Consider the following 62730-nt stretch of genomic DNA (forward strand, 5'->3'; position numbering starts at 1 on the left):
TCTGGATACCGTAGTGCGGCGCGCAAGGTCGCTAGATTGGGGTAGCTGTATAGAGAATGGAGGTGGGCAGAATCTGCGAAAAAAGACAACTGTTAGTTCGGCTGAAAGATTGAAAAAACCGAAATATAGTAAAGCACGCAAGAAAACCGAAGTAAATATACCGGGTTCTCTTTTTTTCCAGTTTATACGTCGGCCAGGGATCCGGGCTTGCTAGTCTTCAAAATTCCCAGACACCCAGAAAAAATTGTCGTCATTCAAGTCTTTATCCGGTGTGTTTTTATTTTCTCACGTCGGCGACGTATTCTGAGATAGTATACCCAGCTGTCTTCCTTCGAACCAATGGAGTATTGGTGGAAGATTTCGGCCAGACCGAGGTTCAGACCGGCTTGGCGCTTTAGTTCGGCTATTCCCATTATGATACGGTATGAATTGGTGGATAGTTGGGTTGGGCATAGTCTGGTTTACCAAAGAAACTCACAAATTAAGGGTTGGACCGGAAATCGCAATCCGGTTTCAATTATGGACAAAAGGGTGAAGGGGACAAAGCCTTCATTTCCCCAGGGTATGACATCTTTTTCGGCCAAATTCAAGTGGACGTCATCGGGTATATTGTAATCTTTTCGGAATTCGGCTAGACCGCCCGGAGTATTTACTATATATCTATACTTCCCCATTTATTGTATAAATTATGAATAACTTAGTTCGGTCCAAAAATTGTGCTCAGTAGCACGGTTGAGCGCGCAGAGGAGTGCCTGGGCAACCTAAGTCTGTAAAGTAGAAAACAAAGGGGTTAAGCACAGATCATTGGACCGTGCTACAAAACAAAAGTAACAAATAGGAGCCCTACTTCGGCTATGTGGATGCTACAGGTTCTATCTCGGTTTCTGCAAGGAGATTGGTAGCTCGGTTTGAGCAGGGCTTTTATTAGTTCGGGTTTGGCAAGCGTGTAGATATCTCAGTTGTGGAAACGGTTCTGTTTGACCGGTTGATCATCTAGGGGCAGCTTTCTGAGTTCCATCTAAAAAACTATGAAAGCTGGTTTAGCCCCAAAGACCTAGATCGGTTGGAGTTCAGGTATCTCTGTATACTAAGTGCAAACCTAGTTCGGTTGGTTACCTCGGCTAAGGTCTATCAAGAAGTGATTTCTTATTTAAAGCTACTGGGGTAAACATGAAGTGTTAGTCCGGTTGTAAGCCAACTAGACTCTTTACCTAGCTTAAATAGTATCCTAGTTCGGTTGCATCATGATTCTGGATCAAAAACTAGTTTTCTACAGGATATTACATATACTCATGTGTTCTATTGTTAAGTTTTTTCCATAAAAGTACAGAGCAAAGAAAAATAGAAAAAGTGTTTGCAAAAAGCACACAAAAACAAAATATGGATTGAACAGATACGAAAACAAAACAGAGCAAGAAAAATGGATTTGCTTACCAGATTGAAGTAGAAGACCTGGAGATGGAAGCAACGGCAGTAAAAGAGACACACGAAACAAGCTTCACAGTTGCAAAAGTTGGAGAGCAATGGAGCTTGAAAGAAAGAATGAGGGAAATAAAAAAAACAGTGGTAAAGCCAAAGATGAGAAGGTTGTTTTGTGAAAAGGACGAAAGGGGAAAGGGCGGGACTGTTCAAATTTCACGAAGAACGAAGACGGCGTGACAGCCATCCTCAGTCAATCAGTGCGTGCCACGTGTCCTGGGAAGGAGGAACGATTCAGTTGCTGTGATTGAAGAGACGTTCTGACCGGACAAGCAGAGCCCGGTGTAAAATTAGCTCGGCTGGAATGCTTAAGAGTTTTAGCTCGGCTGGAAAGGCTAAAGGGTTTTTTTAGCTCGGCTGGAAAGGCTGAAAAACTTTAGCTCGGCTGATAGACGGGTAATCCCTATCATGCTGCGCAGATGGAATTAAGGGGCAATTGAGAGGGTAATTTTTGTAAAAATTGGGCCGAGCTGGGAGATGGTCATTATGGCCCACAATATGAAGGGCTGAGTAAAAAGGCCGTAAAGTTACTCCGGCCCAAGAGAGGTACAGAATTACTCCGGCCCGAAATAAATGTAATGTTACTCCGGTCCGGAAGCGACTTGGAGTTAGGCCGGTCTTAGGGTTAGTCCGGTCATGGCGTATTGTGGTTAGATCGGTTAGAACCTTGCTACTCGGTAGCTCGGTCTAAACACACCCTGATTTGTACAAGAGAGAACCGAGATAAGGAGCAGTAAAAGGAAGAACCGAACTAAGGATAGTTCGGCCTATTCTGCGGCTCAGCATAGCCATGATTACTTCGGTCATGTTGGAGTTCGGGCATGGTAAAAACCATCTCACTTGGTTTAAGCAGTGAGGGGGGTGTTAAAGGATAAGCATTATCTTTTAGGAGTATAAATCCTAGCAGGACTCTGTATGGAGGAGTAGAAGTCTTACTAGGATTGTGCCACACGAAACCTATAAAAAGCTCACAAACATCACCTTTGGGGAGGTAACACACAACTTTGCTTTCTGAATACACAGAGTTTTTGTCTATTTGTCAAGCTTATTGACTTAGGCATCGGAGAGGTTTCCGGCACACACCCGCCGGCTAGCTCACGATTGTGTTTTCAGGTGATAAAGCGACGTCGTACGGAGGAGCGCAGACTTGATCAACAGGATTATACGAGAAGGATTATTTCTTTCCCGTACACAGGGGTGGAGCTACTTAAGGCCTAGGGGGGTCACGTGCCCCCCTAAATTTTTAATATTTATACTGTTACCCATATAGAGGTATCCTTTATAAAATTATAAAATTTTTTCTTTTTTAAAATTTTTAAAATTCTCTATTTTATTATTTTGATTATTCTTGTACACTTTTAATTAATAGGTTAAGGTAATAATTGATAATTTATTTTTTATTATGGGATTTGTTTAGTTGCTTATTTCTCCTTATTGTGGAACACTTTTTTTTTTTTTTTTTGAGTTGATAGGATTGAACTTATTGATTATTTGGTTAATGAAATTTAGTTATTGATTGTGGATATATAAGTCACCTTAATGTAAATATAAGGATAATTGGAATAAAAATAAAAATAAAAATAAAAATGTATAAGTTTAATAATATCTTATTGTTACTTGTTATGAGAGAAGAAGAAAAAAAAACTAATGTTGTGATTAATGTGTGTCTCCTCTATATTAAATTTCTAGCTTGTCACTGTGACATGATAGATGTAAACTTTTAATTTTTCATACACTCAATTATATAGGGCTTAACTATCTTATCACATCATTGTTGGTGAATTTAGGGGCCTAAAGTGTAGGTCTCTAACATTTTTCTTATGATATTTGTGAGTTTTATTTATGACTCATTGTAGTATTAGTTGTGACTTAATTATAATTTATTCTAATATTGGTTATGATATTGTTATAACTTATTATTGTTGTTATTTTGGTTATAACCGAAAAGATCATTAATTATAGCTCAAGTGATGTTTGATTATGATTCTTAGTGCTCGTTTGGGAAGTTAGGTTTGGAATTTTTTTGGCTAAAATAACTACAAAAAATAAAATAAGCTTTTTAGTTTAATAAGACAAAACACCACATCCAACTCATAATCATTACATTATTTCTCTCACAAAAGTCAAAAAAGCTAAAAAGTTCATCCCAAATAAGGCTTTTTAGAGCTCATTTGGGAAGTTGAAGTTTGAGATTTTTGGCTGATAGCTGCAAAAAAACAAAATAGACTTTTTAATCTAATAAAACAAAACATTACATTTAATCTATAATCATTACATTCTTTCTTTCACAAAAAGTCAAAAAAATCAAAAAATCATTCTCAAACGAGGCTTTTTAACCCCATGCTAAAATAATCAAAAAGTTAAAAAGTCAATCCACTCTCCAAACGAACCCTAATGTTATGTTGCGGTTTTGATTATGTTGAGTTATGCGCATTTTTATTGTAATTTTGATTATAATTAAAGTCATCTTTAGTTATGTCTCAAAAGTATTTGATTATGATTTATGGAGTTACGACGAAAAATGCATGTATATTGTAACAAAAAAATTCTACTATACACACTCTTTAAAATATATGTATCATATATATCTTTAATTATGTAATTTTTTTAATTTAATTATAACTCATAAGATTTTTAGTTATGATTCATATAATATTTAGTTATGATTTTTCTTTTAATTATAACTAAAAAAAATATGAACTTATATTTTTTTTTCTTTAAATATAAATATATATAATATACACTTTTTGATGAGATGTCGCACAATCTCTCCCATTGTAACATTCTCTTTAAAAAAAATATCTAAAAAATATGAAAAATGCTTGAGAGCATTAAAAATAGAGCACTAAAAGGAACACTAATGATGTGGCAGTAGGCTCCGTCTATTTTCTATGCCTTGTTTTTTTTATTTTTTTATTTTTTTTACCATTCTCAATGTATTAGTACTATTAATAATATATTTTTTAGTGGTCTAAATCATTGTTGAAAAAATATATGGTGCTGTCTAATATTTTTGTGATTTTTTTATATTCCAAGTCCAAAGTTTAGAGCCCGTCACTAACCCTACTTCCGGGTCTCTTCCTCGTCTTTATTCTTCGATTCCGAAAAACCCAAACTTCCGAACCTTTAATGCAAAGACAGCTCACATATTACACGTGTCTCAATCTCATTGGACCCATTAATTAGGTATCTCCGCCACCCTTCGCTTTGCCGTGGCAAATTCGCCAAACCCCCATCTATAAATACAACCCACACCCATCCCCTGTCCTCCTCACAATTCAATCCCCAACCTCAAACTAATCTCCAATTCATTTCTCCACACAACCCAAGGTATCATATCCTTCTCTTTTCTCTCTCTCTCTCTACAGATTTGTATTTTTATTTTTATTTTTTTATTATATTTTTGAGATGTGAAGATTTCTTTAATTTGTGATTGTTGCTTTGAATTGTTCGATTTATGTTGTGGTAGTTTTCAGATTTTGATTTGAAGATTTTGATTTCTGAATCTTGTTATGAATTTTGCTACAGATGCAGATCTTCGTTAAGACTCTCACCGGAAAGACGATCACTCTCGAAGTCGAGAGCTCCGACACCATCGACAACGTCAAGGCCAAGATCCAGGACAAGGAAGGAATTCCACCGGATCAACAGCGTCTCATCTTCGCCGGAAAACAGCTCGAAGACGGCCGAACCCTCGCCGATTACAACATCCAGAAGGAGTCCACACTCCATCTCGTCCTCCGCCTCCGCGGTGGGATGCAGATCTTCGTCAAAACCCTCACCGGCAAGACGATCACTCTCGAAGTTGAGAGCTCTGACACGATAGACAACGTCAAGGCCAAGATTCAGGACAAGGAAGGAATTCCACCGGATCAACAGCGTCTGATCTTCGCCGGAAAACAGCTCGAAGACGGCCGAACCCTAGCCGACTACAATATCCAGAAGGAATCGACTCTCCATCTCGTTCTCCGCCTTCGCGGTGGAATGCAGATCTTCGTGAAGACTCTCACCGGAAAGACCATCACTCTCGAGGTCGAAAGCTCCGACACGATTGACAACGTCAAGGCCAAGATCCAGGACAAGGAAGGTATTCCGCCGGACCAGCAGCGTCTGATCTTCGCCGGGAAACAGCTTGAGGACGGCCGAACCCTAGCCGATTACAATATCCAGAAGGAATCGACTCTCCACCTTGTGTTGCGTCTTCGAGGTGGTATGCAGATCTTTGTGAAGACTTTGACTGGGAAGACGATTACTTTGGAAGTGGAGAGTTCGGACACCATTGATAATGTGAAGGCGAAGATTCAGGATAAGGAGGGGATTCCACCGGATCAGCAGAGGTTGATCTTCGCCGGAAAACAGCTTGAAGATGGCCGGACCTTGGCCGATTACAATATTCAGAAGGAGTCGACTCTTCACCTTGTGCTGCGTCTCCGTGGTGGTCTTTGAATTGTTTTATGATCATATTTTGTGGTGATGTTTCTGTGACAACAGACCCTCTTGTGGCTAATAAATAAAATTGTGCTTTGTTACAGTACTTGTTTCTATGCAATCAAAATTATGAACGTAGTTGGTAAATCTGAAATTCTAGGCCCAAGTTTTATTTTATCAGGAATTTTTTTTTTTATATTAAAAATATGAAATTAAAGATATTCTCGTTTAGGAATATGTTAATTTAATAATTTTTTTATTATTTGATTAAAATATATCTTAAAATAGATTAATATGTTTGAGATAATTTTTTAATTTTTTACGAAAAGATGTACAAAAAATAAAAAAAAAAATTTTGATTTTTTAATATAAATTATTAATTTTTTTACTAATTTATTAAAAAAAAATTTCCAAACGAGACTTAAGCCCACAGAGAAGGTTTGAAAAGTGAATAAATTAACAGCAACGATAAAAGATTCCATAAAATATAACGCCGGAACTTGATCGGAATTATTCACGTCACTGTTTGATACAATTTTTTTTTTAACGTCACTGTTTGATACAATTTTTTTTAAAAAAAAATTTAAATATATCAATGATTTTTTTTTTAAGGAATCTCAAACATTTTTTTATAAATTAATCTATTATTGCAACTTCCGCACACAAAAAACAAAAAAAAATAGAAATATTAAGTCGCACTTGATCTTCTTTTTATTTTTATCCTGAAAAAATTTGGGAGTCCAGGTCTGTCACCAATTGAAGATTAAGGGTGGTTTAGAATGATTTAAATAAGTATATTTTTTGACTTTTTAAGAAAAGATGTATAGAAAAATAGAGAAGTAATACAATAAAAAAAATAAAAAGATAAAAAGTATACTTATTAGTATAACCCAAAAAAGGCTGAGTTGATTTAAGTTGCTTATATTGTTAATCAACTGAAAAAATTGTTTATATAGAAATGAAATTCGAGCTTGAATAATCACCTTTAATTTCACTAATGGTAAAAATTTCATCAAAGAAATTTATGTACGTTTGATAGAGTTTTAAAATTATGATTTGAGTGTAGAGTTTTATTTTAAATTTGTATTTTAATTATGATTTGAAAATAGAAAATTTGTTTGTTATGAATTTTAAAGAGTTTTGAATTGAGTGTTGAATTTTTAATGTGACATATGAAATGAAAAAAGTTATTTGGTTATGAATATTGAAAAGAGTTTTCAAAACTTAATTTTAAAGTCATAACTCATAATCAAATATATAACTCAAAAATTTTGTCGAAAATTCTATTCAAAAGTCATAATCAAACTCTTTTTAAAATTTAATTAAAAAAATTAATTATTAAAAAAATAACATAATTTTTTTAATTGAAAATATTACAACAAATTTTTTTTTTTCAAAATAAATATGCAATTAGTGCTTTAAAATGACTTTTGATTGTATATTTGGTTGGAATTAATTTTTTTAAACATTTTTGTTTTAAAATGTTTTTAAAGTTTTAATAATTACTGTCACAAATCAATTGCTATTTATTGTATTGTTATTTTCAAATAAATAGACAAAGAATTTGTCAGGCATTATATATATCAAAAATGATTTGGACCCCCACGACCCCCTCTGGCTATGATTGGCTAGTTTTTTTTTTTTTTTTCCTCCTCTAATCACCAACCCCCACGTGTGTGTGGAGGTGGTGATTGGAGGGGGTCTCAATCACTTCTCTATGTAATGGTCTAGACTCCTACTGGGGGTGACCCCTAGGGCCCCCAGTGGGCTCTGACTGGTCAATTTTTTTTTTTTTTTTTATCCAATGACCAACCCCCATGTGTGTGTGAGGGGTGGTGGGGGTGGGACTTACTAGGGGTCTGCAGCAAAGTTGCTTCTCTCTCTATATATATATATGGTCAATCTAAAAATATTTACAATGTACACAAAATATACAATGAAATAAAATGAAATACAAACTGAATTTGTCAGACATTATATATATAAGGGCAATTCAAAAATATTTATAATGTACACAAAATATACAATGAAATAAAATGAAATACGAACTGAGTCAATATTGGACTGCCCGTCATCCCCCGGACGACCGCCCATGTGTGAATTGGCTCCACCGGCTCCTGCTTTCTGTTTTGTTCTTCTATGCCTATTTTCAGCTTCAATTTAACTAAAAAGAATCTTAACAAAATCATTTTTCGATTAGTGTTAATTTATGAGTTTTGAATTAATTATCAATTCACAAAATAAATCAAACAAAAGATTAGATAATCATCCAAAAATATTTCTAACAATCTCCCCACCATATTGTTTTTGATGTGTTTTGCATTAAAAAAAACTCCCCTTAATTTTTAATCCCCTAAATGTTTGCTTAACAATTTTTTGCACATTTTCTCTCAACATGTTAATTAGCCTTAATTCAACTTTGGAGCTCTACATTTTTGTGTCTTAGTTATCATCTGAATTGTTGTTATCCATCTAGCACACAACTTATATGTAAACTAAGCTTATGTGGAAATTGAAAAATAAAAAGACCTTGTACAACTTGTGCATAAGTCTTAAGAAACTTTTTTTCCATAGAACCTCATGTTCTAGTAAAAATGCAAGAAAATCATATGAATCAATTTTGTGTCAGTTCAAATATGATAAATGAAGATTAATCACAACAAAACTTAAAGAGTGTTGCGAAATCGAAGTTTTAACAGTCTTATAAGAAAGCAGAAGAAGAACAGAAGAAGAAACAGAAAGCAGAAGCAGCAAAAGAAGGCCGAACCACCAAAGGGCGGTCGACCGGCCGGAAGTCCGGGTGAACGACCAGCCAGGTGTCCTAGTAGACGACTGGCTCAGCCACTTTTGCCCAGATCAGAGATAACTCATTCTACTTCTCAGCTATTCCATACCAGATCCACTAAAGGGTATACATACCAGATGAGCAAAAGTTGAATAGTTGTCACCGATGACGGTGTGGGTACAGTGGTTGGATGTGCGTTGCTTCAAACGCCCTTTGATTCAATAAAAGGCTTCACAAATTTGATGTAAGACAAACAAACTTGGGAATTAAGCACAAAATCAATCAGTTGCATATAGAACCCATACATATATTTGGACAGAAATTTATGAAAACTATACCTCTTTGTTGTGGTTGCTTCGTTGCCCGGAGGGTGAATCGACCACAACGCACAAACTGAAAATTAGTTGATTTGTGGGAGCTCGTCGATGCCAATTTATGAGTGGGAAGGAATCGATTCATAGGCATGGTTTAGATTTGAAGGTCAGAGTATTGTTCAAAGAGAGGAGGAAGTGATTGAAGAGCTACAAGTCACCCATGAAGCATCTTCAGCTTTAATCTTCTTTGGCACATGAACCTTTTCAGAATGGAGAAGATGAAAGAGAAGGTATGTGTCACGACCCAAACCTAAACCCATCCATATAGGTTTAGTGTCGTAATCAGCCAATAATCCGTGATTACCAAAGGCCTGCTAACAGTAATACAGTAACGAGGCAGGCTGAAGCCAATAAATAAGAAAATAGAATATCCAATGAGTTATGAAGACTTAAATGAAGCAAAATAAACTTTCATATAGACATATATGTACAACAGTTCACACCAAGTTGTATGCCAAAAACATAAACAAAAGAGGGATTCCAATCCCATTATCGAAAGGTACACCAATATCATAAACTATTCACAACATATGATTAAATCCTAAAAGGGTGATTTCCGTACCACCCGAAAGCCATGACACCTGACCGATGGGAACCTTGTGGCGAGGCACAAAAGTTGGCTTGACAAAACTGAGGCTAGGTCAACGCCACTACATCCCCTCCTGCACTTGATCACCTACATGCATATATAAAAGAATGAGCTAGAGCCCAGTGAATAACAACACTGTAAAAAGGTTAAAAATAATGTCCTTACTGTAATTCAAATCGGTTATTAATAACAGTAAACAGAAAATCAAAATCATTTGCTTAGCAGATCCATATTTCATACAGAAAGCATAGTAGTCATATGTGGTACATCCAATAGCAGAACAGTATAGAAGATCATGAAGACCGAACAATCAGAATTGATGGACGTGCCATCAATACAGTAAACTGAAGTTGACAGAGATTTCTGTAACAGTAACAATAAACATATGCTAAGGATGACATGAATACAATTTAGAAAAACAGGACAATCATTCATTTACACGAAAAAGTATCATTTCAGAAACAGAGTATAGTATAAGTCAGAAAATACTCATAATTGAACATATCTTTACACGATTGTTACTCACAATTGGCTCTTGGAAACACGTGGGTAAGACGCGGCGTTTGACCTAAACAATAGATTTAAACACAATGGTTTAACATACCATCCTCTCATGTAATCACTTCTTAACCCATTCGTTACTTAGTCATTAATTTTCCTTGTATTTATGAGATGCAAATGCACATAAAAAACATTTGAAAACCATGCAACTGGAGACTTGGAAGTCAGAGAAAACAGAAAGGAAACAAAACTGAGTCGGCCCTGCTGACCGCACATGCGGTGGCCTTGGACCCCTTGTGCAAGTATAATGAAAAGGTGAGCAGAGGAAGCTCACCCGCTCGTGCGGTGGCCATGGCTGCTCCATCGGTAGCTGGCCGCTTGTACGGTGCTCAAGCAAAATGCAATTTTGGCCAAAAGAGGGTTGGCCGCTCGTGCGGTGGCCCAGGCCGCACGAGCAGTCTGGGTGAAGTCCCAGACCAAAAATCTGCTTCAGAGTTGAAGCTCCATTTTTGAAAATCCAACTTCAAATACATGACAATCAAAAACCAAAACTCATAAAAACATGTTAAATAACCAAGTTCTAACTTCAAATTAAACCATGTCTTCAAAACAAACCCATTTGCATTGAAAAAGAGAATATCAAAAATTTGAATTTAAGGGCAAAATCAATAACCATGGAAATGTAAATGTTCAAACTCAAAATCTATGAATTTCTTCCTCCATCTACAAGAATCATGCAAGAAACAAGTAATCGAACAAGAATGATGCTACGTATGACAAAAGCTTCAAGTATTTCTTTCAATTTATCCTTTTAGGGTTCTTGACGTGAACTACACCACTCAATCCCTAATTTTCCACTTTCATTCTATGAGTTCAAGGATAACATAACTTAAATTCAAGAATTTAGAGAAGAATTCTTACCTTAAAGGGTTAGTTTGGTGAAGATTTGCTCAATTTCCTTTCTTTCCCTCTTTTCCTTCTTCTTCCTCTTATTCTCCTGCATCTCTAGAACTCTCTCTTTTCTCTTCTCTCTCCCTCTTTCTCTCTCTCTCCTCTCTGTCTCTCTCTCACTCAGATTTAGTCTCTCTGTCTCTCTTACTTGTTGTTGAGCTCCAAACACAAAACATCTATCTCTAATACCCTTAACCAAATTTAAGCTTAAATTAAATTAAATCAAATTCACTTAATCAAGTCAAACCTCATTATAACCTAATTCAACTAATCCCAAACTTAATCTTATTAAAGTGAATTAGGCTCTAACCACCTAGTCTAACATTTAATTTTAACCTTATAATTTAACGATTCAGACAGGTCTTTTTCACACACTAACATATCTATTAATCAAAACATACTTCCGATAACTCATGGTACATAATTAACACACATATAAGCATATAAGTCACATAAAAGCACATAATTAAGGTAACCTTCAGATTTAACAGTTAATCAAGGAAGCGGGTGTTACAGTCTCTCCCCATTTGGATGTTTGGTCCTCCAAACTTAATTACCTTCTTCCAGGAAGAGTGTAGGGTCTAAAGGTAACAATTCGGTGTATCTTCGCTTCATATCTTCTTGTCTTTCCCAAGTCGCATAAATTCCACTGTGATTTTGCCAATCCACTTTTACCAATTGGATTTCTTTATTTCTCAACATCTTGATTTGGCGGTTAACAATCCGAACTGCCCATTCTTCATATGTGTAATCATCACTCATGGGCATGGGGGTAGGCTCAAGGACATGAAGTGGATCTCGAAGGTATTCTCGTAACATAGACACATGAAAAACGTTATGCATATGTTCTATATCAAGAGGTTGGGCTACCTGATATGCTACTGGATTAATTTTTTAATGATTTCATATGGCCCAATATACCGAGGAACTAACCTTAGCCCCAAAACAAGTCTGCCCTTCCATCAGGGTGACTTTGATAAAACCATGGTTGCCCAGTTCATATTCTCTATCTCGTCTACGAACATTCACATAGCTTTGCTATCAACTTTGATAAAACGAGTCTGCCCTTTTATTTTTTTTTTGGTATAACGTTTAGTTTTTTTTTTTCTTTTTATTCTCATGTTTAAAGTTTTTATTTATTTTTTCTATATATTTTTTTCCCTTCACTTGTAGGTGTTATATGTTGTTTGATTGTTTTTTAATTATATGAGATGTAAAAAGGTAAAAAAAAAAAAAAAATCAAAATATTTGAATTATGTTAGAAAGTAAACAAGAAAAACAACTAATGAAAGTATTAAAAATATGTGAATGAAAAATATGTAGAACTTAATAATATAAGTGTAATGAAAATTTTGTAGCTAAAATCAGTTTAATTTTAACGTGTAAAATTTAGACTTATGGGTGAGACACAGTTTTAATTTTTTGAATAAATTCAATCTGCACCAACCCATTAATTGATTAAAATCCAAAAAATCTATTAAAATATAAAATTTAAATACAATAATTACGAGATGGATAAAGTCGACCATCTCATTAATTACCTTACATTGCTTTGATGCACCATACATCAAACCAATATAACTTTGCGGCATGAGAGGGTAACCAACATTTCAAATATTGTAGCATTGTTGAATCTTTAATAATAGAGGACTATCACGCACCTCTTAAATTTTTTTATATGACTTGTCACGATATTTAATGCTTGAATACACATGGAAGTGAAATAAAAGATGAAAATAAATAGGATGTTAAATATGTATTTATTGATAATGAATTTTATTAAGGTGTGTTCTTAAGGTATATGTTAAAAAAAAAAAATGTACATTAAATATTTCTAAGACACGAGAAAATATAATAATAAAAATATAACACAAAATACTTTTTTAATTTTTATTTTATCGAAATCAATAACTTTTTTTAACATTTTTATCTATGGGGGCATTGATTAATATTAGAATTGAGGTAAAAAAAAAAAAAAAAATCTTGAAAATATTAAAATGTATATCAATTTTAATTTAAAAAAATCAATTATACATGTGCTAATTATGATATGGAAAATGTTTAAAACTTCTAAAAGAACCACTTAATTTAATCCACAATGATGCAGTATGATATGTGTAAATTTTTAATTTTTCATACACTCAATTATATAAGTGTTGGCTACATATTTTGTACAAGCCAATTACAATTCGACGCGTGGCGAAATAAGGGTAATATAGGAAGACTATTCAGGTCCTCGATCCTGATCGTACACGTGGCAGTTAGCATTAGTTATTAAGAGATCTGAGTAGCAGCGGATCAACAAAGAGATACAAAGTGACGTGGCTTCAACAGTTACTCGCATTTCAGATTCAATTTAGGAGGGAAGCTTAACTGCAAGTCATGGCGTAATGGAGCTAATATTGGGGCAAAATGATCGATGATCATGAAGGAGCAGTTCGGCGGTTGGAAATGCAATTCGATGGTCATCTTAGAGCAATATAAATAGTAGAGAAGGCCCCAGAAAAAAAGCCCCAGACTCAGATCAAAAAATCCAGTCCTTTATACTTATTTTCCTTTCTAGCTTTACATTTATAATTTTTACATTTACAGTTCTTTACATTACTGTACTTTAAAATTCCTGCACTGCACTTCGTTTCATAGGAGTAGTTCCAAGTAGAGTTGCTGTAAACCTCTACGAGACTGAGTTTGGATCATTGTAAGTCTTTTCATCCTAATGAAATACTTCGACTGTTCTTCAATTTATTGTTATCTATTTAATTCTCCAAAGTTAGGCCACCAGTAAAAGTCCTCTTCATTGAGGCTGAAAAAACTAAAACACAATCGTCTGATAATTGGTTAGCAATTAATTTTTTGTAAGGACTAATTGATCCTTGCTGGCACGCTCGCAATTACAACAATAACCTTCGAAAGCCAAAAAGCCAACATATATTTTTGGCACGCCCAGTGGGACTACATTTAAAATGGCTAGACGTAGGAGACAAGGAGAAAATAAACGCTTGGAAGAAGGCGTGGAAGGAGAGGTAGAGATACCTAATCCAGAGGATAATGTGATAACACATCCTGTGGAAACTTCCATTTTATCATAACCTATGGTCGAACAGACCAGTACTTCAGAACAAATACCACATGTTCGTAATATTGGACGAGACCAAGGAATTGGACCATCCACTGTCCCATCTACTCAGCCAATGAATCCATGGGAAGGCTTAATAGATGCAATGGGACAGCAATTAATGAACACAATGGAAAGGTAGGCAACATCCTTTTTGGATCGAATGAATAACCACCAACTAACAAACGTAAGACACATAGAGGAAATTTCGAATGTCCCTCAACAAAGATTGGCTAGAGATAAACAGCCTATGCAAGTTAATGGACATTCTAATGGTCAATCTAGTAATCAGAACCATGAAAGACCATCACCTCAGTCTTGGTACGAACCTGTTCCAAGGCCTGTAGTAGGTCAAAATGTCTCAGTACTTAACAGTGAAGCTATGCAATTTGGTGGAACTGGTCCAGTACAAGAAAATGGTATAAGAATGGTTCCAAATCCGATGTTCGAAACCATACCTGGCACAATGGGGTTCACTAATCCCTTATTCGAATTTATACCCGGAGGGTTGGAAGGTTTTCCTACAAATAGAAGAGACACAACACCAGTTCCAACACCTTTCGCAGGTCCTTTCGTAGGACAAATTCAAAGGGGTTACCTACACCCCCAACAGCAACCTGCACCACAAGGACAACCAGTCCCAAACATGCCACCTTATGGACCAAGAGGACCACAAGCATAAGTTTGTCCACCAAATCTTGTGTTTGTTCCTCCAGCGGTGGTTCAGCAGACACAAAATATGGTCCCTACGGACCAAATTGCTGACATCGTTAGGGAGATGTGTGGACCAATGGCTCGGGGGGTCCAGACTCCTGTATACAGAAAACCATACCCAGAATGGGTAGATAAGGTACATGAATACCCAAGAGGTTTCAAGATACCAGATTTTGCCTTTTTTTATGGGAATGGAAACCAGTCAACAGTAGAGCACATCGTTAGGTTCGCTGCTCAATGCGATGAATTCACTAATAATGATTATATAAAGCTAAGACTATTCTCAAACTCTCTAACTGGGGGAGCATTTGTATGGTACATTAACCTTACACCTGGTTCAATCCAAACTTGGCAACAAATGGAAGAGGCCTTTCATGCCCAATTCTTCGAATCGGAGCCAGAGGTTTCCATGGCAGACCTGGCAAGGTTGAGTCAAAGGCCTGAAGAGAAGGCTACTCAGTTTATTGCCAGATTTAAAAGGGCTCGAAATAAATGTAGAGTCATTTTGCCAGAGCCAGAATTCGTAAGATTGGCTCAAAATGGTTTAGAGTTTAGGCTTCAAAAGAAGTTTGACTCAACAGAGTTCAGGGACTTAATGGAACTGACTTACAAAGTATCTAGATATGAAGCATTACTAGAAGAGGAGCAAGATCGAAATAATGCATCATACAAGACATACTACAAAGATCCTAACTATGAGATTGATGCAGCAAAGATTGTGGGAAAAGAACATGTGATCTGTGAAGCATTGATTCATAAAGATACTACAATTGACCAGCAGTTTAAAAAGAAAGACCTTCACAGGAAATACTCTTTCGATTTAACTAAGGCAGATGACATCTTTGATCATTTGTTTGCGGCCAATTTCCTTAAGTTACCAAAAAGGGTTAAAATTCCATCTCTTGATGAACTTAAAGGGAAAGTATATTGTAAATGGCATAATTCTTGGTCTCGCTCGACTAAAAACTGTGTTGTTTTCGAGACAAGATCCAAGAACAAATTCGGAAATAGAGTTTGAAATTCCCAGCCAAAGCTGAAAAGGCCATGGGGATCGACAGTAATCCATTTCCAGAAATTGGAGAGGTGGCAACCAATGTCATTATGCCAGATTTTCAGAACCTGTCTTTGAAAGAATTGAAAGAAGTCAATGTGCAGATGCATGTGGCCAACCAGACAGCAATCAAGAAAGACACTAGAAATTTACCAGCTATTGGACAAGGTTTCTCACACCAGAAGGAAGACTCTGAGGAAGAAGCACTGGATGACGATTCCTTAGAAGCAGCTGTAATGCAGAGGATGTGTCCTAGGTGCAGACTAAGCTATAAATGGTTGAAAGGACTCCCGATTGATGGGAAACAATACTGCAAGGATTAGGGGTGTTCGCGGATCGGTTTTGTGCGGTTTGCGGTTCGGTTTTGACCCGCCCGCATCTATGCGGTTTGGGAAAAAGTCAACCCGCAACCGCCTGCAGTGCGGTTTGCGGTTTGTGCGGATAGGGTTTGCAAATGTGCGGGCGGTTTGCGGTTTACACTTTTTTCTTTAAAAATTAATTTTTGAGTTTTTTTTTCCCAGCGAATTTAGGCAACAGATTCATTTTATATATTTGTGATAACAATTTTTTGATGAGTTTACAAGTAAAAATTGAATATCAATGCATTAAATGAAAGTACCCAAAACAAAGAGACCCTATACTAGCATTTTTGCCATGAAAAAAATGTATATCAATGCATTGAAGGTTGTACTCAATTAGAATTGTCAGTTCAGTAATCAATAATCAAACTATAAGTTCTATCGACTATTAGAAGGAAAATTTTATTAGGAAAAAGTGGATGAATCACCAATGAAAATCATATAAGAAACCAAGTTTAGGACTTGATAATTCTACGGCATTAAGAAAGTTGAGAAATACTTAAAAATAAGGATCCTAGTGCCAAAGAGAATATAATGGCGCTCCTGTAAAAGTTACAAAGTTAGTATATAAAAAAAAAATAATAATAATAATTAAAGTGCGGGCGGTTTTTGCGGGTTGCGGGTTTAAACCGCAACCCGCCCGCAACCCGCAAATTTGTCATATTTCAAACCGCATTCACCCGCATTATGTTTGCGAAACCGCCCATTTATATGCGGGTTGGGCGGATTAGGCGGTTTAAACGGTTCGGATAAACCGTTGCCCACCCCTAGCAAGGATGTGCAGAGACGTCCTAGACCAACCAATGCTTACAATAAAAGGCTATATCCATCTGGTGTCAGGCAACAGACATTGAGGGTTGAACCATCAGTTGATAGGATGCTTTCCAAAGGCAAGTGGCCTTTACACCAATCCAGGCCAGCTAATTATTACAGAATGGAGAGCAGTCTTTCTGAGAGGAGATTGGAGAGGAGGTCAGTTTATGGGATCAAAGCCAGAGATTAGTCCCCTAAACCAGCCTCACACAAGACAGAAAGAGGACGTCTTCATTGAAGGCTGGAGTTGGGCCCAAAGCATGAGGTCAGGACCAAGCAGTGGCCTTTCGCAGCTAGCTTCGATGAAGGCTTTGAAGGAAGAAGGAAGTAGTTCCACGGCAAGGTCAGTAGGTTCGTGGGTACCTGAGGTCCCAGACTGGTTTGTAATGCAAAACAAACCTAGGGAGGTATCTACTAAGAGAGAGGTTGCTGGAAACCAAGGTAGGATGGTCAAACCACCTTTGGTGGCTTCAAACAATTGGGTCTTGCTTAAGCACCCAAAAACAAAGGAACCAGATATGGTCCCCGTGATTTCTAGATCACAAAGGAGAAAAATTCAGCGTAGGTACACTCAGTACCAACGAGACCTGAAAGAGAATGGAGGGAATTCTTCATTGGAGCAGACAGAGGGAAAGAAGAATCCAAGTCAGACCATACTCCAAAACCAACTCTACAAGGCAAAATGGGTTGCAAAAGAGAACAGTTGGCCAAAGTTCATTCTGAACTAAAAGCCAGAGAGAAGTCCAGTTTAGCAGGATTAGAGAAGGCATTGATGGAAAGTGACAGCGAGGCAGAGACGGAAGTTGGCTTAGGCCAAAAGAAAGAAATGGCTGAAGAAGAAATGTTTGAAGCCTTCATGGCTGAACAAACATTTCTGGTTGAAAAACCAGTCGTGACAAACCATTCAAACGATAAAGTACCAGAAAGCAGCATGGAGGATGCTTCTGGAATGACTGAACAAGGTGGCCAAAAGGAGAAGCAGACACAGCCAGCCATCCAATTTGGCTCAGTGTCAGTGAATATGGTACACATACTATCGCATGAAGTCCAAGCTGGAGATGAGAATCAAGAGGGGCAAGAAATTGACCCAATTCCAATCTCTAGTGAAGACTCACAAGTGAATATAGTACAAGATAATTCCAGAATGGTTACCCCAATGGAAACTGAATATGAGAGTGAAGAAGTGGTAAGTATTAACCTCTCGTATCCTTTTGAAGATCCCTCGAATTCTATGACACAGCATGTTAAGCCATTGTATATTAAGGCCTTCTTCGATGGGATACAGTTGAACTGAGTCTTAGTAGATAATGGGGCAGCGGTGAACTTACTACCAAAATCTTCCTTGAAGAAATTAGGGAAAAGGAATCCCAGGTTAATCCCAACCAGTACAACCATTGCTGGTTTGCTAGGGACAAACAGATGGCCCAGGGAATTCTACCCATTAACCTGAGTGTGGGAACCAGGGACTGCATGACGGTGTTCTTCGTCATCGACAGTAATGCTAAGTACAATGCTTTACTTGGTAGAGATTGGATCCACACTAACAAATGTGTGCCTTCCTCTTTGCATCAGAAAATAATGATGGCTCTAGGTAATGGGGAGACAGAGGAAATTGATGCAAATCCTCAACTTTTCATAGCCTGCGCAGACTTCGCAGAAGCCAAGTTGTATATTGAGGGAGTGACACCACTCAATATACTGATGAAATCTGATGGCTCAGTCGAAGTAACGGCTGATGAGGAAGTGACACACCTGAAGCACTTAGTCTAGGAGAGTGTTGATGAATAGGTGGTCGTTAAAGATGACAATAATGCCTAGTTGTAGGCAGCAAGATGAAGCACCAGAAGCCAAGTCTTTGGCTTTAATTAAGTTTTCGATATTGGATGTAAAGTCAATAGTCCAGAAAGTGCAGGAGCAAGAGAAAGAAGCCATGATAATTGGCTACAAGCAGGAACAGCAACAAGCCAGAGTTTTGGCCCTTGATAAATACTGTGCATTGGACATAGAAACAAAAATCCAAGAAATACAGGAAGAAGAAGCCTTGTGGACAAACTTCGTCTATGAGGAGGAGGGTAAAGAGGTTGAATCAAAGAACCTGGAAACAGAACACGGCAAGGAGATTGCTTCGAAGCTAGAAGGAATCAAAGAAGGAGCTCCAGTAAGTGCTCAGATACAAGACCCCTTAGAAGAAATAAATTTAGGGTAAGATTCTGTACAATAACCCATTTATATAAGTGCCTGGTTGAATACTCTTGACAGGAACCAGTTGTTGGCTATTCTGAGGAGATATAAAGATTGTTTCGCATGGTCTTATAATGAACTACCAGGATTGGATAGGTCATTAGTGGAACATAGGCTCTCTATGAAGCCTAACTTCAAGCCATATAAACAAAAACCAAGAAGAATGGGTCCAGAAGTAATTTAGAAAGTTAAAGAAGAAATTCTTAGACTACTCAAGGCAGGCTTTATTAGGACAGCCAGGTATGTTGAATGACTATCTAATATTGTGCATGTAGTTAAGAAGAATGACAAAATGAGGGTATGCATTGATTTTAGAAACCTAAATCTAGCAACTCCAAAAGATGAATATCCTGTGCCTATAGTAGATTTGCTGGTGTACAGTTCAGCAGGACATCAAATTTTATCAATGATGGATTGTACCCTTGTGCCTCTTCTAGGCATCGGGCGACATGCACTGTCTTTGTAGGCATGGAAGATGTATACCATGCCACAAGCAGATTCTCCTCCAAATTGCGTCGGTGGTCAATGGGCACGTAAGGATAGACCACCGAGCTTCGCGCATAGGAAGGGAATTCTAAAGGGTCAGTAAACTCAACAAAGTGATGGTTGATTCGCTCCCTTAAATCACAGGCCTCGGGTTTTGACCAGTTTGTCCAGTCAGAAGCCCTAGAAGAGGAAGAAGTTGCCGTCTTATCCCATGCAGAGGGCAGTGAAGGAAAATGTCCCATGTCCATATTTGCAACTTTCTGAATCAAAGGATTGAGAGCAGTTTGTTCGTAGTCTGAGGATGAGTCAGAAAAAGACCTTCCCATGTCCATATTTGTAAGTTTCTGAATCGAAGGATTAAGGGCAATATGTTCGAAGTCCAAGGGTTGATAATCTGCAAAGGCAACCATGACCTGAATATAGAAGGGTGGGTAAAGGTGCTAATTAATGCATGAAGGTTCTTTCGAGGAGGAACAACATCATCATATGACTCTTCGTGTGCTCGATCAATAAAGGGGATAATTGATTCGGCCATAAAAAATGTACCAGTCTGTTCGAATACTAAGGTGGTGGAGGTGTTCAAAAGATTGAAGGGGAGTTTAAATGCAGATGATAAATGACAGTTGTATTCTGGAAACCATTCACATTCTAAGACATAGGAAAAGACTTTGATCCACTAATATCACCAAGTATTGGTTATATTAGTGCGGGGGGTAATGTTGGCTACATATTTTGTACAAGCCAATTACAATTCGACGCGTGGCGAAATAAGGGTAATATAGGAAGACTATTCAGGTCCTCGATCCTAATTGTACACGTGGCAGTTAGTATTGGTTATTAAGAGATTTGAGTAGCAGCGGATCAACAAAGAGATACAAAGTGACGTGGCTTCAACGGTTACTCGCATTTCAGATTCAAATTTAGGAGGGAAGCTTAACTGCAAGTCATGGTGTAATTGAGCTAATATTGGGACAAAATGATCAATGATCATGGAGGAGCAGTTCGACGGTTGGAAATGCAATTTGATGGTCATCCTGGAGTAATATAAATAGTAGAGAAGGCCCCAGAAAAAAGCCCCAGACTCAGATCCAAAAAACCAGTCCTTTATACTTATTTTCCTTTCCAGCTTTACATTTATAGTTCTTTACATTACTGTACTTTAAAATTCCTGGACTGCACTTCGTTTCATAGGAGTAGTTCCAAGTAGAGTTGCTGTAAACCTCTACGAGGCTGAGTTTGGATCATTGTAAGTCTTTTCATCTTAATGAAATACTTCGACTGTTCTTCAATTCATTGTTATATGTTTAATTCTCCAAAGTCAAGCCACCAGTAAAAGTCCTCTTCATTGAGGCTGAAAGAACTAAAACACAATCGTCTGATAATTGGTTGGCAATTAATTTTCTGTAAGGACTAATTGATCCTTGCTGGCACGCTCGCAATTACAACAATAACCTTCGAAAGCCAAAAAGCCAACAATAGGACTCCACTACCTTACCACATCATTGTTGGTGAATTTAGGGGCCTAAATTGTGGGTCTCTAACATTTTTCTTATGATATTTGTGAGGTTTGTTTATGACTCATTGTAGTATTGGTTGTGACTTGATTATAATTTGTGATATTGGTTATGATTTTGTTATAACTTATTATTGTTATTATTTTGATTATAACTAAAGAGATTATTTGATTATGATTCTTAATTATGTTATGTTGTGGTGTTGATTATATTGAGTTATGCTATTCTTATTGTAATTTTGATTATAATTAAAGTCATCTTTAATTAGGTCTCAAAAGTATTTGATTATGATTTATGAGGTTACGATAATATTTTAATTATGACTCATGAGATCTTTAGTCATGATTTTTGTAGTGTTTGGTTATGATTTTTTTTTAATTATAACTAAAAAAATATCAACTTACGTAATTTTTTTCTTTAATTATAAGTACACTAGCGTATGCCCGTGCCTGAAGGTGTAAATAATGTTAGGATTAAAAAAAAATGTTAGGATTAAATTCACAGAACTTTTTACAAAAACTCACTTTTACTTATATAATATATAGCTAGTTAGACAGATGTGCCTCGTCAAAAGTGTAATTAACTCTTTTTTTTTTAAAAAGGATAAGGAGAGATTCTCTCTCTCTAGGACCCATGCATCACAATTGACACACATTTCCAGAGACATGGTTTTCATTTTTCTTCATCTTTCTCACCTCTAGGATCCCCAAATTCCTCATACATATATACACACATTTGCAGAGATATATCTATATATATAGATACAAATCAATCACAATTTGTATCATCATCAAAAACCCAAACTTTCTCTCTCTGTGCGAAAATGGCTTCAGTGATACACACACATTTCTTTTTTTGATCTCTCATTTTTAACACCATTTGAGAGTGTAACTTAACTAGTTTATCGAGATGTAAGTAGCCAAATCTTTTGAAATGGCATATAGTTGTCCTGTAGCATGTCTAAAATACCTGTTTCCTGCCTCCCCGAATTTCCAATATTCAGGTTCATGGTACCTCACTCCCCTGTTCCACAGAGTGCACAAATAAGACATCTAAAAGCTTAACACTTTCTCAACATCCAGTTAACAGCAAGAATTTTAGGACAAAATTCCACTTACTTCTGAGCAAGGACAGGACTAGATTTCATACATCCGATATACACCCGTGGCTTTTTCCTGTATCTTGCCAAAGTTTCTCCTAGTGTTGCTGCAACATTTACAACATCTTACCCAATGCAACAAAATAAATAAATAATTTGTAAAGTTACAAACATATATAATTTCATTTTCAAGTAAAACTTATTTAATCAATCATATCAGTCGTGGATTTGAATTTAGAGGTTCATATGAACATGGGCATTTGAAGTTCTACCCCGATTGGGAATTTAAAAGTTGTAACACATTGAAGCAACAGAAGCAGGAAAATATGACTTTGTCTTCACATAAAAATCTGCATCCCACGAAGCTGGAGTCTGCATAAAAACCCAATTCAAGTAAAATTAATACATTAAAGACTATCAAATCTGTGAATTTAATAGTTTGTTGAACTTAATTAGCAAGAAAAACAGAGTAAGGGTGTTGAATACTCACAGAGGCCGACTATAGGTGGTAAATTCGCAAGCTTTGAATAACTTATTCTCTGCAGTGTGAGATAAAATCGACATGAGATCTGGGAAAAAGGTATAGATTTTCTTCTTTGCTATATATTTTTCTGGGATAGTATATGACCCCGATATGTGACATAGAACAAATAATTTTCCTAGCCGTTTAGTTGTGTTTCTGTTTGTAGTTTTTTTGAAAAACGAAGACAATGAAAAATTCTAAAAATGGCCATCATTTTAATATTTATGATTATATATACATATGAATACTCGAAAATAAGTACTTGTTTAGTTGTGTTTTCATTTTCTGTCATCTGTTTTTCATTTTTGGAAAAATACCCAGAAATGTGACATAAAACTGGATAATTTTCCTACATAGCCATGTCAGAATATTTTCCTAAAACTAGTTTTCTGCAGACAGGCATTGATTGGAGGAAATTATGGCCTTCTCAACACTACAACATTTATCCGTAATCCGGATTATCACGGGTTAGTCAATATTGAGATTTTCTAATACCCTTTACTATTTAATAAAGCTGAAATTATCATTTTGACACATTTATTCTATATTATTGTTTGGTTGGCTCTTCTACAGTGCTCTTCTGTGGCATCGCTTAATGGGAAAGATTGTACTTCAGACCACTTATGACAGTTCCCCTTATCTACGCGTATATTCTCATTGTTCAAAGAAAGAAGTAAGCGAAATATTCTTAACCTTTTTTAGCTTAATTTCTCTTTCTTCTCAATAATATATCATTTAGCTATCACTTCATTAATTAAATTTATTTACTCTATTTTATCTCAGTCGGGCATTTCACTGCTTCTAATCAACATGTCAAATTCTACTACCTATGAAGTTTCGGTTGCGGATGACTCGAACTTCTATCCTGACAACTATGATGATAACCAACAACAAATCCACAGGGAAGAGTACCACTTGACTCCAAAGGATGGCAATATTCAAAGTGATGTGTTGATGTTAAATTGTGTCCCCTTGGTGCTCACAAAGTCAAAGGATATACCAGCTATGCATCCAGTGCTCGTGCATGCTTCAAACCCTATCAGTGTTGCACCTGATTCTATTGTTTTTGCAACTCTTAAAGATTTCAAAGCACCAGCTTGTTCTTAGGAATTTTTCTTTATGTCACGTTATTAGAGATCTTTGGTTTATTCTATTGGGTATATATTTACAAATGGTAAAAATGGGATTCTCTTATTTTGTTTCATTTCGTCACATTAATCAGAAAATATAAGTTAAAAACACAATAAAATGTCATATTTCTGGGTATTTTGAATAATGCCCTAAGGCTATGTAGTAAATAATCAAAAAATATTCTCACCTAATAATCAGATAATTTTCATTTTCATTTTCTGATATGGCTATGTAGCCATATTCTCACCTAAATATTCTCACCTAAAAACACTTAAATTAGGTGAGAAGTGTTTTCATTTTCTGTCATCTGCTATGAAGAATGAATAATGCCCCTGCTCTCATGAGTCATATCCCCAGTTTAAGGTGAATACACAATGAAATGTATTGAAAATTTTATTACGCGTGTATAGACTGACTATGCATTTTTGTGGAAATGATGATAAACAGAAATGAACCCAAGTCGAGGATTTCAAAGCAAACTGAATATGTTCGCAATTAGAATCTCACCTGGAAATTTTCTACTTTCTTCAGAAGCCTTTGAAGGCAAAATCTGAAATTTCAAGTAGAAACTGAAATCATTACCCAACTAATAAAAAACGCAAAATTGAAATCAAAATGGCAAGAGAAGAAAACGAATCCGGAAAGCTCCAATCGGAATTTCAAGCAGAAACTGAAATCATTACCCAACTAATAAAAAACGCAAAACTAAAATCAAAATGGCAACAGAAAAAAACGAACCCAGAGAGCTCCAATCGGGGTTCGAAGCAGAGAGAGAAAGAAAAGACGGCGGCGACAACTGGGAGGGTTGCGAGTGGGAGGGTTGCGAGTGGGAGGGTTGCAAATTGAAACCACTGAGAGAGAATGGGGGAGAGACAGAAATCGGGTAGGAGGGTTACGAATTGAAGCCAGTCGGAGAGAAGGGGGAGATAAAGAAGAGGGAGATAGAGATAAGGAGGGAATTGGAGGAGACGAATTGAAGCCAATCGAAGAGAATGGGGAGATAAAGAAGAGGAACAAAGAAGGAGATAGAGATAAGGATGAAATGGGAGGAGACGTGCAACAGAAAGGGGGAGAGAGAGAGAGAGAGCAGAGTGTGTTTGGACAGGAAACAAATTACTCTCAACCGTTAGATATTCAGTAGGATTGATCTAAACCATTCAAATGAAGTGTATCTCTGATACATTTTATATATTTTCAAAAATCGTTGTGTCTTATTATATAGATTAAATTAAAATGTAATTTATTAAATTCATTGCTAAAAATTTGAGGTTAAAATATAATTGTTGGTTTTGACTTTTAAATGAATTTTGTAAAATTATTGGGCCATAAATGCACCCCAATAAAATTAAAGTAAAAACTGGAAAAGATAATTTATTGTAAGAATATGTCTCGTGGGCTTTGTCACCGAGGTGGATAACAAAGTTTTGTTAAAAAAAAAAAAAAAATTCCTTTTCCCAGTCTTTAAACAAATAACATCACCCTATTACCTCTCTTCTCTCTCTCTCTTTTTCACTTGCCTTGTGAAAAGATTACATTTTAATAGTAAAACATAAACTACTTTGATTACTATTTTTTTTTTAACAGAACTCAATTCAAATTTTGAGTTTAAATTTGTCCACCAAAAAAAAAAAAAACATTTCCAAAAAACAATTTCACATGCCCTTTGCCTCCAAATCCTTCCCTACTTTCTTTTTACCTTTCCTATACTAACTACAAAAACACATAAATCTAGGGCATGCTCTTCACTTTAAGAAGTCCCATAAAACCCATAAAAAAGAGGGACCAATTTCACACTTAAAAAGCCATCAACCCATACACTTTCTTTAGGAAGTCCCCTTCTCAAGACACTCCTCCATCTACCCCCACTCACTTTATATAGAATAGAATGAATTTATATATAAATACTGGTTAAGATATAGAATACTGATAAATTAAATGTGACAATACAATTTTTATTTTATTTTTTTGATTTTTTGTTTTTAGCTCACCAAAATATTCAAAATTACATCCCAACTAATCTTGAGATATATGTATTTCGTATATACCAAGTAATTTCCGTCATTTTCATAAAATCTTAAAAAAACTAACAACCATATATTGTAGTCAAATATTTTTTCCAAATCATTTTTTTTAAGCTCTCTAATTTCTAAAAAAAATAAATCATAAAAATTGTAACAATATATTCAATAGAAATCAAAACCTAAATATTCAATAGAAGTAACCAAACACCAAATATATTCAAAAAAGCATACATACAGATGTATGTATGTTTCTACAATTTAAGTAGTATTCAAAAGCATACCCACTTTCCCCTCTCTCTCTCTCTCCATTTTCTTTTCTCCTTTTCTTAGGTTCTCAGAAATCTTATGATGATCAACCTTTCTCTATGGTGTTTGGTTACTTATATAGACTTCAAAAAGCTGTAAACAATATATCAAAACCCAAATATATTGTAGGTTATTAATAGCAACAAAGATACGATTTAACCAAAAAAAAAAAAAAACATTTCCAAAAAACAATTTCACATGCCCTTTGCCTCCAAATCCTTCTCTACTTTCTTTTTACCTTTCCTATACTAACTACAAAAACACATAAATCTAGGGCATGCTCTTTACTTTAAGAAGACCCATAAAACTCATAAAAAAGGACCAATTTCACACTTAAAAAGCCATCAACCCATACACTTTCCTTAGGAAGTCCCCTTCTCAAGACACTCCTCCATTTACCCCCACTCACTTTATATAGAATAGAATGAATTTATATATAAATACTGGTTAAGATATAGAATACTGATAAATTAATTGTGACAATACAATTTTTTTTTTTATTATTTTTTTGATTTTTTGTTTTTAGCTCACCAACATATTCAAAATTACATCCCAACTAATCTTGAGATGTATGTATTTCGCATACCAAGTAATTTCCGTCATTTTCATAAAATCTTAAAAAAACTAACAACCATATATTGTAGTCAAATATTTTTTCCAAAACATTTTTTTTAAGCTCTCTAATTTCTAAAAAAAAAATAAATCATAAAAATTGTAACAATATATTCAATAGAAATCAAAACCTAAATATTCAATAGAAGTAACCAAACACCAAATATATTCAAAAAAACATACATACAGATGTATGTTTTGTTTCTACAATTTCAGTAGTATTCAAAAGGCATACCCACCTTCCCCTCTCTCTCTCTCCCTCTCTCCATTTTCTTTTCTCCTTCTTTTCTCAGGTTCTCAGAAATCCTATGATGATCAACCTTTCTCTATGGTGTTTGGTTACTTATATAGATTTCAAAAAGCTGTAAACAATATATCAAAACCCAAATATATTGTAGGTTATTAATGGCAACAAAGATACTATTTTGGTTCACTACAACAAATATACTATTTTAATAACATACAAAGACTGATCTAATATACAAAGACCCACACTATTTTAACCCAAAAAAAAATAACTTGATTGTGTTGAAATAGACAAATTTTCATGAATCAAATTCCCAAGTTTAGAGAGAAATTAGAAGAGAGAAGTTATTTGGTGTGATTTTGATTTTGTTGTTGCCTCAAGAAACTTGACTGTGTTGAAATAGAAAAAAATTCGTGAATCAAATTCCCAAGTTTAGAGAGAAATTAGAAAAGAGAAGTTAAATTAAGGCCAACAGCAAAATCAATTTGAGGCAACAACAAAATCAAAATTAAAATTGAGGCAAAATCAAAATCAAAATTAACATGAATCAAATTGAGGCAATAGCAAAATCAAAATCACACCAAATAACTTGAGGCAACAACAACCTAACAAAAGTCAATCAAAGTCACACCAAACTAAACATTAGACCAAATAAATTCAAAGAAAGAAACAGAGGAATAGGGGGTTCGGGGTTAGGTAGAGAGAGAAAGTAAGAGAATAAGTTATTCTTCAAAGCTTGACAACCACTCACCACTCCTGAATTCACCTCCAAATTCAGACCCAGCTCACCAAATTAGCTCCAAACGTAGAAGCACTCCTAAGTTTCCATCAAACAAATCCAATGACACCAACCTACCAACAAAACTACTTCTATTAAGTCTTAAAACTCAAAACCCAATAAAAATTCTCTTTTTTCTGGCAATAACAAACACAATTGGGTACAAACAAATCAACATAATTTGAAACACATCAACTATACATAAACACAATTACAAACTAATCGAGACCCACAATGGAATTGAAGTCACTATCAAAAAATAAAACAAAAGAACACTCACCGATCAATGGAAACGGTGTATACAGAGAGCTCTGAAACCGAAATGCTATTTTTCGGAGAATTGTTTTAGAGCAATCCAAATACCTAAAAATGATATCCAGAAAATACCTAATTAACAAATCAATTTAAGGTTTAGAAAAACAAAAATCAAAATCAAAATCAAAATCAAAATGAGTACTCTGTTACTTTGTAAGGGTCAGACGTGGGTATATTTAGGCGGCAATCGCCATTCATCTGAACCATCGATATAAACTTAAATTCATCTTATCCGTTAATATCAAATATATCTCTGATACATTTTATATATTTTCAAAAACCCTTTCCCTTATTATATAGATGGGTTTGGGGTTTGGAATCAGATATAGACATACATCTTGGAATCATGTATAGAGAATTCTCCATTCTCCCTTTGGAGCACCTCATGCCAACACGAAAATGGTGTTTTTGATCATAATCCACATAGCAAACATCCACACCAAACCAAATCTATATAAGTTTGCATAACATCAATCTGCCTTTAAATAATCTTTAACTTTATATAACATCAATCATTTTCAAAGTTTGTCAACAATAAAACCAAAAATAGTGTAAATTCTACACTCGAACTCTCTAGATAAACTTATTGACGTGCAATGCATGTGCTTACACTACTACACATAGTCAAAAGACGCTTTATAAGTAAAGAATCATCTTTTAGCTATCAAAACAAATATTCAGAAAGTGTATTAGTATAGTCACAAATTACTTTCACATATACATATGACAAAGTTTCAGATTTACACTTGAAAATGAAATGCATAATTACATACACTTGAAAATGACAAATCAAAATAAGTTTCTTCATCAACAAAAGGGCATAAATCAGTTGTGACAAAAGTAACTATAAAACTAATGATGTCTAAGCTCTCCTACACTCCAAAAAAATTACCAAATCATTTATAAGAAGTATCTAGACGAAAATCGGAATACTTAAGACGAAGCTTTAAATATAGAAGGTTTAGAATATATAAAACTCAACAAATTGCTTAAAATTTGAAAGATTCTAAATGACTCAAATAGCACGATGAAATTCTCAACAACCAATCAGAGAATTCTAAAAAAATAAGAAGACTTTTGCTAATGAAAGTTTGAAAAGTATGATACTACAAATTCAAACCAATTAAGATATTAATTTCAAAATCAATTAACTGAAAAATTCAAATCCTAATCTTTAACACAAAGAAGCCATGCATTTGACCATGAATTTGAATCTTAGTAAATAAAAACTCGAACTCAGTTTTATAGCTTTAAAACAAATTAACTCGTTAATTCTATAATTATGTTAAGAGTCCATTGATTGAATTTACAAAATCATTGCATTCATATAATGTCCCAATGTGACTAAACTAATCATGTAAATGAAAAAGTACTTTAAATAAGAGTAATTACACAGATGATTAATTTGGAAGTCATTAATTACATCAACTACGACAATTTTAAAAGTGAAATTGTTGCATTAAAAAATAACTATAGTAAAAGGACTTTAAAGTGGTCTAATAGTCATTTTAGTAACTATATATGAAATAAATAATAAAAAAATCAAATCAAATCAAACAGATTAAAGGAATGTTATTCAGAGGGAAAAAAAATGTCTGATATGAATTGCTAGCATATCACTCGTGCCTAAAGGCACTCTCATATAAACAACTTAAATGGTTGAATCTTTTCTGTATAAAAAATAAAAAAATAAAAAATAAATCATACAACATGGAAGTTTGAAGAGATTACCTTAATTGGAGAGTTCAAGGGTGCCATTGGTTTGTTTCCTTCTATCAATGAACAACCCCGGACTCTTTCAAAAGCTTCTTCATCTCATCCAATTCCTATAGATTCATATCCAACCAACAATAGTAGAGTATTTAGCATGAATAAGAAAGAAGATCAAAAAAGCAAAAGTACTTTAGGAACATGACATATTTCAAAAAATTATTTAGGAACATATAGTCTAAATAGGAGAGTATTTAGGAATATGACATATTTTCATAGTATATACCGTGGAAAAAAGTAGAAAATTTAAAATTTACTTTGCAAAAGTGTCACCCTTCCAAAAATATATATTTAAAAAAAATTCCATTTTCACTACTAAGGTAACTATGGAACATAAAACTTTATAAAATTCATGTGAGTTTACCACTTTGGATGCCATTTAGGATAAAGATGAAAGAGAAATGTGCCTTCAAACATTATCATATCTTTTCAAACAAATTGAACGAAGTATGCACAAATTGTCGCTCACTCGAGATTGCCACTCTTTCAACACTCATCAATCAAAGAAGTGCACGTTTAGTTTAATATTGTAACTCCCAGAACAATAAATACAAAATCATTAGAGAGATACAAAATGTAGACCTATAAAAGGGAGCCGATATTACCATTCGCTTCTAGTCTTCATTCACCTGTAAAATACAGAAAAGAACCAATATGATAAGGCAAGAGGCTACCCAATTCAAAACAAACAGACGCATTGTCACACTATTAAAAGGTTTTTCATAGACCACCCATTTCAAACTAAACACAAACAATGTTGCACAATAATAATAGATTTCCCAATGCAAACACTACCAAAAAACACAACACATTGTCAACACAGATACAAATTAATGACTGATAAAAACATTAAATTACAAAAATCATTCAATATTTTCTTTGAGTTTTATTTTTTTCAACTCTTACTAATGTTAGAGGGAAAATTTAAGAAATAAGTGTTCCTAAGGTCTTTGGTATACAAAGAAGAGATTTCATTACATATTTTCATTATGTGATTAAATTCAAAAAGCAAACTCTTTGCTTGGCAATTCAACAACAAACTCTAACTAACTTAATCTCTAATAAACATAAATCATCAAAACACCATAATAAATCAACATAAATCAAATTAATTCATAATAATAATAATAATAAATTAATCTACAAATAAAGCTCTTAGATCTGGGAATAAGAACCAACGCCATAGACACTGCCCAATTCAAAGCTCTTAGATCTGGGTATGTTCCCTCCATTGGAAGAATTGCTCTCAATCCTTAGCTTTGAATCAAAATTCTAATAATTTAATATAAGACTTATTTCACACTATATAAATAACGTAAAATTTATTATTTTAAGTAATGTATTTATTATTTGATTTTTTTTTTTAAGTTGCAATAAATGGATTTATTTTTTTCCCACAATTTACATTACTTATTTATTCATATGTATAAAAAATTATTATTTCATATTTTCTCAATCATATATTATTTTCAATTTTTATTTTCGAGTCATTAAACTTCTAATTGATGCATATTTAAAAAATACAGGTTAATATATCTTACATAATTACAAAAATTAAAAAATAAATAAATATAGAAGTAAAAAAATCAAAATAAAAAATCTAATGGCCCTCCAATAAATTACAATTTTTTAATTTCACAGCTAAAATCAAATAGCACAACCATAATCATAGGCAGATATTGAAGATGTAGATAAACAGTGACAATGATCAAAACAATCACTCCTAAAAGCAAAAAACAAACGGAAAAAATACTTAAAAAGGAAAAAAAAACAAAATAGAAATCATATGAAGCATATATGCAGAGAAAAAGATCAAAAAAATCAATCAATTCGAGGAAACCAATCGATTTTGTTGATCAGTTTGTACCTTAACAGTGGCGGTGCTAAGCGATGATCTTCGAAAGGTTCGAAGACCCTGGAATTTGTATAGAGAAATCTAGGGTTTTTTGGGGTTTGCTTGTGTTGTCGCAATGTTCTTTATTATAATTTGATCACAAAAAACAAAGAGGTGTGTGTGTGTATGTAGAGAGAGAGAGAGAGAGAGAGAGAGTGTCGATGTCAAAACACCTAAACCATTAAGATATGCGTATAAACTAACTCACTCTCTCTGGTTTTCTATCTCATCATCAAGATCGTCACGGAACTCAATTAACGATGGGTTTGAATTGCAGCAACGATGGGTTTGAAGAGAGCGGGTGCGAGTGCGAGGAGGGTAGGTGTCGATGAGCTAAGTTCGATCTTCCCCTTCAATGGCGGCGATGAGCGAACGTGTGTAGAGAGGGCCAGATGTGTAGAAAGAGAACATGTAAAGAGAGGCGTCTGTTTGGGCAGACGTGAGAGTGAGAGAGAGATGAGCGTTTTGACAAAAATCAAACATCATCTCAACCATTGATATTTATTAGAATGGATCTAAATCCTTGATTCAAAATGTATCTCTCATACATTTTAAGACATTTTCAAAAATCTTCTTGCCTTATTATATAGATATAATATATACTTTTTGATGAGATGTACCATAATTTTTCCCATTGTAGCATTATCTTAAAAAAATATCTAAATTCAACCTTAAAAAAATAGATAGTGTTGTCTAATATTTTTGTGATTTTTCAATATTGCAAGTTCTAATAGAGTCCGTCACCGTCACCAACTCTACTTCCGGGTCTCTTCCTCGTCTTTATTATTGGATTCCAAACCTTGCCGTTAAAATCTATGCAAAGACGGACAGCTCACATATAACACGTGTCTCAATCTCATTGGACCCATTATTAGATATCTTCGCCAACCCCTCATCTACAAATACAACCCCCGCCCATTCCCTCTTCTCCTCACAATTCAATCCCCAACCTCGAGCTAATCTCCAATTCACTTCTCCACAGTCCCCAAGGTATCATATCCTTCTCTTCTCTCTCTGTCTACAGATCTGTATATTTTTTTTGAGATTTGAAGATTTTTTTAATTTGTGATTGTTGTTTTGAATTGTTCGATTTATGTTGTGGTAGTTTTCAGATTTTGATTTCTGAGTCTTGTTATGAATTTTGTTACAGATGCAGATCTTCGTTAAGACTCTTACCGGAAAGACGATCACTCTCGAAGTCGAGAGCTCTGACACCATCGACAACGTCAAGGCCAAGATCCAGGACAAGGAAGGCATTCCACCGGACCAACAGCGTCTCATCTTCGCCGGAAAACAGCTTGAAGATGGCCGGACCTTGGCCGATTACAATATTCAGAAGGAGTCGACTCTTCACCTTGTGCTGCGTCTCCGTGGTGGTTTTTGAATTGTTTTATGATCATATTTTGTGTGATGTTTCTGTGAAAACAAGTGGTGGTGATTTCGGTGGCCCTATTGTGGCTTATAAATAAAATTGTCCTTTGTTATGATACTTGTTTTTATGCAATCAAAATTATGAACGTAATTGTTGGTAATCTGACATTCTAGGCCCAAGTTTTATTTTATCCAGAATTTTTTTTATTTTTATTAAAAACATGAAGTTAAAAATATAAGGTGGTTAAGTCCATAGAAAAGATTTGAAAAGTGAGTAAATTAACAGTAATGATAAAGATTTCATAAAATATAACCTCACAACTTTTAAATTGATTCGAAAGTTAATCCGAATTATTCATGTCCCTGTTAAACATAATTTTTTAAAAAAATTGAAGCACATCTAATATATCAGTATCAATAGTTAATATATCAGTGGGTCATGAAAGTTCTGCTTTGTGAGGACTCCAAAATATTTTTCATAAATTAATCTATTATTGCAACTTCCACACTAAAAATATATATATATATATATATATTAAGTCAAGGACTTGATCTTTTTATTTTTACCCCCAAAAAATTTGGGAGTCCAGATCTGTCACCAATTGAAGATTAAGGGGTTGTTTGGGGGCGTCCGGATCCTCTAGAGTAACTCTCTAGAGTGATCCTCTAGAGTGGATGATCGGACGGTTCAGAATCATCCTCACCAAAACGACGTCGTTTTGGTGAGGACAAAAAAAAAAAAAACTTTTTGCCCGATTTCAAAACAACGAACGAGGGTTCCTGTTGAATGCAAATCTGAAATTAGAGAGAGAGAGAGAGAGAGAGAGAGAGAGAAGGGCACCGTCGCCGCTGCCGCTGCCGCTCGCCACACCGCTGGGTCACCATACTCAACAAATTGAAAGAAAAAACCACAGGTTCGTTTCATCCTTTAAACTTCAAAAAATTTAGGGCTTTGATTCAAAAAATTAGGGAAAAAATCAAAAAATATGATCTTACGGTTTTGATTTGAGACCTTTTTACATGATTTATTTCAGATCTATGCTTAGAGGAACCGAACTGTAGATGATTGGAATCATCAAAGAAATTTATGAATATATTTATATATATATATATATATATATGCATCTGTGTGTAATGGGCCTGAAATGGGCATTTAATCTGTGTGTAATTTAAATTAACGACACAAAGCTGTAGTATTTAAATTCCAAACATGGGCATCTGTATGTAATTTAAAATGACCCTCTATTTGTATAATTTAATCTGTGTGTAATTTAAATATAGTATTTCTCTGGTTGATCATAAAATAGGCATTCTGAGTTTGGAAGACAGAGGAATGTAAGAGAATGATATATGTAATTAAGTTTGTTTAGAGTCAATGAGCACTAATTATATTTGGTGTTTCTTCACCTAACACTAATTTCACAAATATTATTGTATCTCCTTTTGTTTTATTAACCTCTACCACTTGCTACTTTTTTGTCTACAATTATCCCTACTCCATTCATATGTTTTTCTTTTTCAGCATACCAAATTTTATATCATGTGCTTTCAAATTCGTTAGATTTTTTCTTACCCATTTAGTTTCTTGTAAACAAATAATATTAGTTCTCTTTTTAAAGTGTGGGAACCCTTGCTTATTTTTCACCACACCTGAGCAGTGATGTAACTAGTGACTTGGAAGAACTCCCTTGCTGATCTGTGAGGCACGATCCACATTAGGACTGAAATAGGGTTTTAGCTTATGTCACATGGGAAAGGTTAGATGTCACTTCAACTGTTCTGGTTGGTTGGGATGTTGCAGAGTTGTGTGATTGTGTTTTGAATATGTCATGTATACTCGAGCTTTTTAATTCATAGTTTACTTGTCATTCAATTCATAGGGTTGCTTTAAAGTTGGTAGTGGGAAGTTCCACCTTAATATAATCTTCTTTGATAATATCTGACATTATTAGTTCTGTGAACTGTCTTGTTGACTTGGGCTTGCGAATTAATAGTTCTCTTTTCATTTCAACTTGGCTTGAATGCACCAGCAACTGAAGTTGGACACTCCTAATCAGTATGTGTTTTTCAACACTATAATTACTTGATTTGTCGGAAGTATATGCTTCACATCAATATCTGTTACACTACATATTTGCTGCAAAACAGTAATGCACATTTTCAACAAGTACTAATATAGTTGCTCTTACAATTTCTTGTAAATGCTTATTGCTTTATGTATAAATAATTGAAGAAGCTTTTTATTCTTTTTTCTTTTTTCAATTTTCTTTTCCTTTTTCCCCCCCTCTACAAACCCAATATCCTAAGTATTTTTCCACACCCAAACATAAAATAAAATTAAAGATGAATCTGTTGGTATTTTTTATGCAGATAAACAAATGACTTCATCTTCTACTAATAATACGAACTTGACATTAAAGCCAAGGTTTTGTAATTGTGGAAGAATAGCTTTCGTGCGTATTGTGCGAACCAATGCAAATGGAAATAAAGGACGTGTCTATTTTGTTTGCCCAAGAAAATATGTAAGTACCTGTTTTATAAATGAATTTGTTAGTTTTACAAATTTCGTTTGTCCTTTATTGATTAACTAATTCTTGTCCATTGTAGTCTACGAACAACCACTGCAATTACTTCAGGTGGTTCGCAGACGACGACGACGACGACGACGACGACATTACCGCATCAGCTTCAACCAATGCTGGACCTCGGTCAACAACAGAAGAAATTAATGATCTGAGGACAACGCTTGGTGAGCATGATAGAAGGCTTGAAAGGATGGAGAAGATGTTCAAGGCAATGACTTATGTCATTGTATTTTGTGTATTTTTGTACTTTATCTTGTAAATGACTCAATGTAAGCTACTTTGTGTATTTTGTGTATTCAAGAACAATGTACTTTTGTATTTTAGGTTTTCGAACATGCTATGAATGTAATGTACTTTTGTTCTTGTTTTGTAATATTTTTTTGGTGCTTAAAAATCTTATGGCTTGCAAAAACAAGTGTATAACAGGTTTGTTTGAGATGAAATCTGTTTGAGATGTATGCTGCCAAATAGAGATCACTCTACTTGGCAGACCTTGTTTTTGACTTTTCAAACAATACATAGATACTTTTCCAAAAACAGGTTGAAATGTATGCTGCCAAATGTATGCTAAAGTTGAAATGTATGCTGCCAAACAGGTTGAAATGTATAACAGGTTGAACGTTTGAGATGAAATCTGTTGAATTATTGGTTTGTGAAATCTATTGAGTGTATAACAGATTTGTTTGAGTTGAACATGTTGAATTGAATAACATGTTCAATGAACAGGTTGAATAACAAGGTGTGCTACCAAACAGGTTGATTATGAACAGGTTGAAATGTATGCTGCCAAACAGGTTGATTATGAACAGGTTGATTAATATTTTTGCCCTTGCAAGTATAGCATGTGCAATGCCCAAGCCGCTTTTCCATCAACAAATGCAACGACAATTAGCATTTGGACCACGTAACCTACAACCAAAGTTCTAGGACAAAATTGATGCAATTGAAAATGAAGAGACGAAATTGCCGCAACGAACCACAAGAACCACCTCCGTAATTTATCCAAGAGTTTTTTTTTTTTTTAACCAAACTGATTGTTTTTGTAATTTACCATTGAATGGTATTTTCACTAAATTTGGATACTATGTTTATTTCATTGGAATGATTGGTTCATTCTATCAAAGATGTCTACTCTAACATTTGATTCAGTAAAAAAAAAAAAATTATTAAAAAAAATGCATTATCAAAATGAAAATCCCAAACACTACCTAAGAATTTTCACAAGCATAACTATGCCAGTAAAAGAGGCTCACAAGTTGGCAAATAGCAAGGCTAGGCTTTTTAGTGAAGCAATACTACAGAATCTGTTTTTTACATCAATTAACAAATTTAAAAAGTAATAACACCTCAATACAGAAGAAAAGCCGAAATGGAAGAAGCTTTAAAATAGATTAATAAATACATCCCCAAATCCAGCTGCGACATATATTTATATATTTATAAAATACAAATGGCAGCAATTCCACAAATGGATAACATTGAGTCAATATTTCATCAGCCTTCCTCTCCAAACTCTCTTGTGAATCTCTCATGCACGTCAAGGTCACCTTTGCTCACAGTTGGCCTCTGTCGGGCAAGGACCTTATCAAAATCGGTTTTTGAGATGGGTGGCGGAGTGATCTGCACAGCCATTCATCAATAGAAATTAACAGTTTGGTGGGGGGGAGGAGAACCATTAAATGAACAGTTTGCCCTTGAACAGTTACATACTTGTGGCAAGCTACTTAGATACCAACATATAAGACCAAAAGCAAACAAAAGGAACTCAATTAACCAACAAATCAAATAAATTAAACGAGGAAATATATCTGTTGATATCATTTATATCAGATCCAGATGAAAGCTCGTGAATACTTGTGGAATATGAATTTTTTGAGTGAAGCCCATTATCATCCAACTCAAGACAATCGACAACAAATACACTATGTTTTGATTCTTTTGAACTATTTAAATTTTGCAAGCGCAACAGTTGTCCTTCTAGTTCTTGAATTTTTGACACGTAAGTCTTCACCAAATTTACATTCAAAGCCCACAAACCAAGGAGCACATTCTGAAAAAGTGAAAATTCTGTGCTATACCTCAAGTTCCTCAAATGATGCACCCGAGTCTCCACGAAAGAAAAGAAGCTCAGCCTGCAATTGTTCAATTTGACTTCGCATTCTTTGCATTTGAGCTGCCATTGGGTCACGGTTGATCTAAAAACAGAAACAAAATTAGACATAGCTAAAAGCATAGCACACAAAAATAGTAAAATAGTGTTAGATAAGAAAACTAACAATCGCTTTGTTTTGAATGTTGCGAGCACGATTTGCATACTTCAAAGTGTTTACGGTCTCCTCTGCATTTGTGTCTGCTGGACTTACACAAGCTACATTTGTAAACAGGGAAAAAGAAAAAGGACACTGGGGCATTAGAAAGCAAAAGTATAAGATATCTTAGGTAATTTAAGTTCATTACTAACTAAAACATAAGCACAAAATATATGATAAGTGTACCTATCATAACTATTTTTCTGTTTCCTCCAAGGGAATCCTAGAATATCACATGCCAGATTAGTCACACATATTTTCATTACTTGAATGAAGTAAAGCAGCAATCAAATGAACAATAACTTTGCTCAACAGCCAAAAATGAACTAGAGACTATCTGGGATCAATTTGCAAGGCATGTCTAATGAAAGCATATAAGAAAAACCATATAATCAAATTTAAATTTTCACATTACACCGGAATTTTCTGTGCTTTCATATTTCATATTTATTAAAAACTTTTTTACTTCATAAGGTGTTCACAAGCTAACATAGGGCATGTAATGCATAAAACATGAGGCTTATCTTAAATAGTAAACTCAACTACTTAGAAATTCTTATCAGGTACGGGTTCAACTATATCTCAGACGCACTATATCATATAGCTTTACCCAATTATCAAGTGCCTAACACCAGTACTTCACAAATTTAGAAAAGTTCATGTAACATAGGTCAAACTTTCCAAATGAGAACACATAACATGAGGAGACTCCCTAATAGGAATACACATCTTGGGCTGAGTGCTACAATAGGAGTGGAAACAATAGCTCAACACAATTACATAACTCTATTAATTACATTGGCACGTGTGATGTCATGCAATCATATCTGAGCTCTAAAGAAGATTGCTATCAGATTGAATGATAGTGATGCAGCTGGTTACATTAGAATCTAGCAATGTTGAGACTTGTTTATGGAAAACTAGAAATCAAACTAAGCTAATTTTGCAAAAAACTAATAAATACAATACTTTACCATTTCAAATCTGGCATTACGTGCAGAACCATGCCAAGTGTTGGGATTTGAACTTGGGAAAATCCAATGGGAAGTGGTGTTCATGTCATCAACCTGCATACCATTTTTAACAGAATTAATACAAGAAGTAAAGAAAATAATTACAAAAAGAAATTTATAACTTGAAATTTATACTCTGGCTCATTAGCAAAAAAGGATACTAGTGCATCATGAGCATCACTAGACTGCACGAGCACAATGAATGCAGGAAGACAGACCCGACTGTACAACCTGCATACTCTAGGAGAACGAAAGGCATGAGCATATCTGATTCTGGTTAGCAAGGAGAACCTGTGCTCAGGAGGTACATTGTAGCTCAGGAGGTACATTGTAGTCCTCAACACAGTGCTTCAAAAGCAACAGATCATCCTCCTTCCGGAAATGGAGATATGGGATATGAATAACACACCCATGTGAACCTATGCTGCTGTTGTGCCCTTACACCAGCAGCTGCATCTGTTGTGGCCTTACACCAGCAGCTGCATCCGGAATGCTGCCATAGAATGGCACTATAACAAAAACCAACAACAGGTCAGTGTGCTATTCCACACTTACACATTATCTTGTGCCCAAGACAGGTACTTCACAATTTGCATGAGGCAACAGTAAATAGAGTGAAATATTATTCCACCTTTCCTAGAATGCTGCCACCAGGAACAACCTTACACCAGTGGCTGTTGAATCCATGCTGTTTGTATGCTTCATATATATGCATAACTAAGATATATGCATAACTAAGAGATATGCTTCAACAGATTACATATGCTGCTGCCCAACACAGTACCAGCAACATTATCTTACTAATGCATATATATGAAGCTCATTCGCCTAATTCCTAATCTCTAACACAGTACGACCATCCTTATCGTAGTTATGTATGAAGCTCATTCTCCAAAGTTTCAGCAACATTTGCACAGAAAATTCAACAAAAATGAAGCAAAAACTAATCAAAAGTTCATCAACATTTGAACATAAATTTTAGCAAAAATTTAAGCAACAATTGAAACAAAATTTCAGCAACATTTCAGGTTTTGAATATTACATATCCAACAAAATGCCCTTCACAAAAATTCCGAAAACAAAATAACACTAAGATGTTCGCTTGTGATCGACACCCCCATGCCCACGGCCACAGCCACGACCACGACCACGGCCGTATAGTACCTACAAAAAACAAGATATTAATATTACATCAAAGGAACCATAAATTAAAATGGAACTTTAAATGAATTAATGACAAAATCAATGAGGAAAGGTGAAAACTAAATTACTTCACTACAGGCGGGACTATTTGAAGCTTGCGAGTGATAACTACTTGCATTGTTAAGCAATGCTTGATAGGTTCCATGGACGGAATACATCGATGGCATTGAAAAATGCATATTGTGATGAAGAAAACTTGGCTGCAACAATAGCAAACACATATCAATCTAAAATGATAATAGTCACCTACAAATCCGTATTAACACTTTTTATTAAACTAACTTACATCATAGGCGGGATACATAAATTGAGATGGAGAATCTCTAACTTGAGGAACACTCGGTGAGAATGGAGGGAGTTGAGGAACACTTGAAAATAAAGGAGCCGACTGAGGAATTAAGGGAGGTGCTTCAGGAGCACTTGCCGGAAATAAGGGAGGACTTTGAGGAGTAACAGACATGGAAGTTTGAGAAGCATTATGTGAACTTGTTTTATTTTTCTTTGCCAACGCAAGCTCCAAACCACCTTTTGTCCGCCTCCGTCCCTTGCTAGTGCACTCTTTTCTCTTGAGTCCTTTTGCTTGGACTACATTTTTATCCGCTACACCATCCACTTCAAAGCTTTCGGGGCATGTGTTGGGGGGGCTTTCTTGTTGAATAGTATCTGAACAAGGCATATTGAATTTTGCGGTTAACATGGTTTCAATGTCTGCAATTAATTCATCCGCTTTCTCTACCGTCAAATTATATGTTTCCTCACTTTCAGAAGCTCTACACGCTACTGATCTGAATATTGCCATCAATGACCTATAACGTGAAGTTTGATGCAACCTTACATCAACCTGAATATCATGCCCACACCTATCTTTCACATTTTCAGATCTTGCTTTTTTAGTCCATCTCTTCAGAATATATTGTGAATGAATCTCTTTCAAATTGAGTCTTTCTCTAAGGATCTTCAAACAATGACTACACAAAATGCCCTTCATTTCAAACTTCCTACAATTGCAAGTGACCGAATCATCACACTCCTGCCTCACCTTCCTCACCTTTATACCATCACTATCAAGAACCGTATAAACGGTACTCTCACCATCATTTTCAATTTCTTCAATGTTGACTTCAAGGGACTTGACATACTCATCCTGAAATTCTTCAAAAATTTTATTTGTGTAAACAGCTGCAGCTTGCTCCATAATCTTCACTTTAATATTCACCCTGGGCAACTTTTGGCATAGAGCATATTCAGCTTGTAACTCTTTGTACCTTTTCTCAGACAGAACTCGATCAAAATGCATGAAAAATTGCATTAAGTTATGATCAGACCGAATGAAATCCTTCAAGAAAGCATTAAAGGATTCACTAAGTTGGGTGCTACTCATGCCCGCACCCCATGCATTTCTAACATATGGCCAACCCCATTTTTCCTTGACCCCAAATGTTAACTTCAACCAATGATTATCTGTTACTTCATACTTGTCAAGCATTTCCTCCCATTTTAACATAAACTCATCCTCATCCTCAATGTCGTACATAAACGTGTATAAAACACTCTTCATCCCCTTATCCTTCATCGCCTTATCCTTGAAGATAGAATTTGCATGCCTTAATGCATTTTGCATCAAATGCCAAGTGCAAAGGCGGTGGGTTGTGTTAGGCATGACAATAGGTATGGCCTTAGCCATTACAGCATCCTGATCCGTAAAAATTGTTTTTGGAGCCTTACTTGACATTGCCTCCAAGAATCTTCTAAACAGCCATATGAAAGAATCGGCGGTCTCATCATACATCAAAGCTGCACCAAATACCACAGTTTCCCTATGATGGTTTAATCCAACAAAAGACGCAAATGGTCTATGTGCACTATTTAACTTGTAAGTAGTGTCGAAAGTGACAACATCACCAAATTGCCCATAATCCATGATCATCTGAGCATCGGCCCAAAATATGTTCGTAATCTGCTCCTCGTTATCTAATTGGACCGAGTAAAAAAAAGATGGATTCTCCAATGATTTGTCACGAAAATATTGCAAAATGCTACCTGCCTCCCCATATGCTAAACTGTTTTGCCTCTTCGTTCTCAAATAATTTTTTTGGTCAAGTTTTGTAAACCCAAGCGACTCCCTTCCACCAACTTCATTACCCATGAGCTCAAATGCAGCATTAAGACGGATTCCAGATCTTTCGGCTAAATCTATTTCGGTTGCCTGTGATGCAGATATCTTCCTTTGGGATGGTAACATATGCGTACATTCTGCTGGTACGAAGATATGATTATGTTGTTCAACAAAATCACTAACAAAAAATTTCTGAATATTCCTATCCCACTTAATGACAACTCGGGCTTGACAACCAGTCCTCACTTCCTGCCTAGGATTTTTTGTTAATGAATCTCGCTTGTCGACAACCCGAAATCCTTCCTTATTACAAACAAATTGCCTTGAAGTGATTTGCCCGTCTTTGCTCTTGTTTACATAACCCCTTCTAATACTAAAGCCCAACCTTCCTCCATAAGTATTATAGAAATCATATGCTTCTTGTTCTGTATCAAACGTCATGCGAACTCTAGGCTTCCAATCACACTCACCCCCGTCATTCTCATGATTGTTAGGTTCCATTTGAATGTGCCAAGTCACTTAAAAAATTAAGAAGTGCTCCATATTAGCATAAAAACTGTATACAAACTAAATAAGATAATCAACGAATAACAAATGTACCACTTGAATATATATAAAGAAACAAGGAACATTATAGATCAAGAAATGGTTTAGAAAATGCAATTAACAGTGCATGGAAAAAAAAATGAGAGAGGGCATGTCTCATGTTATTCATTTTTATTGTTGATTGGATTACAAAGTTCAAAGAGAACAGTCTCTGCAACATACTGAACACACTGAAAGAGAATCAAATTCAAATCTATATATATATATATATCTAAACTATTGTTCCAAATATATAATTAAAAATATGTTACCTAAACTATTTATGTTGCTTCAGTCAATAAACAGTGCTGCATACTCCTGGTGGATTCAATTTTGACTTAAAGTTTAAATTCTACTAGTACATAAGCCACTGCAAACTGTTTGGCCATGCCTCCTTTAAGGATCAATGTATTTCTTTTGTAGTTTTGTTCCCTTTTTTTTTTTTTTTTTTTATAACTACTTCACTAATACTTTCAATAAAATTCTGAGTGTGCCTCTTATTAAAATCAGTTTGAGAGTTCAGTTGTGTTTCTTTTGGGCTTCAAAGTTTAAGTTCCATATACTAATGATTCTTTCAGGGTTCAATTATCAAACATGGAATTGATTGTTAAATTTACAGACATGAATTCTAGCCTAAGAGAAACTTCGATTCACACAATCCCTTCTAAAAAAACAATCCTTGTTCAGATACTAAAATTGATGTCTGAATCTGTAAAGAGCATCAATTCGTTCGTGTACAGCTTCATACATGATTCACTACCTATACTACTTAGGCCTAACAAGTGGTTCACCTCCTAACAGATGATTCACTACCTATAATTATATTCCTACAATCCTTGTTCAGACACTAAAATTGATGTCTGACATGAATCTGTGGGTTTGGTCTCTTCTAAAACATGAATCTGTAAATTTAAAAACAATCCTTGTTCATATATGTATAAGAGAAACTTCGATTCAGACACAAACCCACAGATTCAGAAACTTCGATTTAGAAGAGACAAAAAAAAAAACAAAATCGAACTATACCTATATGCGTTTCAATCGGTTGGAGCAGAGCAGGGAGCAGGGGCGATGGCACGACGGCACGACGGCGGGGCAACGGGGATGCAGGTATCGGCCTCAAACAAACTCTTCTTCACTCTCTTGTTTCGCTCGCTTCTTCCCGCCGTCTGTCTGTATAGTTCTTCAATATGTGGGGGGAAGTTTGAAATCCCCGAATCTGTTTTTTTTTTTTTTTTTTTTTTTTTTTTTTTTTTTTTTTTAAAGTCCTCACCAAAACGACGTCGTTTTGGTGAGGCTTAACCACAGCCGTCGGATCATCCACTCTAGAGGATCACTCTAGAGAGTTACTCTAGAGGATCCGCTCGCTTGTTTGGGGTGTCTTAAATAAGTGTATTTTTTGTCTTTTTAGACTAAAAAATTGAGGAAGAAAATATGGATGTTTGGGTTAATTTTTTAACTTTTTATGAAAAAATATGTAATAAAAAATTGTAAAAATTGATTTGTAGGGAAAAATAAGGATTGAGAGTTGTGGAGCCGTAATTGTTGACTTTTGGTAAATAGTATTAATTTTTTAACTTTTTGAGTAACTTTTTGACTTTTTAACTTTTTTGTAATATGCCAAACTTGACCTAATTCTCTTCTGATTTAAATTGCTTTTATTGTTTATAATCAACTGAAAAAATTATTCATATAGAAATGAAATTTCAAGCTTGAATAATCACCGTTAATTTCACTAATGGTAAAATTTTACCAAAGAAATTGAGATTTTCATTAGCAATAGAAATTTATTTTTTAATGTGCTAGTCTAAAAAATTTCACATTATCAATGGAAAAATATTTTAAATTAAAATTTGTCAAGATATGATTTAGTTTTAAAAAATATGTTTATTGAAGGAAGATACTAAAAAAATTGGCAAGGTTTTCTCCTGTGCTTATTTAAACATTTATATGGGTTCGTTTGGGAAAGTTTTGTTTGAAAAGAATTTTTGATTTTTTTGATTTTTTTGTAAGAGGAAAAAGGTAATAATTATGGGTTAAATGTGATGTTTTATCTTATTGAGGTAAAAAATCTATTTTATTTTTTTATGACTAAAATAGCCAAAAAAACCTCAAACTTGGCTTGCCAAACGAAGCCTATAATTTGATTGGAAGTTTTAATGGTCAAGTTGTAAATTTAAAAATTATAAAAATTCTGGATAAAATTTGATTTTCGTTTAGTATGCGGATTAATTTTTTGACTTTTTGACAATTTTAATCTGAGGCTAAAAAATTTCGTTTGTGATGAGTTTTTTTTATTTTTGTGAGAAAAAATAAAATGATTATGATTTAAATATAACTGTAAGAATTTTTCTTAAATATGACTTAATGTGGCTTATGCATAATTATACTAGATTCATCTCATTAAGTAAAATACATGTACATCAATTAGATGGTGACTAATTATTGATGAATGCACCTATATATACAATGTATAGAAGACTAATGCTAATGCACATTGAATGTGATGAATTCATTATGAATGAATCTTAGAGATGCACATTGAATGTGATGGATTCATTATGAATGAATCTTAGAGATGCACATTGTATCTATTATGAATATGTAAGATACATTAGTCTTATCTAATGAATTCATTAAATATAAAAGATGCATTATGTATCATGAAAGTATAAGATACATTAATCTATTTAATGAAGTTTATTGAATGAATGGTTCTTTGATAGGAAGAATATTAGTATAAATAGTGTAAGGTCCCAAACCATACTTTCCATCAAAAAACTTAAGTTGTCACCACATGAAGGCTCTCATCGCCTAGAGAGAGAGAAGTGGTTTGAAGATCTTAGACAAGTCAAGAACTTAAAGATCAAGATCTTCCATTCAAGATTTCTTTTTCTTAAAAGAGGATTTCATACTATCATGGATCAAGGTATGTATTCACTTATTTTGTATATTAGAAATTCATATAGTTTTCATGTATGGAATTGAATCCTTAATGGTTTTTAGTTTATGTTCCGCAAAGTTTTCTATCAATTGGTATCAGAGCCATGGTTCTCAATTTTGATGCATGAAACGTATAAGTATGAATTTCATTTTATGATGATGTTCGGTGTAACAAGTGCAAAACCTTGATTTACACTTGTCCAATTTTTTTTTTTTATTTTTGGCCAATCTTTTATTCTATTGATATTAAAATAAAAATTGAAAATTATTGAACAAGTGGTAATTAAGATAATGTTTTATGCACTTATAATGTTTTGTTACACACCTTATGAGTTGAAACATTGTTGATCAGCCCAACGGAGGTTCAACACTATGTATGTTTGAACAACCAAGATGATTAGTATAATAAATATAGCATTAAGTTTTTCTGCCCAACGGTGATAAACTTCTCACGTGCTTTAGTTAATAAAATAAAGGAAAATGTCTCGTAACTCAAATTTTGTGGCTCAAAAGTGGGTCAAATGGCCAAAACGACGTCGTTTTGGCCATTTTTATGTTGTTCTGTACTCAAAACGACGTCGTTTTGGCCATTTGAGCCACTTTTGAGCCACAAAATTTGAGCTACGTAGCATTGTCGTAAAATAAAATAAGAGACATTGAGTTTTTCTGCCCAACGGTGATAAACTTGTTACGATCTTAATGATTGTTTTATTTTATTTTATGTTGTTTATTTTTATTAGTCATCTCATTTACTTTTATGAATTGTTAAAATATATTGTTATTCGGCCCAACGGAAGGATAACTTGATTTCGTATCTAACTAATTATGTTTTATAGTTAGATATATTTAACTTGTGGTGTTATTTTTATGAGATGTGAAAAGTAGTTTTCTTGATTATATTATGTAATGGATATTATGTGTTTGCAGCATTGAATCCTACTTCCATTAATAGTTACTTGTCTGGTATTGAAGCTTTGAGTGGAACTAATTTTAAGAAATGGAAGGAACAAATTAGAATTGTTTTGGGAATTATGGATTTAGACTATGCATTAAGAGAGCCAGCTCCTACAAAGCCTAATGATACAAGTTCTAAGGAACACATGGCTTTATATGAAAAATGGGAATGCTCTAATCGCTTAAGTCTAATGATAATGAAAGGCTCAATTACGCCTGCAATTCAAGGAGCAATTCCTGTTTTTGAAAGTGCAGTGAGCTATATGAAATCTATTGAAGAACAATTCATTGGAACTTTCAAATCCCTTGCTAGTACTCTCATGATTAAAATGATGACAATGAAATATGATGGTTTGAGTGGTGTTCGTGAACATATCTTAAAGATGAATGACATGGCCTCTTAATTAAAGGGAATGGACATGGAAATTTCTGAAGGTTTTCTTGTTCATTTCATTATGATTTCTCTTCCTGCGCAATTTGGTCCTTTTAAGATCAATTATAATACGCAGAAAGATAAGTGGAAGATGAGCGAGTTAATTGCCATGTGTGTTCAAGAAGAAGAGAGGCTTAAAGCTGAAAAGCCTGATATGGCTCACCTTACCACTTTGGGTCCAACCAAAAAGATTTTCAAGAAAGGCAAAAGTAAGAAGAAGAAGAATGCAAATGATGAAACTCACAAGGCTAATGAAGAAAATAAGATTCGATGCCATTTCTGTCGAAAGAAAGGTCACATAAGAAAGGATTGTCTAGGTTTTAAAAGTTGGTTGGACAAGAAAGGTAACACTCAATGTTTTGTGTCTTATGAATCCCTTTTGGTAGATGTTCCAGCAAATTCTTGGTGGATTGACACTGGTGCAAGTATTCACATAACAAATTCCTTGCAGAGATACCTTACAAGTCGGAAATTAAATAAAGGAGAACGAACCATTACGGTTGGGAATGGAATAGAAGTGGACGCTGAGGCTATTGGCACCCTCCGTTTAATTTTAGACTCTGGTTTCATTTTAGATTTAGTAAACACAGTTTATGTTCCTGTTTTTACTAGAAACCTAATTTCTGTTTCACAACTTGATTCTTATGGTTATGAATTTAAGTTTAGAAATAATAGAGTCTCTTTATTTCACAATTCTCATATGATTGGTTCTGGTACTTTATATGGTAATCTTTATTCATTGAATTTAGATTCCACTTATGCATAATCTCTTTTATCCTTTAATGTAAATGACTTGGTAAATAAAAAGAGAAAGCGAGTGAATGAAAATTCATCCATGTTGTGGCATAAGCGCTTGGGCCACATATCAAGAGAAATGATGGAACGTCTTATTAAAGATGGAATTTTAAGTTCACTTGATTTTTTTGATTTTAGTACTTGTGTGAATTGCATTAAAGGAAAATACACAAAGACAAAGAAAAAGGGTGCTACTAGGACTACTGAATTATTAGACACAATTCATACTGATATATGTAGTCCTTTTACTGTTCCAACTATTTCTGGACATAAATATTTTATTACTTTTATTGATGACTTTTCTATGTATACTTACGTGTATCTTATTCGTGAAAAATCAGAAGCACTGGATATGTTCAAACTCTATAAAGCTGAAGTTGAAAATCAACTTGGCAGACGAATTAAAAGTGTAAGATCTGATAGAGGTGGTGAATATTATGGTAGATTCACTGAGTCGGGTCAAAATCCAAGTGCTTTTGCTTTATTTTTGGCTGAGAATGGTATTGTTGCTAACTACACAATGCCTGGTACACCTGAGCAAAATGGTGTAGCTGAGCGACGAAACCGTACTCTTTTGGACATGATGAGAAGCATGATGAATAATTCTTCTTTGCCAGATTACTTGTGGGGTGAAGCTTTAAAAACTGCTGTACATGTTCTTAATAGGGTTCCTAGTAAGGCTGTGCTTGTAACTCCTTATGAGTTGTGGGTTGGTAGGAAACCTAATTTGAATTATTTACATGTATGGGGTTGTCCTGCTGAAGCAAAAATTTTCAACCCACAAATAAAAAAATTAGACCCTAGGACTATAAGTTGTTATTTCATTGGATATCCTGAGAGATCAAAGGGTTTTAGATTCTATTGTCCCACTCATAGCACTAGAATTGTTGAAACTAGAAATGCCGTGTTCTTAGAGGATGAAAACATTAGTGGGAGTATGAATCTCAAAAATATTTCTTCGGAGGAAAATTGTGATTTTACACCTTCCACGATTATCCAAGAAATTGTTGTACCTGAACCTATTGGTACACAAGAGATTTCTCACATTGAAAAAGAAGTTGTCCCAGTTGCAGAACAACCTTTACGCAGATCACAAAGAGAAAAGAAACCTGCCATATCAGATGACTATGAGGTTTACCTAAATGAGTGTGATATAGGCTTGGAGAACGATCCTGTTTCTTATGCCCAAGCCATGAAAAATGGAAATGCAACTCAATGGTTAAATGCCATGAAAGATGAGTTAAAATCCATGAAAGACAACAATGTCTTGGATCTTGTAGAATTGCCTAAGGGAGCCAAAACTGTTGGATGCAAATGGGTTTTTAAAACCAAGCGTGATCCTAAAGGTAATGTCGAACGATACAAGGCCAGATTAGTTGCTAAAGGATACACTCAAAAAGAAGGGATAGACTATAAGGAAACTTATTCTCCTGTTTCTAATAAAGATTCCTTGAGAATAGTCATGGCCTTAGTAGCTCATTATGATTTAGAGTTACATCAAATAGACGTTAAAACAGCTTTTTTGAATGGTGACTTGCATGAAGTGGTCTACATGGACCAACCTGAAGGTTTTCAGGATGAAACCAAGGAAAATATGGTTTGTAGGCTTAAGAAGTCCATATATGGTCTAAAGCAAGCATCTCGACAATGGTATCTTAAATTTCATGAAGTTCTCACCAAATTTGATTTTAAGGATAATGTGGTTGATCAATGTGTCTACCTTAAAATCAGTGGGAGCAATATCTGCATTATAGTTTTGTATGTTGATGATATATTGCTTGCTAGTAATAATTTGGGAATGATACATGAGACAAAGAAATTCCTTACGAGAAATTTTGAAATGAAAGATCTTGGTGAAGCCTCTTTTGTCATTAGGGTAGAAATTCACCGAGATAGGTCTCGTGGTATTTTAGGATTGTCCCAAAGAGCCTATATCGCAAAGGTTCTTAAAAGGTACAACATGCAGAACTGTTCAAGTAGTGTTGCCCCTATAGTTAAGGGTGATAAATTTAGTGAATTTCAGTGTCCCAAAAATAATTTAGAAAGGGAACAAATGAAAGAAATTCCTTATGCCTCTGCAGTTGGGAGCATTATGTATGCTCAAGTTTGTACACGTCCTGACATAGCAATTGTAGTTGGTATGCTGGGTCGATACCAAAGCAATCCCGGACTTGATCATTGGAAAGCAATTAAGAAAGTGTTGCGATATTTACAAGGCACTAAGGATTACATGCTCATTTATCAAAGAACAGACAGCCTTGAAGTGGTTGGTTATTCAGATGCTGATTTTGCTGGATGTAAAGACAATCGAAAGTCCACTTCTGGGTACATTTTTATGCTTGCTAATGGACCCATTTCATGGAAGAGTCATAAGCAGACTCTGACAGCTTCTTCCACTATGGAGGCAGAATTCATAGCATGTTATGAAGCCACATGTCATGCAGTATGGCTAAAGAATTTCATATCTGGATTACAACTTGTCGATTCAATTTCGAAGCCCTTACAGATTTACTGTGATAATGATGCTGCTGTGCGGGTCTCCAATAATAACAAAACTTCAGGAGGATCAAAGCATATTGATATCAAGTATCTAATTGTTAAAGAAAGGGTTCTGAATCAGACTGTTTCCATATCTCATATTGGTACTACACTTATGTTAGCAGATCCTTTAACTAAAGGTCTCACGCCTAAGCTTTTTCAAGAACATGTTGCGCGCATGGGCTTAGTAGAAAGTTTATCATGTTTATATTTGAAATGAGTGTATTATGTTCATGATAAATGTTATGTTATAATCATCTTCTGTTAATAATGATTATGTTTGTCGTTTTCATTCTTCATACTTGTGCACAATTTAGAACAAGATGTAAACAACGGGACCGTTATAGATGAATTAGCATTAATCACCATTATGTTGCTAATGTCATCTCTGTGTTTTAAGATTCACTTATTCATGTTGATGGAAAATATTAACACTATAACCATTGTACAGTCTTGATCAATGTGTAAATCACTGACTACGATGATTTGGTGCTAATAATTTCATTGAACAGAATCTAATGGTGATGGTGCAATCTTCTAGTGGGAGAACGTTGGCCATATTATGATAATCTAGTGACGTAATATAATCATGCAAGCCAAGTGGGAGATTGTAAGAATTTTTCCTAAATATGGCTTAATGTGGCTTATGCATAATTATACTAGATTCATCTCATTAAGTAAGATACATGTACATCAATTAGATGGTGACTAATTATTGATGAATGCACCTATATATACAATGTATAGAAGACTAATGCTAATGCACATTGAATGTGATGAATTCATTATGAATGAATCTTAGAGATGCACATTGAATGTGATGGATTCATTATGAATGAATCTTAGAGATGCACATTGTATCGATTATGAATATGTAAGATACATTAGTCTTATCTAATGAATTCATTAAATATAAAAGATGCATTATGTATCATGAATGTATAAGATACATTAATCTATTTAATGAAGTTCATTGAATGAATGGTTCTTTGATGGGAAGAATATTAGTATAAATAGTATAAAGTCCCAAACCATACTCTCCATCAAAAAACTTAAGTTGTCACCACATGAAGGCTCTCATCGCCTAGAGAGAGAGAAGTGGTTTGAAGATCTTAGGCAAGTCAAGAACTTAAAGATCAAGATCTTCCATTCAAGATTTCTTTTTCTTAAAATAGGATTTCATACTATCATGGATCAAGGTATGTATTCACTTATTTTGTATATTAGAAATTCATATAGTTTTCATGTATGGAATTGAATCCTTAACGGTTTTTAGTTTATGTTCCGCAAAGTTTTTTATCAATAACATTTTGCCATATTAATTTTTTCGAAAATGTCTCGTAGCTCGAAAGGGTCGAGCTCGAAACGGCTCGAAAATGGAAGAAGAGGGGAGAAAGAGAGGGAAGAGGAGAAGAGAGGGAGAAAGAGAGAGGAGAGGGCTCGTCGCCGTGGGTCGTCGCCGATCGTCGCAGCAGACCGTCGCCTCGCCCAGCCCCGGTCGTCTACCCAGCCCCGCCGACGTCGCAGCACCACCGTCATCTGCCCAGCCTCCCCTCCTCCTCCAACTGGTTTTTATGGCCCCCTCCCCTCCCTCCTCCTCCTCCTCCCCTCCCTCCTCCTCCTCCCTTCTCTTCTTCTCCCTTCTTCTTCTTCTTCTTCTTCGTTCTATAACAAAACCAGGGAAGAAAGAAAGAAAAAAAAAAAAATTCGACACCAAAACGACTTCGTTTTGGTGTCGAGCCGCGATTTCGAGCCGCGGTTTCAAGCTACGTAGCATGGTCGTAATTTTTTAACCTATTTTATATTTTTTTGGCTAAAATATCCAAAATAATTTATGCCAAACATAGCCTTAATGTCGATTTGGTTTAAGAAGAGAAGAAAAATTTTAATAATTTTATTTAAATTTAAATATGATATCAAATTGGAGATGCCAAACTAATGGACAATTTAAGGGGATAAGAGGCACTAAGAGCATCTGCATTAGACTCTCTACAATAGTTTTGAAGCTATTGTAGAGAGCATCAACATTAAATCCTTCCTCCATTTGCCTCAACAAATTTTTTGTAAATTAACTTTTTGTTAAATTTGCTACAATACCTCAACAAAAACAAAGAGGCACTGTTCATTAACTACATTATTTTTTATTATATTTTCTAGAGTAAAACTGGACCAAAATCTTTAAACCGGCTGTCCACTCGGATGTCCTGTGAGTACCTGTAGCAGAAGAAAAAAAATGTCCAAAATTAGCCTAACTGGTTGATCGGTCAGTGGCATTTTTTTTTTTTTTTTTTTTTAAGAATTGTTTGGGTGGCACCTCATCAATTTAATAAAAAAAAGAAAGAATAACAAATACAATAAGAAATTAATATTTTAATAAGATTCAGTTAGAATAGAGAGTTTGATACAGTGAATACTAAAAAGGTGACTAGTTAAAATAGAAAAAATGAATTTTGGATTAAATTTGACTAAAAATTTGAAGAGGCTGATGCAGATACTCTAAGTGTACTTATTTAGATTATATCACTTTTTTATTTTTCTATATATCTTTTCGTAAAAAGTTAAAAATATATTTATTTAGATAATCTATCAAACAATCCCTTTACACCAAGGACATAGAAAAAGACTTGTACTACAAAATATTATTATTATTATTTATTTATTTATTTTAGAACAGGTAATTTCATTGCTGAAAAAGAAGATTTAGGGAAAGAAAAAAAAAAAAAAAAAGTGATTGTGGAAACTGAAGCCCAAGAAGTTGTGAAGCTACTTGTAGAAGACCCTGGAGAGAAACACATGTACAAAGGTCCGATAGAAGATGCGAGGATCATATTCAATGGCTGCCAGTGCACTACCCAACATGTTTATCGTGAAGGAAATCTCTGCGCGGATGCTCTAGCCAAATTGGGAGCTGCTCAACCTGAAGACATCTTAGTTGTTAATGACCCTTCTACTGAGATTAAGAAGCTGCTAGTTGCAGACATGCTGAAGTTGGGTAGAGAGAGGGTCTAGTCCTTTATTTTGGGTTTTATTTTCCATTGTATCCAAAAAAAAAAAAAAATGACAATGAGAAAAGACAGAGTTGGAGGTACATTATTCATCCAAACAGATAATCCCGGTAAAGAAAGAAAAATATTAGAGATCTCAGAAGTTTTACTAAATTTTTTATCAAATGTCTCATATGGATGTGAGACCTACATCATGTGAGTCCTATATGAGTCTCACACTCATGTGAGATATTTGATAAAAATTTTAATAAAACTTTTAAGATCTCTAACATTACTCATGAAGAAATTGCCATTCTACCAAGCGGTGTGCTATCTTATTCCCAAGGCATTTGACAAGAGAGAAACAAACTCGCAGAAATCTACCACACTTCTCAAAAGCTTTGACAAATTATTGCAATTATAAAAGTAATAATAGATTTATTTTTAAACATATATTTATCTTCTATTTTTTTAAAATTAAGTAATTCGAAATAGAAAATTATCAGATTGATTTAAAACTGAACGATTGTTGGATTGAAATGAGATCTGCGATGGTTTCATGAGCCTTTCAAATTCTCATAAGTTCAAATTTCAATTTGAGAAAAGTTCAATGAAAACAGGTAAAATGTCTCTTTTGATGAAGAGCATGTTAGAGACACAAAAATAAAACTTCACTAGTAAAACTGCTTAGATGTCCATTTCGTCTCTTGTGTTGGAATGGTTCTAAGGCCATGTTTGTTTGGCGATTAGGTTGAATGAGATTATGAGTACGGTAAGATTGAGTGAAGGAATTAGTAATGTGGTGGTATTAAATTAGAGATGTAAGATAAAAGAACATTTGTTTATATACCACGAAATTAGTAATATCATAGCAACAATTTAGGGCAAAAGTGTATTTCAGTCTTTAATCCAAGAGATTGATTTGTCAATCCCATCCCATGCGAGGGTGTAGAGGGTCAGAAATTAAACCCCAAATTAAGTATGGGCCTAAATGCTGGGGTCGCCCCTTTAAGGCAACTAGGAATGACTGAAGGAGCATGGGCTAAAGCCCAAAGAAAGTGGGCCAATAATGGGCTGAAGCAGGTCCGATCCGTGAAAGGTCCAAATGGACTCCATGAAGGAAAATGCCTAAGTCAAGTTGCAGAGGCAACACATGCAACGGTCAAGTTGCAGACGCAACACATGCAGCGGGAAAGTTACTGAGGCACTTTGCCTCAGTGCCGCCGTTCCTAATATCTTCGGTAGCCGAAGTTGCTGAGGGAAAGAAAAAGCCGACGCAACTAAGTTGCAGAGACGACAGTCAAGTTGCGGAGGCACTTCGCCCCAGCGCCGCCATTCCAAGTAATGTCGGTACTACAACCATCTGGAGTTGCTGAGGGAAGGAGAAAATCGATGCAACTAAGTTGCAAAGGCAGTACTTGTAGCGCCCAAGTTGCGGAGGCATTTTGTCAGCGCCGCCGTCTCTAATATTGTCGGTCTTGTCATTTGAACTTGCTACGAGAAATGATTGCCGCAGCAACTATAGCCGCCACAACCAACTTGCAGAGGGAATATCCCACCAAGGTGATAGCAGCCTTTGGAAAAAGCTTTCCTTCTACAATTAAAGGCTATTGCTTCGTGCTGATAGTAGGCCCCAAGGCATTATTAGCCTAGGGCTGATAGCAGGCCCCAAGACTTACTGGTTGGAGCTGATAGCAGGCCTAGAGATACCAGTCTATTGCGGTGATCCTGCGAAGATGGAGCAGGGTAGCCTGAGCATAAAGGACTCCCTTTCCATTACCCAAGTCATGGACCTGCCTTAGTCGCACAAGTAGGACTAAGGAAGCCCCTTTGGGCTTAGTACGAAGGCACAACATGGCTGATAGCAAGCTTGGCTGTGGTCTTTACCCTGGGAAGCTGGGGAGTTTGTGGTTAGGTGGCTAAGGGTAGAGGCTTTGCTGGGATAAGCACGAACATAGTTGATAGTAGACTAATGGAGTCCTGAGAATACATATACTGACCAAATAGAACTGAGAAGGCAAGTGCAACGGATGGACGAGGATTGTATTGGCTATAAAAGGAGGGCGCCCTCATGGGTCTAAGGTACGCAAATTATATTTTGAATAGTGAGTTAAGTATTTTTGCTATCTTTGAGAGATAACTGACTTGATCGTCAGAGTTCCCCCGGGTGGACAAACCACCGTCGGAATTTCTTCTTTCTGTTGCAGGTCGCTCGGGCTTAATCTATTCTGTCAGTGCTCTCCAGCTAAGTACTAATTTGGCAGTGTGGTCAGAAATTGGCACACACATAATTTATATATATATATATATATATATATAATATTATGTATGTATATATATCTACTAATATGGAAGATTAAGATTATTTAGAATTTTATGAAGAAAAAAAAAGTATGAGTGCGGGTGGAATGTGTGTGAATGTGGGTAAAACCCGTAATCTGTCCTTAACCCGAAACATGAAAATATTTCAAACAACATTTGACCCTACTACATGTTCGAAATCACCCGCACATACGCGAATCAAATTAGATTGAGTTTTCACGGGTCGAATGATCCTATGCTCAGCCTTAATAAAAAAAACTACCAAATAAGCCAATGTGAAACCCATCTCATTAGCAATTCAATTCCACTCCCTAATTCGCCAAACAAATATCACCTAACCTAAGATATAAAATAAAAAGAATAAGAGAATGAAAAGGTGGAATGTGCATTTCGTTTCAATCTATTCCGTTATACTAAACTTTTGAATGTTTCAATCTTTTCCGTTAATTTGACTTCACACTTCATATTTAGTCAATTAATACGGCAAGTTTTGTTTGGAAAATATTATTTTAGGGGAAGGTAAGAAAACATTCACAAATTAATGAAAAAATTTCCTATTAAAAGTTAAACTCATGAAATTGATATTTATTTTTGATCTTTTCACCAATTTGTTATTTCTCTACCTTTATTTATCCTTTTTAAATGCCCGCTTATTCAGTTATCCAAATCCTCAAAATTATATGGGTAAACTACACTATAAATTTTTAAAAAAATATATTAAAATTTTAAAATTTGATATAATTATGTTGATTTTTTTATAATAAGACTAAAGAAATCGAAACTAATATAAATGGTATAAAAATAAATATTTAAATATAAAAGAGATAATAATATTATTTTTTTATTTATATGACTAGGGATAACAACGAGACAGGTATAGGCTAAGGGACATTTACCCCACTTTCACCCCTGTTTAGTGAACATTATCCCATACCTAACCTTTCCAGCGTAGACCTCTCTTCTTTTTCTTTTTTTTTTGATGCATGTAGACCTCTCTTCTATCTCCACCTCACCCCATCCCGACTCCACCCACCAAGTTTAACTTTACAACTTATATATTTTAGTATTGAATTTTAATAATGTGATGTTGTAACTTTATAACTTTAGATGATAAATGATTTGTAACAATTCGTGTTGGCATTGAGCTTAATAGAACTGTCGAATACATGGAGAGAGAATGATGCACCGTTTGGGAAGTGATTTTGTGGGTTTTTTTTACTATTTTAGTCATAAAAGACAAAATAGTCTATTTTAGTCACGACAAACAAAATATCATATCTAACCCATAATCATTATACTGTTCTCTCACAAAAAAAAGTCAAAAAAGCCAAAAAATTCTTCCCAAACCAAACTTTTTAGCCTAAGTTAAAATAGTCAAAAAAGTCAAAAAGCTAAAAAGTCAACTCACTTCCCAAACCAATCCTGAGTGTGGTATCAAGAAATCATAAAATAGAAGAAAAATAAAATCTTAAGGATAATTTTATATTATTAAAAAATATGTTAAAAAATGAGACATCTATTTAATAATACACATAATAGTGAGTGCGAGATTATTCTTCTTCATACCCGGCCCAAAACTATATTTACTATGTTTGGTTATTATTTATCAAAAACACTTTTTAGAAAATTATATTTTTTTATTTTTCGTATTTTTTTGTTTTTACTGAATTTTTTTAATATTTTGAGTAATTTTTTTTAATTTTTAGATATACCTAATATAAATATACCTAAAAAGTAAAAAAAATTTGAAAAAAACCTTTTAAAAATTCACTAATTGCCAAAAATACAAAAATATTACGAGAATTCAGTACATTTTTTATATTTTTATGTATTTATTAATTTTTAAAAATATTTTTTCACAAATTTTTAACTTTTTAGATACATCTAAGTAAGGTGCATCTAAAAAAGTAAAAAATTATTTAAAATTTTAAAAATATTTACTTAAAACAAAAAATATGAAAATCAAAAAACTCAATTTCAAAAAACTTAATTCAAAAAACTTAAACCAAACACACTGATTGGTTTTTATTTTATTTTATTTTATTTTATTATCTCACCTCCAAATCTGATTATACCCTATTGAGAAACTTCCAAACTCATTTTATTAGAGTTAGAGAGGGTCGGAATATTTTGCTATCTCTATATATGACTATTGAGTTTTTAATAAAAACAAAATTAAAGTATATATAAAAATGAAAATTTTAATGAATCTAATGTAATTTTGTTAAATTTATAAAACATATCTTTATTTTAAATATAGGGTGAAATCAATGCAATTTACCCAAAATTTACCTTTATTTACCCGAGAAGTAAAAAATAAAAAAGAAAAGGATAAATTACACTTATTTCTCCTGATATTTCTAACAAATATAAGGACCTCCCTTATAGTTTTAATAATTACAGAAACCTTCCCTATTTTAACTGATAATATAAAGATTTTCCCATTTTTGGACTTCCGTTCACACAACTAACAGAAACTGCTTGGTTTTCCAAAAACACTTTTCAGAAAATTCTACTTTCTTATTTTTCATGTTTTTTCGTTTTTACTAATTTTTTTAATTTTTAGACACACCTAACATAAATACACATAAAAAATATATGAGAATTTAGTATATTTTTCATATTTTTATGTATTTATTAATTTTTAAAAAATATTTTTTTCACAAATTTTTTACTTATTAGATACATCTAAATAAGGTGCATCTAAAAAAGTAAAAAAAAAAAAATTTTAAATTTTAAAAATATTCACTAAAAACAAAAAGACACGAAAAATAAAAAAACTTAATTTCCAAAAAACTCAAACCAAAGGCACACTATAATGCTCTCTAGTGTCTTGAATTCATCTATATATACCAATACAGAGGCACTTGAATAAACTTCATATTCAATAAGTATAAGTCACCCATTCTCACCCAATCCAATGATTGTAAAAAAAAAAACTTGCAAACAAAGCAATACCCAATTTAATTGATTTTTCAAATCTTATATCTATGAACCGATACATATATATAAACACATGCAAACATATTTTTGATTTCAAACAAAGAAAATAAAATTCAAATAAATTAATTTCTAAATCTATTTAACATTCAAACATGGGAACAACTTTTTTTCTTTCCTTCTAAATTTAAGATACATATATATATATATATATATATATACACACACACACATAGATTAAAATTCAAATAGGAACTTGTTTGGATTTCCAGCAAATAATAGAAACCCAATTCAACTCTAAATCTTATATATACAAAACATATACATAGATACATATAAATCAGTGGTGTGGGGTTTGAGTGGCTAAATTGCTTAAACGACCACCACTGCCTTCCACTTTAACAATAAGAGTTTCACCCCGACACAACAATAAACCCCAAAAGCTTCATAATATTCAAACCATTAATTCCAATAAAATGCCTTTAAGTTTGTATGAAATTACCTTCTTCCAAAACAAATGAAACATTATCACAGAAAGCCAAATAAAAGTACACAATCAGACTCATAAAACCAGTAAAATGCATAAATTACCGCCAAATTTGGATCTTTAAGCCATCAAAACACAAAATGGAACATAAAATCCAAAACCCTGAGGCCATGTTTGTTTGGGTGGACATGAGATTGGGATTGGACTAATAGTCCAATAAAATTATTAATCCGATGTTTGGTTAAACAATTTAAGTACGGACTAATTATTTTAAACTTGACTATTAGTTAAGATAGGATACATAATCCAACGGATTCGTAATCCTAAGACTATTAGTCATGGGAATGCTAATCCAGTCCGTCTAAACAAACATGACCTGAATGTCTATTCAAGCTTTATTTCTAACCCAGAAAGCTTAAATTATTCACTTACACATAAATTAAGACCCAAAATGAAAAATTCCATGCAAAGAAAGAAACATTAATGAAAAACTTAAAGCCAAAGAAGTTCCAAAAGATTAAACAAAGGGAAAGCAAATCAATAGATACGATGTTGGACAATCTTCACTGTATTTAAAAAATTTAATTCTATTGTGTACACAACAACAATTAGAATTTAAAAAAATAAAGAAAAGGAAAGAATTTGTCTGATTACAAAAATCAAACTCGAAATAAAAATAAATAAATAAAAACAGATTTTATTTTGTTACAAAAACAAAATTTAAATCTGATTTTAATAAATAAAAACAACACTGAAAATAAATTAAATAACTTACTTGATTTAATTTCTTCGAATTAGTTTCTGATCAAGTCCAGTGTTTGACACTGTGTCCTTAAGATAGATTCGTCCTCTCCACGGTGCTTTCAGAATTTGGACGTCTATCTCCCAGGATGAAATGATCTACCACAAACAATAGCAGCACTGCAAATTGTTTGCCTTACGAACACACTAAGTGTTTATACTCCTTCTTTCAGAAATAAAACGCAACAAAATGAAGAATAGAATAAGCAGAGGTGAAATACGAAATTTCTGAATGAAAAACATCAAATGAGGGTGGTCCTATTTATAGATGTAATGGTGGCTCTTGGTTTTAAATTGAACAGGTATGATACATGTTGGTTTTGAATTCAAACAGATTTGAATCTGTTAATAATTCAAACAGATAGCAAAAAACGGGAAGGGCCCTGTTTGGGTGTGCACTAATTCCAAACTAGTTTATTTCTGTTTGAAAACGGGAAGGGCCCTGTTTGGATGTACAGAAAATCCAAATCAGTTTAATTTGAATTCTGGATTTTATTTTACCAAAAATAAAATCAAATTCAAATGTTTTTGGCCCAAAAAGATTAGTATTAGGCTGAACAAGCCCAACCCAACCACACACCACGCACCCGCGCCCAAGCCCAGGCCCAGCCCAGACCGCCCAACCGGATGGAAGGCGGCGGCGCGCGCCTGTGTGGTGATTTTTGGGTCCAATGGGTCTAGCCCATTTTGCCATAACCTCTCCCTCTAAAACACTTGGGTACCCCTTGGGGCACACCCCAAGTATCTCACCCAAGCCTTATAAACCCTTTCAAAACTTCCCACCAAATCAATGTGGGACAAGCCAATTTACAACCTTAAGGAATTTCCACCAAAACTCCATTTCCATGAAGCACACTTTGGCTTCAATTTTCCATTCACTCGGTAATGGTTTTGAGCAACCAAATATACCACGTGAATCACAACGCGGCATAGAACGCGTTACCACTTTGACCCGAGTAAATCGACACTCGAGGCCCACCTAAAAAATATACCAAACTTGAGAAAAAATTCTGGTTTTACCCAGAATTTTTCTACCATTTTCAACAATCCCCCACATGAATGGAATTTGATGACAACGGAAATGTAACAATATGCAGACTTTAACGAAAGAGTATAAGTCGAAAATATCTTGCATCAGGATAGATAGTTTTCGGCCTTGAACCTTCCCTAGTGATAACCTATCGGACTTACTGACTAACCAATGGACGCGATGCCTTGAATTGTTCAGCCGTTTGTGTAAGCCAAGACAATAGATTTCACACAAAATATCTTCTAACACATCGTGGTTCTCATTGTTGTGTTCATTTTGGCCTTGAACGCGCCTGGTTTTCATAAGTGTTTCTAGAGAATTTAGCCTTTTCATTCTCAAAGAACCGGCCCTAGTTCAACACTCATATAGGTGATTCTTATTGTGAGTATCTCCTTATACTCGTCTTGATTTTATACCTTAATCAAGATATAAGTAATCATTAAAAGCAAAGCTTATCCTTATATCCCTGCATACAACATATGTTGCAGATATCACTCTCACCATAGGAATGGGTAGGGAATTTTTAATCCCTTGGTGATTTCTGGTGAGCCATACATAACTTAGTTGTCCCTTTGAACTTAGTTCTTGGGATCTCCAGTCATATAAGTAGGGTTACCATTATGACGACTCTTATGTAATAGGCTTTAATCCCATCCCCTTCGATGAACTATACACTAGCTCTTTTGTCAAACCTTTTGTTAACGGATCCGCAATATTCTCTTTAGATTTTATATAATCTATTGAGATTATTCCGTTTGACAACAATTGCCTTACAGTATTATGTCGACGACGAATATGTCGTGACTTACCATTATACATATGATTCTGTGCCCTGCCTATTGCAGATTGACCATCACAATGAATGCAAATAGCTGGCACAGGTTTTGGCCACATTGGAATGTCTTCTAAGAAGTGACGAAGCCATTCTGCTTCTTCACCTGCTTTGTCTAAAGCAATGAACTCAGATTCCATTGTGGATCGTGCGATGCAAGTTTGTTTCGTGGACTTCTAAGAAACAACAGCGCCTCCTAGAGTAAAGACATATCCACTAGTGGATTTTGAATCTTTAGTATCCGATATCCAATTGGCATCACAATAACCTTCGAGTACTGCTGGATATCGAGTAAAGTTCAAACCATGATCACGAGTAAATCTTAGATATCTAAGAACCCGAATGATCGCTTTCCAATGGTCTTCTCCAGGGTTACTAGTGTACCTACTCAAT

General features: G+C 34.5%; 4 protein-coding genes and 1 long non-coding RNA gene across 5 annotated transcripts; 4 read left to right on the forward strand and 1 right to left on the reverse strand.

Moving 5' to 3' along the window:
• The first annotated feature begins 4532 nt into the window (after positions 1 to 4532).
• Positions 4533 to 6007, forward strand: LOC145798615 (polyubiquitin). The gene is made up of 2 exons (XM_082886870.1): positions 4533 to 4809; positions 5008 to 6007. Exon 2 carries the CDS (start codon positions 5008 to 5010, stop codon positions 5923 to 5925), a length of 918 nt encoding a protein of 305 aa, XP_082742996.1. The 5' UTR covers positions 4533 to 4809; the 3' UTR covers positions 5926 to 6007.
• Positions 6008 to 23061: 17054 nt separating this feature from the next.
• LOC145799470 (heparanase-like protein 2) lies at positions 23062 to 24129 on the forward strand. Its single transcript, XM_082889058.1, has 4 exons — positions 23062 to 23079; positions 23422 to 23489; positions 23596 to 23695; positions 23806 to 24129. The coding sequence occupies exons 1-4, from the start codon at positions 23062 to 23064 to the stop codon at positions 24127 to 24129; spliced, it is 510 nt and encodes a 169-aa protein (XP_082745184.1).
• An 11706-nt stretch (positions 24130 to 35835) lies between these two features.
• Positions 35836 to 36464, forward strand: LOC145798616 (uncharacterized). Its single transcript, XR_014339749.1, has 2 exons — positions 35836 to 35989; positions 36075 to 36464. It is a non-coding gene; the product is annotated as an uncharacterized LOC145798616 (long non-coding RNA).
• A 2159-nt stretch (positions 36465 to 38623) lies between these two features.
• LOC145799471 (protein FAR1-RELATED SEQUENCE 5-like) lies at positions 38624 to 43194 on the reverse strand. The gene is made up of 7 exons (XM_082889059.1): positions 40864 to 43194; positions 40646 to 40777; positions 40465 to 40538; positions 39794 to 39883; positions 39536 to 39665; positions 39336 to 39428; positions 38624 to 38698 (listed from the first exon to the last, which is right to left on the reverse strand). The coding sequence occupies exons 1-7, from the start codon at positions 43192 to 43194 to the stop codon at positions 38624 to 38626; spliced, it is 2925 nt and encodes a 974-aa protein (XP_082745185.1).
• Positions 43195 to 46197: 3003 nt separating this feature from the next.
• LOC145799472 (uncharacterized) lies at positions 46198 to 47579 on the forward strand. The gene is made up of 2 exons (XM_082889060.1): positions 46198 to 46207; positions 47149 to 47579. The coding sequence occupies exons 1-2, from the start codon at positions 46198 to 46200 to the stop codon at positions 47577 to 47579; spliced, it is 441 nt and encodes a 146-aa protein (XP_082745186.1).
• Positions 47580 to 62730: the final 15151 nt, after the last annotated feature.

Source organism: Camellia sinensis, chromosome 9, assembly GCF_055761805.1.
Source record: "Camellia sinensis isolate YWXY chromosome 9, ASM5576180v1, whole genome shotgun sequence".
Lineage (NCBI taxonomy): Eukaryota > Viridiplantae > Streptophyta > Magnoliopsida > Ericales > Theaceae > Camellia > Camellia sinensis.

Bases quoted from the DNA above. Each gene is read 5' to 3' on its own strand.
- LOC145798615 (XM_082886870.1), top strand. From the start codon at position 5,008: ATGCAGATCTTCGTTAAGACTCTCACCGGAAAGACGATCACTCTCGAA.
- LOC145799471 (XM_082889059.1), bottom strand. From the start codon at position 43,194: ATGGAACCTAACAATCATGAGAATGACGGGGGTGAGTGTGATTGGAAG. The intron at 39,666-39,793 runs GTTCACATGGGT...TCCTGAGCACAG, and splicing joins AGGGCACAACAGCAGCATAG to GTTCTCCTTGCTAACCAGAA. The intron at 38,699-39,335 runs GTAAAGTATTGT...AATTGATCCCAG, and splicing joins GTAATGCCAGATTTGAAATG to ATAGTCTCTAGTTCATTTTT.
- LOC145799470 (XM_082889058.1), top strand. The intron at 23,490-23,595 runs GTTAGTCAATAT...GCTCTTCTACAG, and splicing joins CGTAATCCGGATTATCACGG to TGCTCTTCTGTGGCATCGCT. The intron at 23,696-23,805 runs GTAAGCGAAATA...ATTTTATCTCAG, and splicing joins CTCATTGTTCAAAGAAAGAA to TCGGGCATTTCACTGCTTCT.